The following is a 72,089-nucleotide window of genomic DNA, read 5'->3' as shown; positions in this document are numbered from 1 at the left end:
CCATGTATAATTTCTAGTACCGGTGTAGTGACTTCCGGCGGAGGATGTATGGAAGAGTTCCCAAAAACAATAGCTACCCCCTTCCCATGGGGGTACTTCAGCATCTGATGTAGAGTGGAAGAGACAGCTCTTACTTGGTGCAGCCACGGTCGTCCAAGGAGTAAATTAAAGGTGGCTGGAACATCCAGGACGTGGAACTCGATATCCTGTTATGCCGGGCCAACCTGAGTTCTGATCTGAACTGTCCCCATCATTTCCCGACTTGTATTGTCATAAGCCCAAATCACTTGGGTTGTCGGTACAAAGTCTGCCGGTTTCGAACCGATAGTATAGGCTGTGCGTGACGGACACACATTAATTGCAGACCCGGTATCAACCAAGACGACTGGTATCCACTTCTCTTTACATTCAAAAGAGATGTAGAGTGGTTTGTTGTGCTCGGAGCCCTCAGGCGGCAATTCTTTATCTGTAAAGGTTAAAGTCGGTGAAGCGCCTCCTGGGAAAACCAATCCCACTAACTACTTGGGGGTTGTGTCAATAGAGAGCTTGGCCTTATCCATTGTTGATAGGATGACTTGTCTATGCACCCGTGAAGCCATAAGTAATCCCCAAATGGAGATGTTTGCTTGAATCTTTTTCAGCTGCTTCAGTACAGCTTCCTCTTCCAATAGTTTATCTTTCTGTTTCTCAGCTTCCTTATCTTTCCCTAATGCCTCTGGCTGGTCCAAGTGTGGGGGCTTAAAGCACCGCCCACTCCGAGTCATGTGATCAACTTCCTCGGCATACCATGTATCATCTGCTAGATTCTGTCCTCATCCACGTGAGCGAGATGCAAATTATCATCTTTCCATCACATTCCTTCGGCAACCGACAAGTAACTGTCCAGTTCTGTTGTAAGCACTCCTGTATCCGCAACACAGTCAGTCCCTGCAAGACCTTTGGCTTTTGTAGTCTTTTGATCAGTTTCAATTCTTTCCTGCTCAAACCGCTTCAGTGCGGCCTCCTGTTCTGCATCGGCTGTACACAAGCTACCCAATTCTTGAGCAAAATTCTTAGTGCCGGTGCTCTCGGGCAACTTTCCCTTGTTTTCGACCGTTCTAGCCGTTGCGTCAATCCCCATTTCCGACTGTTCTTGCTTCGGTTGAGACCCCTTATCAATATCTGGCGCATCACTAAGCCACCATGTATTATCCATTGATCCGTTCATATCAAACCAGCCAATCTGTACATTCCCCAGATCCTGTTCATAAAAGAACTGTAGATTACTAATGTCCTCCTCAAGCTCAGCTAAGTCATCCAGTCCCTGGCCTGGCTCGTCCTCTCGGACTACATTAACCTGCATCCCCATCGACAATTCTACCCCTGGTCTGGCCTGGCTCGTTGGCACAATATAGAGGCAGGGGTTGCATGCTTCCTCAATTATGCTCACGGAGCCCTCAGGCATGCCTTCTTCTACCATAGCCACCACCACGGGTTTGGGTTGGGATATGGACGCGCTCATCATGCACAAATCTGTGCTTTCTGGGATGAACAGCGCCGGTTTAAGTAGGTAAGAGGGGGTGATGTATATGCTGGGGTTATATGGGACGGCCATTGTTTGGATAAGGTTTACTTGCCTGGGTGGTGGGGGTTGGTTGTGTGGTCGGAGAGGATTTGTAGTGACGTTAGGCTTCTCAGAAGGCGCTATCACTTTGTTGTCAATGAGATCCTGAATCTTATGACGAAGTCTAAAGCATAGGTGGAAGGCGCAATACTTAGCCGGGTTGTGTGTAGGAGGGAGGGGATTAGGCAATGGGTGTGGCTCTAGGGGCTTCAGATACCCTTTTCTGATCAGGACCCTCAAGGCTACAGATAAAGACATGTAGAGTCGGGTGAAAATCCTCTGGCCCCGGGGTGGGTACTTTACAGGTTGTGGGGTAGTTCCGGAGGTACCGGTAAAAGGGGTGGCTATTTTTAGTGTGGTGGTGACCATACCAACATCAGAAGTCCTTGCAGCTGCATTACTACTCGTAGCCGTATTTGAACTGCGTGTAAAAGCCCTTTTGGGCTATTCTTTTTCATGGTCAATCAGACCCTATTTCATCACATCCTCTATCTGTACCCCTATCTCATGAAGGTCAGCAAATGCAGGTAGGGGTAAGACAATCATCTTTTGCAGCAGCCTCGGTTGCAGATTACGAACGACCATTCTTATCTGGTCCTTTTCAGCTGGTCGGGTTGTCATCATGGAGGCCTTGGCCCTCCGCCGGGTGACGAAATCGGAGAAGCCCTCCTTCGGCTTTTGTCGAGTAGCCTCGAGATCACGAGTTGTGACCTCGATTTGAGTGTTATAGGAATATTGGGCGACAAAGGCCTCAGCCATCTCTTCCCAGCTCCTCTTTATAGAATCCTCCAGTTTAGCATACCAAATAGCCGCAATACTTGACAGGGTCCGACCAAAGAGGGATAACTTCTGCAGTCTAGTCAGGCCTCTCGGCCGCAGAATATTTGAAAATAGTCGCAAGTGGACTATGGGATCACCCGAACCGTCGAAGCGATCTATGGAGGCATTTTAAATCTATCTGACAATGCCACCGCCGAATCTATATAGCCGTCCTCTATATCTGGGATCGAATTGACGCCCTAAGCTCATTTGAAAAGCTTCTCAAGCTTGCTCACTTTTAGAACGGTAGGATCGACCTCAAACTCAAACGGCGCCTCGGTTGGGTAGACCGGTGCTTTGGAAGTCTGAGGTGGGACTGGCCCTACTGGAATGTCCGCATTCTCCCAGACAATAGTTGTATCCTCGGGTATTGGAACCCTGACTGGGGTTGGATGCAAAGCAGAAGCTGCTGCTTGTTGTGGTTGTTGTTGCTGTTGAAGCCTAGCAATTAGTTCAGCCTGCTGGGCTGCAATCTCTATTTGGCGAGTGGTAACTTCTGCTTGATGAGCAGTGTCTAGCTATATGGCCTCGATGGTTTGATAAAGTTGGAACAACATATCCTCTATATTGTCCGAGGGGTGTTGATCTATCAAAATCGGTGTGTATGCTCTTTCTAAGGTGAAGCAGAAAACTGGGCCTAACTGCGCACGGGTGAAGTAAACAGTGACCGCTGAATTGGCGACTATTGAACCAGTGATCTATGCCTGACTGTCCTCCGTCTCGTAATCGGGGGTAGCAAAGCAAACATTGGTTGTCTTCCAATAAGATCCTTAGATCGGTAAATCCTCCTGACTCTGGTCCAAAGTGCTCGAGGGGTAATTGTCTCGTTGGAAGCAATTGTGAAATACTACCTTGCAAAAAGAAAATAACGCAAAAAAAGGAAACAATAATCAGCAAACACACAGCACCTCGACTTAGACAGAAACAACACACAGTTGAAATCACAAGCTAGACAATCTGTACTCAAACACTGATTTTGCCCCAAATTTCTACCTCAAAACTAATACCCACAAACTGATACCCAGACTTGCAACTGATACATACATTCCTATAGAGTCACACTCTAAAAACACATATCAAGCAAGTGAGTGCCAAAATACCCCTATGGTGGGGTAGGGTTTCCTTGTCCTAGTTTCGCTAGGAACTAGGGATTCGCTATGTAAGCAAATGGTTTCAAACAATCCTACATTCGGGTGAGCAACATGTCCTAGTTTGGAATAGTCTCTAAGACTTCCGATATGCAACTAGGTCACTTGGTCAAAAGGGGTGCCTCAGCAACATCACCTAATATACCTCTCGCTCCGAACACCAAGAAGTGAAAGGAGGATCAAACGGTACGGCGGTAGTCCAGATCTAAGGTTTACGTTCCCATTGTGGCAGAGCCCGTAACCAGTCAGCCTTATGGCACGCTTTTCCAAGCAAGCCTTCGGCTAACCGTTTAGGAATAGCAGATAGAAAATACTGTGACTTAGGCGCACCTATGCAAATGCAATGCAAAGAAACACAAACGTGTAAATAAAACAACATATCATGAGTTCGAGTCAAGTTCTCTAAATCCCTAGCAGAGTTGCCAAAAACTGTAGCTCAACTTTCTTTGTGCCCCCTTTCGGAGAGCTCAAATTGGTCATACAGTTCGGACTCCTGTCATGGTTCTTAATCTAATATCACAAAGTGCAATGTGAGACTGATAAACACCAAAGAGTCCAATTCGGCAAATCATTTTGGAAAATCAAATTTTGAATCAAATAATTCCAAAACTAGACTGCTTTGCCAGATTACAAAGTCTCCACCTAAATATTTTATTTTGAAAAATTTAGGAAACCTTGACTCGTGCCAAAGGCCACGTGTCTGTCATCACTAAAGTTGTCTCGGGAACTTGGGTACGAGAGGGGAAGGTCCTGAAATGAGCACCCCCGCTCGTCCGATCAAAGGATCGAGCTCTGCTAAGCATGATATGTTGTTTTATAAAGACATGTGTTCTTTTTCTGATTATTTAGCTAACTTCACTATGTGATGCACACACAAGCAAGTATAGACTAAATCGCAAGAATTGGAACAAAATAACTCATATTTGTTTTCGAAAATGGTTTGAAATTGCCACCCTCAGGTGGGCAAAAGCGCGGATTTGCCACCCTCAAGTAGGTTTAAAACATGATTTGCAACTTCACAAAGTGGGCTTAAAACTCTCATTCGTTGAATTGTTCCAATTCAAGCAACAAAGCCTTCACTCACAAGCATCCATGCAGTTAATCATTTAAGCACATAGCCTCATGGCAAGCATGCGAAACATGGTAACACTCACACTCATGCAAGCATGCTAAAGCGTAAAACTTACAGTGTACTCCAAGCCAAAACAAAAGCTAGTTAGAAACAATGCATGATCCTAGCTATGTTAAGATGCCTAATGCAACACATGCAACATGAAATTAATAGGCTCGGCTACTAAGATAACATATGAATACAACAATTTGATAACATGCTTTGAAACACATATTCAAATAAGTATTGAAATTGCAATGCAGTTTGAATGATGTGCTAAGCCTCGATGCATGCAAGACAAATGAATGATGCAGACATGTGAGCATAAGGTATGCTAATTGAAAATGTCTCTAAACCAACCATCGAAAGTGGTTAAATAAAAAGGAGAAAGGTGTGGGGTTGGAAGACATGCACACACGCACGCACACGTATTACAACATTATGCCCTCACGAAGGAGGGTCCGAATGAATAAGCTAAGCTAGCTATGCTAATGAAACTAACTATTACAAAACGAACTGATTAACTATTCTAGTTAACTAATTATTACAAAACAAATTAATTAACTATACTAGTTAACTAATTATTACAACACAATTGAAAAACTAGCTATGGTAAGCTAATTAAAATACAACACTTGAACTGAATAATTAGCTACGTTAACTAACTAGTAAAGCGATTTAAACGGCCTCAAGGGACGAGGGATGCAAGCATGCTTAGTTGCTTTACCCGAAAATGCCCTTGCCTTGCCATCGGATGCCTCTGTTTGCACTCACTTGATTTCGGAAATTGCACCAGCTTCCAGATTGCCTTTGCTCCAACACAGGAATACATTTGCACAAAAATTCACTGGTGGCCGGTTGGCCACAAAAAGCTGTCAGCCACCTTAACTGGCCGGTCGGCTACTTCAAGTGGCCGATCGGCCACCCCATTTCTGGACTTCTGCTTTTGTTGCAACAGAGAGCAACAGAGGCAAAGCAATGCATTTTCAAGAAATGTGTGTACTGCTACCCTCCTTATCATCTTTCAAGCTTAAATGAGTGTAGCTCTTGGCTCTCAAGCCATCAACCAAGCATTTTCAATGCATGATGGCCAAATAGGCAAGTTTGTACAAGCTCAATTAATGCACAAACAAGGCCAAAACAACCAACACCCTATCATGCATGATCAAGGGCGTCGGTGACCAAGAAAAATAACACGTTTCATCACTTTGAGTATGAAACGTTCCATTTTTCTTGTGTTTGGATTAACGTCCGATCCAAACACATGCAATGCAACACAAATATGTTTATCTTGCTTAAGTTTTACTTGGTTCATTTTATTTACACATTTTACATTACCGATTAGTCCTTTAACCGATTAAGTCCAAAGTGAGAGTCCTCTAATGGAAAGAGGGCTTGAACCACAAGTACCTTGAGCATGAGAGAGGCCTTATGCTGTTGGTTAGTAGAAGCCCTCAAGAGAGGATTAAAACCATTAGGCATGAGAGCCTCAATTCCACACTCAAGCCAACAAGGGGCTCAAGGCCACTTTCAAAAAAAAGTAAAAAGTGAAGAATAGAGGGAGGTTACAGATATTTCAGTGCTAAAATGGCATGCAAAAAGACACTAACTCATGTAAGCAACACATGCAAGTCATGCTAAGAGTCTAAAACATTAAGCTAGTGAAGGAGATTGCACCACAACCACACAATACAAGCCTCAAAGGACCAAACCAACTCAAAACAAAGTTAAAACATGCCAAAACAGTGGCTAAAACTTGCTGAGATTGAGGCACAAAAAGCTAGAAAAACATGCTCACATGTTAGCTTGCAAACAAGACTCAAGACACAACTCTCAAAAGCATTGAAAGAGTGAAATAAATGAGCATGTGACAGAGCTGTGATGCACTGAAATTACATGCAAAATGATGCTACAACGTGCAAAAAACTCAAACACTTCATGCTTAAAGCTTTAAAACAATGAGCTAGTGAAGACCATGACACTATAGCCATGCAATACAAGCCTCGAAGGACTTAACCAGCCCAAAACAGAGTTAAAGTAGGCCAACATGGTAGCTAAAACATGCTGAAGTTAAGCTAACACAAGCTAGAAAAATAGGCTAAATCATGAAGCATGGTGGACTAGTAAGCACAATTGCACTACAAGTACAAAAAGCAAGCAACAAGTACTCTAACCAACTCAAAACATAGCTGAAACATGCCAAAATAGAGCCTAAAACATGCTTGAACTAAGCTAACACAAGCTACAAAATCAAGCTAATATGTTAAGCAACCTAGGCATGGAAGCAAGACACAAGGAGGGGGGCTAACCCCTCCTATTTTGGACTTCAAGAGTTGATTTTTACCACTAAAATAACTCTGGATTTCAGTGTTTAAAAGGGCCAAAAATTTTGATTTAAAGGTGGTAAGAAAAGGCACAATAGGATTCACAAGCCAAAGAGCAAAAAAGGGGAGACAACCCCCTAACCCACCAAGACCTAAACTACCAATTTTAAACCTTAAAAACGGAGTTTTTTATAGTTGAAAAACCAGGTCAAAACAGTGTAAAAAGATAGCCAAGCAATTGATTAAAACAAAGTCTACAAGGCAAGTCCTTTACCTCTTGAAGCACAGCACAAAATCAGTCACAATTCTAAGCTAAAGCCAGCCTTAGGAGCTCAAACTAAGCCTCAAAGAACCTCGGCTCCAAGATGAAGATGTTTGGCTAAGGGTCTTAGTGCAAAAGTGTAGAGAATTCTAACTATCAAGAACAGAATAAGAAGAGAGAGAGAGAGAATTCTAGAGAGAGAAGGAGAAATTTCCTTAAAATTGTCTAACCTCCCTAAATGGGGGAGAAACCCCCATTATATAGAAAATCAAGCTAAAGGCTTGCATTCATCCCTCCATACACATGTATGGAGATGGCATTCAATGAACAACAATTGACACAACTGGCTAAGAAAATATTTGAAAAAGTAGAAAAATGATTGTCGGCCACCTCACCTAGCCGACTGACCACTTTAAGTGGTCGACAAAGAGGAAAAGTGGCCGACAAGGCCCCTCCTTCCAGGCAAAAGGCACCAAGGTTTGACCCAAAAACAAGCACAAAACAAAAAGGGTTTAGAGGCTCAAAGACAAGACATTCCGCCGAGAACTTCGGGCGCTCAAAACAAGCACAATCATCGAGTGCACAAATGATGACGTCTAAGTCTTGAGGTCGGTCAAAAATGGGGTGTCTACACTATCCCATAACTGTACTGATTAGACGCTCAGTCAAAGTACATTGTCTAAATCTCCTCCTCAACTTGCAGAATAGCTTCATCTGAGATTAGGAATTCTACCACTTCATCCCCTTCTACTGGGTGATCTACCAGAAACTTCGCTACTGCTCTTCCCTTGACCGACTTGCGAGTGACATGCTTCAGATCAAATTCGGAAAGGAGAAGCAACCAACAGGCTAGCCTACCCGTAAGCACTGGTTTCTCAAAGAGATATTTGATGGGATCTAATCTTGAAACCAGAATTATGGAGTGAGCTAACAAGTAGTACCTCAACTTCCTGATAGCCCATACCAAGGCTAAGCAAGTTTTCTCCAGTGGGGTGTAACGGGTCTCGTAATCTAGCATTTTCTTACTCAAATAATAGATGGCTTTCTCCACCCTATCCTCAGATTCCTGAGCAAGCATGCATCCCATTGTGGTGTCCATTACTGACAGATACAAAATCAAGGGCTTCCCCAGCTCTAGCGGCGACAACACAGGTGGATTCTGAAGGTACTCTTGATCTGCTCAAAAGTGAATTGACATCGATCATCCCATCGAAATTTCTTTCTTTTCTTCAGGAGACCAAAAAGTGGTTCACAAGTCAAGGTTAATTTTGAAATAAACCGTTTTATGAATTGCACTTTACCCAGAAAGCCTCGCACCTCATTTTTAGTCCTTGGTGGTGGCATTTCTAGGATGGCCTTGATTTTGAAAGGATCTACCTCGATACCCCTTTGTGTGATCAAGAAACCCAGCATTTTCCCTGCTGTTACGCCGAAAGTACACTTCTGTGGATTCAACCTTAGTCTGTATTCTTTGATCCGTTGAAAGAATTTCTTCAAGATAGTGTAGTGGCCCTCTCTTTCTTTAGACTTGACAATCATGTCGTCCACGTACACCTCGACCTCTTTGTGGATCATATCATGCAAAATTGTGGTTGCAGTCCGTTGATAGGTAGCCTCGACATTCTTCAGCCCAAATGGTATCAGCCGATAGCAGTAGGTTCCCCATGGCGTAGTAAAATCAGTTTTCTCTTTGTCCTCGGGTGCCATCAAAATCTGGTTATACCCAGAAAATCCATCCATGAAGGAGAGCAATGCATGACCCGCAGTGAAGTCCACTAATTCATCGATGTGCAGCAAGGGAAAGTCGTCCTTCGAACTGGCCTTATTCAGATCTCTGAAGTTCACACACACCCGAATTCTACCATCTTTCTTTGGCACTAGGACAATATTGGCCAACCAAGTTGGATACTCAGATACTAGAAAAAACCCAATGTCGATCTGCTTGGTGATCTCTTCTTTAATCTTTAAAGCCCAATTCGGGCGTATTCTCCGCAACTTCAGTTTGACGGGTCAGGCCTCAGGATCGAGAGGGATTTGATGCTATACAATCTCAGGATTGATTCCAGGCATGTCTTCGTAGGACCACGTGAAAACATCTTTAAAATTTTTTAATAAAGCGACTAAGCGCTCACGCTCCTCTAAAGACAATGTGGACCCGATCTAGACCAGATGTGGATCCTTCTCAGTACCCACATTAAAAGCAATGATTTCATCAGCAAGCGGTTTTGCAAACCTCTTCTCCTCTCGATTAATCAAAAATTTCAAAACTAGAGGAATTCCTTCCTCATCGTTTTCATTAAAATTTTGAAAATCCTGATTAATGCAATAAACAAGCGGCACAGAGAAATACTCAGAATCTGTAGTGGCATTCTCATTCAAAAGGTCAAGCTCATCTTGCTCCTTAGTTACAACTGACTCAAAAGCAAAAGAAAAGGATGACCTGGACAAGACCATGGCATCCGGGTTATCACCCCCAAGAATACCGGACTCAGACTTAGAAGCAACGAAATCTGATTTTGACTCCACAGACTCTGCGGAATTAGATTCTGGCTCACTACCCGACTCAGAACTACTAGACAGGTAGCCCTCCTCCAACTGCCAAATGAGAGATGGTGCGTCAAATGTATCCAAAATGCTACTAGAAGGGTTCACACCCTGTTGCTCCCCGATCATGGAAATGGTCAGGTTATCCCCCAAGCTCTCTAAGTCGGCCAGAGAATCTGAAAGGAGACATGCCAGTGCTGCCCCTACTTGAAGTTCGCTGCTGTCGGAGTCATTTTCCATGCTTTTCTCAGCTTCAGTAGTCAGTTCAACCTTTTCTCCTGTATCACTGTCTTATAGCTGCCAGTCAAAGAAAATTTCAAAGCCGGGAGCCCGCTGCCTCTCAGAGTTGAACTAGGGTTCAGGAAAGCCACAAAATGGGAAGTCTTCTCCTTTCCAAACAAAATGGGCGTTCAGTGTTCCCCGGATCAGCCTGTGATTAAGCTCATAGCGCTTCCCGGTCTGCTTAGCTCTGGCTCTGCCTACTATCTCTTTTTCTTTCTTAACTCAATCCTCCTTGGTGGGCGTATAGCCAAGACCAAAAGCATGTGGGTTATGTGGCACATCGACTAATGCTATGACGCCCTTCCGGCCACCTCTTCCCAACCCCATTTCTGGCATATGTTGGAGCTTGTTCATGAAATAGATTGATTGGGCACTAACAAACAAGCCCTCATCTGATGCCAATATGGTTTGCACTGCTCAGGCCTTAGCTAGAGTGAACCCTGAAAGGAATACATCCTTCTCGCCATGAATAATTTCCAGCACAGGTGTAGTTACCTTTGGCGGAGGATGTATAGATGAATTCCTGAACACAATAGCCACCCCCTTCCCGTGGGGGTATTTCAGCATTTGGTAGAGGGTAGAGGAGACATCTTTCACTTGGTGTAGCCAGGGTCTCCCTAGCAGTAGATTGAAAGTGGCTGGCATATCCAGGACATGAAACCTAATATCCTATTGAGCTGGGCCCACTTGAACTCTGATCTGTACCATCCCATCACCTCTCTGATCATATTGTCATACGCTTGAATCACCTGGGCTATAAGTACGAAATCTGCCGGTTTCACGCCAATGGCATAAGCCGTGCGCGACGAAAAAATGTTGAACGCTGACCCGGTGTCGACCAACACCATTGGCACCTACTTTTCTCTACACTCGACTGATATGTACAGAGGTTTGTTGTGTGCTGAGCCTTCCTACAACAGTTCTTTATCTGAAAAGGTTAGGGTTGGCATAGTGCCTCCCGAGAAAACCAGCCCCACAAACTGTTTGTGAGTTGTATCAATGGACAATTTGGCCTTGTCCATCACTGATAATACAGTCTGTCGATGCACATGAGAAGTCATAAGCAGACCCCAGATTGAAATATTGGCCTGAATTTTCTTTAGTTGTTTCAGTATCGCCTCTTCTTCCAACTACTTTTCCTTCTGCTTCTCTACCTCTTTATCTTTTTTGGAGGCTTCAGCCTGGTCTAACTGTGGGGGCTTGAAATACCGCCAACTCCTCGTCATATGGTCAATCTCCTCAAAGTACCATGTGTTGTTTGGCAGGTCTTCACCCCAATCTTCATCGGTGTGGGCTAGATGTAGATCATCATCTTCCCACCGTATACCTTCGGCAACTGACAAACAATTGTCTGGTCCCATCTGATCATTCCCTTATCATGAGTATCCTCCGCTGGGTGTTGGGCTTTTCCAACTTCTTGTTTGTCTTGATCCATTTCTTTTTCAAATCACTTTAACGCGGTTTCTTGCTCTGTATCAACGGTACTCATGGCGCCCAGTTCCTGAGCTAAATTCTTGATACCAGTGCTCTCCAGCAGTTTCCCCTTTTCCTCGGCCATTCCGGCCATTGCAGCTATCCTTGCTCCCTGATCTTCAGGTTTTGGTTAGGTTTTCGCCTCTTTGTCAGGCTCATCACTAAGCCATCCAGAGTTATCTATCGACCCATTCAGATTAAACTAGTTAATCTGCACGTCTCCCTGATCTTGTTCGACATAGAACTGCAGATTGTCTAAGTCTTCTTCTAGCTCTGCTAAATCATCCAGACCTTGGCTTGGGCCATCCTCCCGAACCACATTGACCTCCACTGCTGTTGGCAATACCACTTCGGGCTTGGCTTGATCAACTAGCACAATATAACAGCACGGGTCATACTTCTAATCAGATAAGTCTACAAAGCTCTCAGGCAATGGACTGACATGTTCCTCTAAGGCCAACCTCCCTCTTTCTATCGCTATCACCACCACGGGTTCAGGTTGAAGAGTGAAAGTATCCATCATGCACAATTTCGTGCTTTCAGGGATGAACACGACTGGTTTGGGTAAGTGGGAAGGGGTAATGCATACACTAGGGTCCTATGGGATGGCCAGTGTATATATTAGATTTAGGTTTCAAGGTAAGGGAACTTGGTTGTGGGCTGGGAGAGGATTGATGGTTACATTTGGCTTTTGGGGTGGTGCTATCACTTTATTGTCGATAAGATCTTGAATCTCATGACGCAGCCTGTAGCATTGGTCGGTGTCATGACCGTGCTGCTGGTGAAAGGCACAGTATTTGGCTAGGTTGTGTTTAGGTGGGAGAAGATCGAGTAGTGGGCGTTGTTCTAATGGCTTGAGATGTCCCTTTTTGATCAGCACCCTCAGGGCTTGGGATAAAGGCATGTAGAGTGGAGTAAAGACCCTTTGGGATCGGGTTTGGTTGTTTGAAGTTTGTGGAGTTGTGCTGGCGAAAGGGTTGGCGGTCTTGACTGTAGTGGTGACAACATTCACATCAGATGGCTGCACAGTTGTGCTTCCACTCGTGGTTGCATTGGAGCTACGTGTAAAAGGCCTCTTGGGTTGCTCATTCTCATCAGTTATCAGCCCCTTATTTCATTGCATCCTCAATCTGAACCCTTAGTTCATGAAGCTCAGTAAATGTGGACAACGGCAAGACAATCATCTTCTGCAATAATTTCCCTTGCAGAATACGGACCACCATTATGATTTGATCCTTCTCTGACGGCCTGGTAGTCATCATCGAAGCCTTGGCCCTCCACCTAGTTACGAAGTCCGAGAAGCCCTCCTTTGGCTCTTGACGGGTTGTCTCGAGATCACGGGTTGTAACCTCGATTTGGTATTATAGGAGTACTGTGCAATAAAGGCCTCAGCCATTTCCTCCCAGTTCCGCTTCACAGAGTCCTTTAGCTTTGCATACCAGATAGCCACTATACCAGATAGGGTCTGGCCAAAAAGTGATAGCTTTTGAAGTCTGGTAAGGCCCATCGGCCGCAGAATATCTGAGAATAGGCGAAGATGGACCATGGGGTCTCCCAGAGCCATCAAACCGATCTATGTGTGGCATTTTGAATCGATTTGGCAGGGTTACTGTGGAGTCGGTATATCCATCTTCGATGTCAGGGATTGAGTTCACATCCTGTGCTCGCTTGAAAAGCTTCTCCAGCTTATTGACCATCAGTACATTCGGGTCAACTTCAAATTCAAACGGCGCCTCAGCTTGGTACACTAGTGCCTTGGAGGCTTGCGGTGGGATGGGGTCTATCGAATTACCCTGACTCTCAGCCTGGGCATTAATAATAATTCTGGGTGCTGGGATACCCACAAGAGGTGCATGGGAAGCAAAAGCCACTGCAGGCTGGGGTTGCTGTTGCTGTTGCTGCAGCCTATTTATCACTTGGGCTTGCTAGGTTGTAACTTCAGCTTGGTAGGCAGCATCTTGCTGCATGGTTTCCACTGTGTGTTGGAGATAACGGATCAAGTCTTCCACACTAACTGTAGGGTACTGAGTCATCTAAATAGGCGAGTAATCTCTTGATGGCCTAGGTGCAAAAGATTGTCCTTGACTGGATGCAGGTAAAGTAAAAAGACGTCTACTGGACTGGTGAATTATGCCTAACCCTCCTCCGTTTGGTAACCGGTGGGAGCGAAGCAAACACAAGTTATCCCCTAACAAGATCTCCAGATCGGTAAAGTCTCCTTACACGGGTCCAGAGTGCTTGGGGGTAACCAAACTGTCTGAAGCAATTGTGATAAACTACCTTGCAAAAATAAATAAAGCAAAAAGAAAAACAAAATTCAAAAAATGCACAGCACCTCAGCTCGGATGTGAACAACACACAGTTGTAATCAAAAGCTGTAGAATTGTACTCAACACTATTTTCTGCCCCAAATCTGATACCCAAACTTGCAACTGAAATGTACATCCCAGTAGAGTTTCACTCTAAAAGCACATAATAGTTAAGTGAGAACCAAAACACCCCTATAAGGGGGTAGGGTTACCCTGTCCTAGTTTCGTCAGGAGCTGGGGTTCACTATTCAAACAAAGTGTTTCACACAATCCTGAATTCGGGTAAGCAACATGTCCTAGTTTGGAGCAGTCTTTACGGCTTTCGATATGCAACTAGGCCGAATGGTCAAAAAGGGTACCTCAACAAGACTACCTAATATACCTCTCACACCTAACACCGAGAAGTGAAAGGAGGATCAAACGGTATAATGGTAGTCCAGATTCAAGGGTTATGTTCCCATCATGGCAGAGCCTACGACCGGTCAACCTTTTGGCAAGCTTTTTCAAGCAAGCCTCCGGCAAACCGTCCAGGAATAGCAAATGGCAAACACAGTGACTTAGGCACACCAATGCAAATGTAAATGCAAAGAAACACATAAGTATAGATAAAATTTCATATCATGAGTTCGAGTCAAGTTCTTTAAGTCCCTAGAAGAGTCACCAGAAATTGTAGCTTGACTTTTTCGTTCCCCCTTTTGGAGGTTTGAAAGAAAGCCTTACAGTTTGGCCTTTCGCGGTTCTGAATCTAATCTCACAAGTGCAATGTGAAATTGATAAAAACCAAAGAGTCCAAATCTGGCAAATCGTTTTGGAAAATTGATTTTGAATCAAAAATGCCAAAATTTGACTGCTTTTCCAGATACAGAGTCGCCACCTAAATATTTTATTTTGAGAAAATTTAGGAAACCCATGACTTGTGCCAAAGGCCACGTGTCCGTCATCACCAAAGTTGCCTCGGCTAGGGAACTTGGGTACGAGAAGGGAAGGTCATGAATTGAGCACCCCCGCTTGCCCGATCAAAGATCGGCCTTTACTAATCATGATATAATTTTTATCAACATTATATGCTCTTGTTCCGGTTTATTAGGCTAGCATTACTATGTGATGTGCACAAGCAAGTGTAGACTAGTTTGCCCGAATTAAAACAATTCAATTTCATGTTTTTTTTTTTTTTTTAAAAGGGTTTGATTTTGCCACCTCAAGTGGCTTAAAGTTCGCGAATTTTCCACTCAACAAAGTAGGCTTAAATGTACATTCATTGAATCATTCTAATTCAAGCAACAAGCCTTCATCCACAGGCATTCAAACAGTTTAACAAGTAAGCACTTAGCCTCATGGCAAGCATGCTAGTCATGACAATCACTCACACTCATGCAAGTATGATAAAGCACTAAAAACTCACTTAGTACTCCAAGCCAAAAAAGAAACTAGTTAGAAAAAAAAATATGCATGATTCCTAACTGTACAAGATGACTGATGCAACACATGCGATATGCAATTAATAGGTTCGGCTACTAATATGGCATATGAGGAAATTTTGATAACATGCGGTCTAAGAACGTATTCAAAGAAAGTATTGAAAGGACAATGCAGTTAGAATGATGCGTCGAGCCTCGGTGGATGCAGTACAAAATGAATGGATGCAAGCATAAGATATGCTAATCGAAACATGTCCCTAATCTAACTATCAAAAGCGGATAAATAAAAGGGAGAAAGACATGGGGTTGAAAGACATGCACATTATTACATTATGCTCTCATGAAGGAGAGTTCGAATGAATAAAGCTAACTAGCTAACTAAGCTAATGCTAATTAAAGCTAATTAAGCTAATTATTACAAACTGAATAAATAGCTAAACTAATTAACTAATTATTACAATGCTTGAATTAACTAGCTAATAAACTAATTAAATAATTACATGACAATTGCAACTAATAATGAAACTAAATAATTAACTATTTTGCCTCGGGAAATGAAAGATGTGCACCCGCATGCACGGTTTCCACCTGAAAAGACCTCCGTTTTGCTCTCGAATGCCTCTGTTTGCACAGTTGAACACTTCCAGAACAAACTTGCTCCACCTTACCAACAATCTATTGAGCTTTGCATCAGTGGCTGGCCGGCCACTGATGCACTAGTTCATCATGCTGCATCAGAGGACAAACAGAGCATATATAGGGTATTTCAAAGATTGTTTGCACAATTCACCCCTCTTTTTCATGTACAAATCCAAGGAAAGGTGAATCTTAAGTTACGAACCACCAATTCAAGCAATTTCATTGCATGATGGCTTGCGACTTAAGATGTGCAAGCTCAATAAATGCAAAAAAAGACACAAGTCTCCTAAATTTCATGAATGATCAAGAGAAAGAGTAGACCTTGGAGACTTGGATCATTTCATCGCTAACAAGTATGAAATGGTCCAAGTTCCATATGTTCAACTAACGTCCGATTGAACACACCAAGTTATTATCTTGCTCTTTTTTAGTCTCAAGTTTTAGTTACTCATTTTAATTTACCAACCATTCTTTAATCCAATTAAGTCCAATGATGAATTAAAGTCCTCTAATGGAAATAGCGCTCAAAACACAAGTTGCTTTGGGTATGAAAGGAGTCTCATACCATTGGTAATGAACCCCCTAAAGGATTAAACCATTAAGTATGAAATCTCAATTTCATGCTTACGCAAACAAATGACTTGAAACCACTTTCAAAGCAAAATTAAAAGCCAAGAAAGGAGGGAGATTGCAGAGATTATGCTTGCTGAAATTAAGTATGAAAAAGCCCAAAATAAGTGCTATCAACTCAAATAAGTGATGTCTAAAACCTAAAACATCAAGCTTATGAGAACTATTACACTAGAAGCATGCAAAAACAAGACTCAAATGCAACAACCAACCCAAAACAGAGTTAAAACAGTCCAAAATAGAGCCTAAAACATGCTGGAATTAGGCTAGAACAAGCTAAAAAAATAAGCTAAAGCATGGCACCAACTAGGCTAGCAAACAAGACACAAGGAGGGGAGACTAACCCCTCCAAATTTGGACTTCAAAATATGATTTTCGCTACTGAAAATACTCTGAAATTTAGTGTTTAAAGGCATAAAAAAAGTTGGTTTGAAAGTGGGAAACAAAGGTGAAAAGGCCTTACCAACAAGGAATAATGAAGGGTGAACCATCCCCTAACCTTAGATGGCCCAAAACACCAATTTTAGCCCCACAAAAACAGAGTTTTTTATAGTCCAAAAAAGTAAGAAAAGGTAGAAAAACAAGTATGCAAAACAAGCTAACAAGGCAAGTATTATACCTCTCGAAGCAAAGAGTAATTCCAAGCAAAAATTCAAGCCAAAACCACTTTCTAGAGCTCCGAGAAGGCTTCAAGAAATCTCAGTCCAAAGGTGATCAACTTTGATCAAGGAGGTGTAAGCAAAAGTGTAGGAATTGTAGGCAAAAGTGTAAAGAATTTATAGAGAGGGAGGAAAATTTTTGAGTCCAAAATTTTCTAACCTTTCTACAAGGAAGAGGGGGTCTCTATATATAGGAAATATTAAATTCCTACAAGGAGATCCAGCCCTCCACGTGTGGGCAGATGCATGTATCTATGCAAACAGCTGGCATAACTGGTATAAAATATCTGCAGAAAACACTGGTGGCTGGTAAGCCACATCAGTGGCCGGCAAACCAAAAGTGATAGTCGGCAGCCTCTAGGGATGGCTGGTAGGCCACCAGAGGTTTCAGGCTAGAAAGACTAAGGCATGGTCCAAAAATGAGACAAAAAGGATGGAGGATGAGAAAGGCTCAAAGTTATGGCATTCCGCGGAGGACTTCGAGCACTTGGCAAGCAAACAGACTCATCATCGGGTGTACCTGCAAAGACATCCAAGTCGTAAGGGCCGTCAAAAATGGGGTGTCTACACATGCTACTACTGGTGGTAGTGTTTGGATTACGAGCAAAGGTCTTCTATACCGGCTCTTTATTATCCATTATAATTCCTTGCTTGATGGCATCCTCTATTTGAACTCCCATTTCATGCAGTTCTTTGAAAGTAAACAGTGGAAGGGCTATAATTTTCTACAACATTCTTCCATGTAGATTTCTTACTACCATGCGAATTTGATCTTTCTCCGGCGGTCTGTTAGTCATCATCACTGCCTTGGCCCTCCATCTGATAATGAAGGCTACAAAACCTTCATTAGGTTCCTGTCGAGTTGCTTCTAATTCCTGGGTGGTTACTTCAATCTGTGTGTTGTAAGAATATTGGGTAACAAAAGCCTCAGCTAATTCTTCCCAACTTTGCTTCACCGAATCTTCTAATTTAGCATACTAGATGGCAACTACACCAGATAAATTTCTTCTAAATAAGGAAAGTTTTTTAGGCCAAGTCAAGCCCATGGGTTTTACGACATTCGAGAAGAGGCGAATGTGGACCATAGGGTCACCAGCTCCATTAAACCTGTTAATGTGTAACATTTTAAACCATTCTGGCGATTTGGCCGTTGTTTTCATATACTTATCTTCAATGTCTGGGATAAAGTTGATTCACTGCGACCTTTTAAACATTTTCTCCTACTTGGCCAATTTTAGCATAGTTGGATCAAACTCATTTGTTTCCAGAGGAAAGAGCCCTCTTGTTGGTTGTGGAAGGAGAAAAGGTCCTTCCAATGAGTGCGTAAGATCCCTCAAGTTTACTAGTAAGTTGGTTTCTAGAAATTCCTCAGCTGGTAGAAGTGGGATTAGATGAGCCACCGGAGGTGGTTTAGTAGCGGATGCCTTACATGAGCGCCGCAATTCAGTAAGAGCATCACCATGGGTGGCCACTGTATTGGCCATAGCATCCAAACTTCATTGAAGGGCCAACAATATGTCCATCATATTTTCCAGAACTTGAGCCATCACTGATGCTGAAGAATTAAGTGGGGATGATCTAGCTGGTGAGAAAGGGGTACTTTGGACAGTTTATGAGGCTTTTGCTTTTCTTCTTCATGTAACCGGTGGCAAAGAAATTAACACTAGCTATCCTTGAACCAAATCTGTAGGCTTACAGAATCTATTAACACGAGTCCATAGAACTTGGGAGATGTTTAACTGTTCTGAAGCTATGGTGCCTAATTACCTTGCAAAAATAAAACGAAACCCCCAATCAAATTTCAACAACATGTTGGCTCAACTGATTACTGCTAAATCACACTAAAAAACTGAACTCAATCCCACAAACTGAAATGCCTGAACCACTGAATCTAAGAAGCCTTGTATATATCACATACATTGCACATAACACATAGTAGAAAAGAGAACAAGCACCCCTATAGGAGCTAGGGTTATCCTGTCCTAACTTTGAAATGATCTAGGGCATCACTATTCAAACAAGCAGCATCATATATCCCAGAAATAGAAGAGCATCCTGTCCTAATTTTGGAAGGTACTATAGCTCACTATATGTACAAGGTTGGCTCTACTTTACGAGGTGAAGTCAAGGTGACGTTACCAAAGAGTCCTTTGGGTCATAACCAATGAAGATCCCAGGATATCAGCAGAGTCAATATAGCCTCTTTTCGAAGTCTGAGAACCTTAGATAGTAGAGCTACCTTTTTGACAGATCTCAAAAGGTTATAGCACAAGGTCTCAAAAGTAAAGTAGAGATAGGTATAGTGTCACAAAAAGTTTGTCTATGCTCCCACCAGTATCTTGGCAACACAAGGACTTTAAGTTCACTAATGCATGCAATGAAATTAACGTATAATTGAAAATAAAAGTCATATCATGGAGTTCGAGTCAAGGTTTCTTAATATCCCCAGTGGAGTCGCCAAAAACTGTAACATCACCTGGGGGTACCCATGTGCATTAAACAGTTCGGACTCTTGACTTCTTTGATCTAGTCTCACGAGTGCAATGTGAAACATAAATGAGGGTCCAGATTTAACAACTTTTATAGAAAATATGTTTTAATATAAACTCTTTGCCAAAAATGGACTACATCACCAGATTTTAGAGTCACCACCTAATATTTTTGAAAAAATTAGGAAACTCGTGACTCGTGCCAAGGTCACTATTTGTCGTAACCAAAGATGCCTGGCTCGGAACCTTAGGTATGAGAGGGGAAGGCCATTAATTGAGCACCCCCGCTCACTTGATCAAAAACATCGGCCTCTACTAAACCATGATATGAGTTCTATTAACTTTATATGTTCATATTCTGGTTATTAAATAACTCCTACAATTTACTATGTGAAGAATACAAGTATAAACTATGCCACCCACTTTGGGACAACTTGATATCATATAGTTTGAAAGAGTCTTAAAGAAGTACAACTCAAAGAAATTGAGTTTATAAACATGAAAATCAACATCATTTCAAATTAAGCGACTCAACCCTTATCCACCGGCATTCATACAGTTATATCAAGTAAGCAAATAGCCTCATGGTAGAATGTTAAACATGGCAAGAAAAATACACACAAGCGGAATGCTAAAGCATAAAAACTTACACGTGTACCGACGTCCTGCAAACAGCTACAAAACAAAGTTAGCGAAATATGCATGATCTTATATGCAAAATCCTAATGCAATTCACTCATAAGATGCAATTAAAGATTCGGCTTCTAATATATGATATGTAAATCATCTCAAGAACATGAGGTACTGCATATAATCACATAGGAATTAATTAAACCCACAAATGAAAATTTAGCCGAATCAAGATGCATGAAATATGGATACAAAGTATGGATATACTGAAAAACAATATGATGCATATTCACAAAGAAAAGCAAGTACAAGAATGAGAGACAGAAATGGATAGGGAAGAATGATTACAAACCAAATGAGAGAGAGAGAGAGAGAATATTACAACAAAGTAAATAAAATAAAAAAAACCTCACAAAACACTCAAATGAAAATAAAACAGAAGCTTAATGTGTCTTGAGGATTGCCAGAAACTAGTATGCTCAATGCTGGAAGATTACTCCGTTTTGTCCAAAAGAAGCTAACCGGACAGCCGACCAACTAGGCCTAGAAAAACTTGTCTTGTTCCAATACCGAGAGAAGGAACAAACAAGGAATATGTAGGTGGCTCAACTAACCACTTCTGGTTAAATTACAACAAAAATAATATGAAATTACTACAACAAAGCAAATATAAGATAGAAAATGTAAGAAAATGAAAGAAATTGAAAATTCACCTTCCAAAGAAAGAATGAACTTCTTGATTTCCAAACACCCTTTTGATCACCCTCAAGATTGTGAATCATGTTTTCAATCCTTAATTCGAAAGCTTGGAAATAAGTGTTTGGTTATTCAACTTGGCAAAGACTACCCTCTCTTTGATCAAAGCTATAGAATTTAACTATAATAACATGACTTGGATGACTTTTGTAATAGGAGATGAGATATGGTGTATAACTTGAGAAAATGGAAGTTCACAACTAACACTTAATTTTGGCTAACTCTTGAATTCAAAGCTTAAACTATCTTCTTCTCTATTTCTATCCTTCTCTCCTCAACCTATCCTCATCTTCCTATACACAATCTGATCTATACATATAGGCAATGAAAGTGGAGAAATGGTGGAAGACAATAATGGAGCATTAATGAAGATAATGGAGCAAATGGAGAACTAATAGAGCTAATGGAAGACAAAAGTGGAGCATTACCTTCAATGGATCAAGTACTAGGCAATGGAGGGTGAGTATACATGCATTCAATGCATGAATGGGTCAGAAAATGGGTTGTGAAGTGTCCCACCCGAACCAACACAAAAACTGGGCAAATCTGTGTTGGGCCGGACAATCGGGCAGTCGACCGGCCAGAGAGAAATTTGTTTAGTTTTGCTCGTTCAACATAGTTTTGCTCCGGTTTGGTCCAACTTCGCTCCGGGTGTCCAATGGGGCTCAAATACATGACCAAAATAGGCTTAGGGTCGGGAACAAAGCTCAAATTTTATCTTTCTTACTGATGATTCTGTAAGAAACACATTCTGATTTTCATCATCTAGTGATCAAAAGAAAGTGCCCAAGTCTTAGGGCCGGCCAAAATGGGGTGTCTACACTATTTTGCCTAACGTGCCTCCACTGCAGCTAATCCTGCCTAGGCTGTTGGTGTTGGGATTTGTAGGAAATGAGGGGGAAGACGAGTTTCCACCTCATTAATCTGGGCTTTCTGAAAACCAGTAGACAAACCCAAGCTTTTGGCTTAGCTAGTGCGAAGCTCTGGCCCATACGCCAAATGACAACCAACCTTGTGAGAAATGAATTTACAAGCATCTTTATCACAACCTATCCTGCCACAATCATTACAAAAATCCGAGAGGTGCTCGTATTTGAAATCTACCCAAGTTCCAGCGAGAATTGATGGTTGAGCGCCTTTCCAACTCATGAAGAAACCCCGTGGGAGTGGTTGTGTAACGTCAAATTTCTACCCTGAGCTTGAGGAAGCTTCTAAATAGCAGCATCCCCTTAGTTGGGACTTCAACCCCAATTAATTTCCCAATTTTATTGGCAATAATCTGGCCATTTCTACTAGTCATCTTCTTTACCGGAAACCCGTGCACTTGTACCCAAAAAGGTAGACTAAAAACTCCATCTTAGAGATGAATTTCCCAATCTCTAAGGGTTGAAGGACAAGTAGAAAACCCATAATCGACCACGGACCATTGATCAAAACATTAGTCAGTCCTCAACATTCTTGAAATAGAACAAAAACACACTATTTGGCCAAGGAGAAATGCTTACCTCGTCCCTGGTCTTCCAATCTCCAAGGATGATTTTGGTAACTGCTTGTTTGTTAAAGATTCTAGGAGCTAAAATCTTCCCAACAAAACAGAGGTTGGAGGTATCAACACTTTTATCCAGACCTTCATCAAACTCAATGGTGACAAAAGGTGGGGCTTCATTCATCTCCATGGAAACTTAAGCAGTAATAGGGCAAAGTGGTTGGAACAAGGGTTAGTAAAGTAAGGTGATGGTGGTGAATAGAGAAAATAAGAAAAGGAGCAGGGGTGGTTGTTTGGAAAACAAAACAGAGGAGTAACAAAAAAAATCCAGAAACCCTAGGGAAAACTCTCACTTAGAGAGAGAAACTTTTTTTCTTGTATTTTGTTGATTGTGTCTTTTTGGTCTCTATAATTTTAATTAGATTAATTTTGACCATTAATTTTAGATTTTGTATTAATTTAATCCAATTAATAGGGTTTTTGAAGAAAAATAGTTACTGAGTTGATTGAGATTAACTCACTGAGTTAAATAAATTTATAATTTTACCTATAAAAACATAACACATACCATTTATGTATGCATTTTTATATCAAAAAATACTAACAATTGTAATCAATTAACTAAATTAAGACAAAATCATAATTCATAGTCAAAATCGAGCCAATTGAAATTATACTATTATAGGGATTAAATGACACAATGGTGAAAATATAGAGACTACTAGTGTAATTTGCCCAATTAAATTTGAACTTGAGAGAATTTGACGGGCCCATTGGGTTCACAACATGTCTGTTTTAATAATTCAAACTGTTCATTTTGTAAGACCATTTGTGTATATCATCTATGAAAAAAATTAAATCAACCCGTAATTATAATATTTTTCATTTTGTCGTATTTTTCTAAAAAAAATAGATACTCTATTTTCATAAATGTATGTTCTTTCATGTTATTATGTTTTGCAACATCATTTGGATTTAATTCACTAAAATGTCATTTTTACATTTCAATTTTTTCCTAGAATTTTTTTTTATAAGTCCACTAATGTGCTGTAGGTGAGCTCAAAATGAAGGAATTTTGAGCTAAAATTGAATTAACTTGAGCTAAAATCTTGGATTTTATAACTATGAGAGGGGTTAACTTGAGACATGGAATTCAGCGGGTCCAATCAGAGTCTAGTTGGAAAGCCCAAAATTAGTAGGCTAGTAGAAATCATCACCAAGTGGGCCTAAGTAAGTCCTATCAAAATGGGCTTGAAAGAGAGTCAACAAATTGGGTCGAGAAGGTCCCAACAAGCTTATATCTCCGAGGAAATCTCAACAAGTCCATCCGAGGAGGTCTTGATCAAAAGGGCGTCTAGGGAAATTAAATTGTTGTGTTCTTGGAGAGACATTATATTCAGAAGAGGTGAAACTCTTGGAGAAAATCCATTCTCCGAGGTAAATGCTTTTGACTAAAAAAGGTTCAGATCCACAAACCTAGAGATCTCTTGAAGTCAGACTCAAAAGTGTTTTAAGCAAATCCAAAGATCCGAAGCATTTGGCTTCAAACAGATTCAAAAGTAATCTAGAAGTCGCTCTATAAATGAGTCTCAAAATAATTACGGGCTCGAAGCTTTCCGAGATTGACACACCAAAACATGAGTGTGGCGAGACCGAATAAAGGACCCAATCTTGAGGATGGTGAGCTTGAAGATAAATTTGCTTTTTGGTTAAACTAGCCTATACTCGAGTCTAGGTGAAATGATCCGAGGGGTCCATGAGACTTGGCATTATTTGAGGCAGAGCGTCCTTTTGGACTACCTCTGACCCTTTGGGATGATTGGAAATTATTGGTTCTGTGTGGCTAAGAAGAAATATTCGCCGAGAAGTTGGTGATATTCTCGTTGTTTCATCATTCTCGAAGTTATCTAGAGAAATAAATGAGATATCCTCGAGAAGCGGCTTCCTCAAATGAAGCAATGAGAGTGTAAGGATGGTCACGAGTTGGGTTTGGGCGGGTTTGTAATAATCTGCCCCTACCTTGTTTCATATCGAGTGCAGGGCAAATTGCAGGGTGGTGGTAGTGGGACGGGTGACAAGTTTTTTTTTTTAATAAGTTGAAAAATAAAAATTATAGTATATTATGGATAATAATTTATACTTAGTAAAAATTATAACAAATAAGATTAAAAAAAAATGATATGAAGTTTAATATTCTAGTGTTTTAATTTTATTATAATAAAAAAAATTAGATTATATTATATATATATATATTTAATAAATATAATTTGGCCGAGGGTCGAGTAAAACAGGATGAGAGAAGCAAAACTTGTCCCTGCCTCACTTCCTCAACAGGACAGATGAGTGGTGTAGGGAAATCTCGTGCGTGGTGGGGTGGGTGCGAGAGATGCGGATGTAGGGCAGGGTGGGGGAAAATGCCCATCCCTATGCATGTACTTGCACATGGCCTCAACCTTGATCGATTACCACCTCAAAGGGGCAACTTTTGAATAGCCTATAAATAGGCACTCACCCATAATTTTAAGAGGACAATTAAAATTCAATTGGAGAAATCTCCATAGTTTATTGTTCTTGAGAGGCGAAAGTGGGGATCCATAGAAGCTATGCCAATTCTCGCTCTATAGCCTCTTTGCTTTCTGAATAATCTAAAAATCCTGGAGATATTGAGTTGTGATTATGTATCAATTTTAACTAGTAAATATCAATCCCAATAAAACAATCAAAGACAAATTGACACAAAGATTTTACGTGGAAAAACCACAATTGGAGCGCCTCCAATTATGATAAAAAAATCAGGGGCAAAATTCACAAAAAAATCCACTAAGAAGACACAAAGGAATTACACAAGTGTACTCTCAATTACTTAGCGAATCTAAGCTCGAATCGAACCAACCCCTGTGTTTCTCTTCTAGCCCCGTCTTCACCTCAGAATTGTCTTGCCCAACGTTGAATCCGCAACATCAATGTCGAATCCACGATGATGAGCCACTCCGGAATCCATCAAGGATTAAGGTCCAAATTCCATGGAATCCACCGAAGAACAAATCCCTCTTTTGTGAATAAAACAAAATAAACAAACCCTTTGATATAATTCACTCAATTCATGATATAAACTCTCATAAATATCAAACTAAACAAGCAAAGAAGCTCCAGATGAAAATCCTAATACCCAAGAAGAAGATCTGGAAGCCGTATCCTAAAACTTGACTGAACCGCAACTTTTATAGTAAACAGATCCATGATCTCTTCTCGAGTGCAGGAATGGCCGCTTGTGCAGACTGACTAAAATACGTGTGACTAAACAGGGTCTACACTCGAGGGCAGGAATAGCTACTCGAGCGGAAAAAAATAACTCTCAATAGTTTTGCAAGTGAGTGATAATTTTGAAAGGTCACGATCTCCGCTCGAGCAGAAAAATAACTTTAACTGCAAAGTGGCAAATATGATAGGATTAAGATCACAAACTCATCTGCATGGCACAATTCGAGTTGGATTCACATCTAAAAACTCATAGTCTCACTTAAATAAAAGATCGAATAAAATTATAACTGAAAGGAGTTTTGTCAAACGAAATTGCCAATAACAAAAACCTAACACTTTCTCTTCGACCCAACCTTTCATCCTTCTTCATCTCCATTTCTTGAGTTCTTATTGCAACCATTGAACGTGTCTAACCTCACGCTTCCATTTCCATAAGGATTTGTGGAGTTTCGGAAAACTGTCTTCTCCGACAAGTTTTCCAGCGGTCTCTATTGATTCCGACAACATTCTCGAACCCATTTCATGCAATAACAAATTTAAACTATAACTGAAGCATTAATTTGGTTGCTCTATATTCCTAATACCGGCACATGCTTGTATATGTTGCTTATTTGCAAATGAGGACCTTTGAAATGCTGGATCAAGGATTTGTCGATGAATCTAAAGCCATCTTGTTTTTCATTTTTTTTTTTCTTTTATATAACAGATTACCATAAGAGCAAAAAAGTCCAGATTTTAATCTATATAGCAAAAGCAAAAGCAAAAGCAAAAATTGCATTGTGACAAAAATATGTGATGCATGAACATCAGCTAGCATGAATCATTAGAATTATATATATATATATATATATTAAATTACTACAGATCTAGCAAAACCAAATTACATTGGATGGTGTAGCACCATTTAATTAAAAAAGGGTTGCCAAGTCACTGGCCTTGGTAACAAACCACAAACTACAAAGTCTTGAAGAAGCAAAGATAAATACCCTGTCTGATTTATGCACATCCAGACTTTGTCTATGCATTAGCAGTGAATCAAAAAGAATACTTATTGATAGTGATACCGTCATGTAGTATCACTATTATATTTAATATTTATTATTTTGCACGAAAGTTTTTAAATTTTTGACAAGCTTTTTGAATTTTTTTAATAGAATGAAAGAGAGAAAAACATTGACGGTGGATGAGATTGTCACTCAGGTATGGTTGATGTTTAACCCTTCTCCCTCAACAGTTTTTCTCTTTTCGTTAACTCAACCGCGGGGCCAAATTTGTGAGGTGACCTGCGCAGTCGTGTTTGGATTTAATTGGCGTAGAGCACAACATAGAACTAATGATGTGCTGCTCAAAGAGCACTGAATAATTTCTCCCAGCACTATATTAATCGATTTCTTTAAATCATAGAGATTTTTAGATGGGATTCCAACAAGTAGAGATCTTACTTTTTTGGTACAAGTTGGCAGCACAACCTCAGTACTTAAAAAAGGAGAAGGATCACATACTTTGTACCCAAACACAGTACAAAAAGCATTAAAGCCACAACAACTCACAACCAGTGGCCACTGATAGAGAATTTTTCTCACTCAAGTGTTGTATTCGAGGGAGGGCTTATGTGATTAGTTTTGTTTTTTGTCTTGTTAAAATTACATGAAAACCGTACACACATATATGCCTTTCAAGTACTCCTTAAACAAAAGCAGGCTTCAATGAATAAAAAAAAAAAAAAAATTTGTCTCCAGTCTTCTGAGTGAATTAATACACATATAGGAGTTTTAGAAATTAAATATTTTAATCTCTTAAAGTAAAAATTTTAGTATAAAAGATATTTAGAGACCAATTTCTATCGTCATAAAGATAGTCGCTAAAAGCTCATCTTGAAAAGTCAAAAACAAGACTTTAGCGACAAAATTTGAAAATGTCAATAATAAATAGAGTTTTAGGGATAAAATAATTTGGTCTCAAAATAATTTATTTTTTGAAACAAAAAATTTAGTCCCAAAAAGGATGATAACTCCTCACCAATGTCTAATTTTTGTTGATAAAAATATAATAATGACATTTTTCACAACAAAATTATTTGGTACCAAAAAAATAATTTTATCCATAAATTTTGATCTCTAAAATAATTTTTTATAATTAATTCTTATATTTTTAATCCAGCTACAATATCTCTTTTCCGTCCAACTAATGTTAACAAATTTAACAAAACTTGTCATAGGAAACATATGTGACATTTTTCGTTTCATTAGTATCATTACACTTTTATAAAAATCTTTTCTTTTTTTTTTTTTTTTTTTTTGGATACAAAAAAAGAAGGGAGTAGCTAGGCTACGCCAGTCCCAGGGCTAAGACCTCACCTGAGACGGAGTATAAGAGCGCCATACGAAGAACTACAGGGTACTGAACCTAGGTTGAAAGCATTTTGGGGTCTGACCCTTCCGCTAAACCTGGTAAAATCTCTTTGCACTAGTTTAACATATAGGGTTGGGGTAGGTTGGGGTTTAAATAGTTATAAAAAAATAAAATTACTTTTTTAGTTTCAGATTAAAAAATGTCATATTTAAATTATAATTATTTTATTTTTTTTCTTATAAAAGTAACAAAAGTTAAAAAAGTCTATTCTAAATAAGACTTTTTATTTCTAAATTAAAGTAGTCAAAAAGTCAAAAGCCAAAAACTAACCTACAACCCAAACGAAACCTTTATAATTTTACAAAAATCTCACTTTATTAGTCGTTTTAATTTTAATTTTTGTCCGTGTTATTAATGGTAAATGGATGAATAACTATGAAAAAAATAAATGATTTATTTTTAAAATTATAATTATTATTCTTTTTAAATAAAAAATAAATATAATAAAATTAGACAATTATAATTATTAAATCGAACTGATTTTTTATGTTGATAATTTACGCATAAAAATCTGACAAAATAAACCATTTAAATAATCTAAACGCATCCCATATAAGTCCCATAAAACCCAACTTAAAAGTGAAAGGATTGAAGTGCAATCACCCCAAATATAATTTACACTAACTTAATGTCAGTTTTCTTGACCAAAATAAATAAACATGTAATAATATTAGCTCTTTCAATTAAATAAGTTGTTGAAATAACCGAGAAGATTTCAATAGTCTTCCTCAACATATCAAACAGGAAGAAACTGTCATTACAAAATAGGATGGTAAGAAAAAAACCATTAATCCAACCAACCGGCCAAAATTTATTTTTGATTGGTTTTTCATAACATATGATCTGTTTTAAATCTAAAAAATGTTACGTCGACATCAATTGAATTGTCTAAAACATTATATTTAAATACTTTTATATTTAAATTTTTTAATGTCTCTAATCAACCAAATCGATTCAAACTGTTCAATGCCAAATTTGTCCTCAACAGTGACCGATTCAAACTGTTTATATCAAAATCTAGTATGTATATATAAGAGATTAATAGTTCTAGATTGTGACTAAATTCATTAGTTTACTCCTCTGTCTTTGCATAATTGTATATTCCATTAATTGAGTTATACATATGTGAGACTGAGGACCATTTCATCTAGGAAAGGTTGTTTCTCCCCCATTGAATATAATAATTAATTGCTAGTATTTTTCTCTCTCTCTTTCCAATCTTTGGTGGCTCTTTTAATTGATAAACCATTAATATCCCTTTCAATTATAAAACAAACTATAGTGGTTTTGACCTATTGGATGCAAGTCCATATCACTAGCTATCTTGATTTCAATATACTTACAATTTCTATCTTGAATGACAGAGACACCCCATTAATAAGTTTTGTAAAAAATTAGTTTCAATAATCACTTTTAATTTAAAGTACTACTAGAATCAACAACTATATTTATGTGCAGTCTTCTAAACTGGTGTGGAAGTTGGACTTCCATTCAAAAATACTCTAAAATCTCATCTGGTGTATACAAGCATTAAAGCAACTAGAAAGAGGGGAAAAAAAATATTCCAATATTTGCTCCTAGAAATGGTTAATTAAATAGGAAGTCAACAAAATTTATTCATTCAAGTTCCAAGAACCACCAGAGGAAAAGTATGAGATTGTTTGGTACAATTTATAGAACTGCTTATATATATATATATATATATATTTTTTTTTTTTTCTAAAATTATATCACTACAATAAATTAAGATTTTAGAGATAAAATTTTAAGAACAAAATCATATTTAATGAAGAAATATCTTAGTTGTCAAAAATGTAATTGTTATGTTTTTAATGACGAATTTAGATATTTAAAGATGAATTACTATCCTTTAAGGACCAAATATTTCGTCTCAAAAAGTAAATCTTTTTTGTACGAATTTATTTTGTTTCTAAAAATACATTTATTGTGACATTTTTAAAATTTTGTTATTAACGGTCTTTTTTTCCCTTAGTCTTCGAAGTGATCTTTTAGTGACGACTTTCGTAGTGACAATAATTAGTATCCTAATGTTTTTTGCAACAAAAAATTTACTTTTGAGGACATAAAAATTTGATACAACTTCTGTTTATAATTTTATAAAATAAAAACAATGTAAATAATTTGAGAAAAGTTAATTATTAAAAATCAGGAGAAGACATGTGCTTTTAGCTTTAGAAACTGTTCCAAACATGCCCATTGTCCCCTTGACCATCCATTTGGGCTCATAACTATGAGCAACACTCTATTCAATTGGTTGATTTTGTAGGTCATGTTTAGATTGTCCATAAAGAAAATTAAATTGATTTATGAAGTGTATCTAAATTATATTTTTCATATTTTAAGGAAAAAGACATTTAAAAATCAATATTTAAAAATAAACATAATAAAATATTATGAATACGATTAACGAATAATTTACATTTTTTCAATAATTTTACAAAATAAACAAATCTATTTATAAAAGCGAATCCTGTGATGGCCCAATTAGACAGGTTAGTCCATCAGGAGATAGAAGGTTGACAATCTGCTTCCAAAAGATAGTAACAGTTGACTTCTAAAACAGTAATAAGTAGTTGCAAAATTTACAAGAAGAAACATGTAAGCAGTGATGTGTCCTTCAAAGAATGGACCTGCAAGTTTTTCAAGTAACTGCCTATTAAATCATCCTTACTTAAAAAATACACTGTTATGTATCAAGCATGCATGCCACATAATTCTATTTTCTAGCAATAAATTATAAATAAAAAATATCATATTGCTTCATAATTATAGTAATATGATTTGATGATATTTGTTTTGCAATATAATATTTATCATCTATTTTCTAACAATAAATTAAAAGATTATAATTATTATATCGATTTGATTTTCTCCACACAGTGAAATAGCTTCTCTCTATACCACTACTCTCTATATTCCTTTCACACTATTTCGTGTGTCCCATTCTGAACTCATAACGATAATCCAAATTGTTCACCTCATAGGCTCAGTAGTAAAGATGATTTGTGCAAAAAATCATTTTTTTTTATCAAATATCATTAGACTAATGAACAAAATGTGATTTGTTAATCTATTCATTAATGTCCGATGAGGGTGAGATGATTTTCACTGTCAGGTTTATGAAATGAATGGTTGAGATTATCAATGTAAGTCCAAAGTGGTTACAAAATGAAGTATGAAAGAGTACGAAAAATAATGGTGTGGAGAGTGTTGGGCTTATTTATTTTGATGATTTATTTGGTTCTGTTTTTCATTTATTTGGAAGAGAAATATAGATTGAAAATTTAATTTTTTATTCCATTATTGTTTACCTAATTTCTTATTCTAAATACATTTTTGGAGTATATAAATTTGCTTAATCAGGTGATAATTTTAGCCCAAAACAAAGTCCAAAACAGCCCAGCAATGCAGCAGTTCAAGCAACAGTTCAAACAGTCCAGCCCAACAGTAGGAGGACATCCGGCCGGACGATAGGCCAACGGCTTTTGGCCCAGTTTTGCTCCAGTTCAAATTTGCTTCTCACCGGCTGTCAACCCAGCAGTATCCTTGACAACTGCGGAAGTCATCATTGATGATCGGGACCCTACCGGACATCCGAGCAGACGTCCCTCAAGAACAAAATTTTATTTTGGACATCCGGGTGGACGACTACTTTGCATAGCAACGGCCCTTTTTCAAAAGTAGTTGTTATCAATCAGACCATCTTTCAACTCCTGAATATTTGAAGATCTAATCATGTATGGGGAATACAAATTTGAGTAGAATAGATCTTACTCAATCTTTTCTGCACATGCAACAGTCAACGTTCGATGATCTTCTCTTATTAAATAGCAAAGCTTCTACTGAGCAAATCAGAAAAAGCAAGAACTCAAGCAAGATTTTTTTTTTTTTTTTCTGATCAATCATCACTCTCATCTTTCTCTATTCTCTGAATTGTTCTTCATTTGGGTTTCATTTTTCCCCTCAGAAATTTAAGTGAGCTTTTGCCTTAAGCATATATACCTATGATAGTTTTTCCTGATATAAACTCAGAGCTTTAATATCTGTAATATTTCTTGAGAGAGTTTCATTTCAAGCTTTCAGTGAAAGAAAAACCGATTATGCAAATATTGTAAGAGTGTAGTACACTTAGATTTCTTGACTCTTTGAGTGTGATTGAAAATCAGCTAAAGAGGGAAAAGTTTTAGACTTGGTATAGTCTCTGTAAAATCTGTGGAGGATTGCTTCATTTGTGAAAAGGTTGCTAGCACCTAGTGAAGCTAGAAGATAGTGAAAAATCTCAAGTGAAGCTTGAGGGGTGGATGTAGGCTTTGTTGAAACTGAACCGCTATAAATCTGTTTGTCTCTTTTTCCCTAATCTCTTTACTTAACTATTATAACTATTGACTGTATTTACATACCTCACTGTTAAAATTCTTCATTAAGCATTGTCATCAAGATATATTCATCTACTTATCTTTTGTGCTGGTTGTAATTATTTTTTGGGTATATTTCTTTTTATTTTTATTTGTAAAAACCTAATTCACCCCCTTCATATGTTGTCTTTTGTGTAACAGAAAGGATTACTCTCTCAGGGAGAACCTACATACATAAATTAAAATAAGCCACTTCGTATTGAGAAATTATCAAATCAATAATGGTAGGGATTTTAAAAAATTATCAAGTATTCTATACAATACCTCTATGGGTGTGGAACCCACACGTATTAGTATTGTGTAAAATATTTGATAATTTTTTTTGAAATTTTCAACATTTTTGTATTTGGATTAGAGAGAAGCAATTCTTCCCCAAAAACATGTCTGACAACATGTTTCCAAACACTATTTGTGGAAGAAAAAAAAAATTGAAATTAATTTTTTTAGTAAATACTAAAGGGAAAATTATTTATAAGTCCTATTATAGAGACTTATGCTACATATGATCCTAAAAAAAAACTTATGTTCCCATAAGTCCTATGGAAAGCTTGTTGACACATTTACCCTCAATATTATTTGTTAATATAATAAATATTGGCAAAACCATAGGTAGAAAATTGAATGTTACCATAAATCATGATCATATCTATATGGATGTGAGTTTGAATTTCAAAATTCACGTTATGTTTAGTGATTCCAACTTTGATTAGGCTATTTTTTAGGAAACAAGATATATTAGATATGTTTTGTCTCATTACGCTAATGTAAAGGGTAGCTTCATTACACAATTTGGAAGGCCACTAACAAGAGAAAACAGTAGTGTGATTCGACAGCGAGGTGTGAAGGAACGATGGGCTGAGAATTGCGTCTCAGGTGAACGACGATGACTGATGGCCCCGAAACGTAAGTGTGACTTTTCTCCTGTTTTGCAATGTTGATTCCTTTGATTTGGATAGCAACCCATAACATAAGGTTTATGTGAATATGGGATTGTTGACATTTTCAGTTTGTATTGGTCAAAAGTTGTATTGTGAGTTGTATATTTTGTGAATTTTATGACAATTTTAGGTTTTGATAGTTTTCGATTTGAAGATGTCAGTATATATATATATGGGTTGTTGATTTGGTGTGTTCTGTGAGTTATTTGTATGTGTTTCAGATGAGGGTTAGGTGGGTTGTCGATTTTGTGTGTTTTGTGTATGATTTGTTGTTGTGTTGTCGAATATGGGGTCTATTTTGTGATGTTTAGGTTTGAATAGTGGTCTGTAACATGGTAGGAAAGTTGTCGAATGTGACTGGTGTCACGTCCCTGTTTTATGTAGTTTAAGATTTCTAAATATGAATGTGAATTTATGAGACTGTTTGATAATTGTCACAATGGGTCAAATAATACAAATAACTCGATTTTTGGGTTGTGGTTATGAGTTCACGTTCCCATTTTATGGTGTCACATTCATGTCCGTAGTGTGTTATACGTCAACCTTCATGTAGCACATTTTCATTTGTATTGTCACATTATTCAATAAATTGGAATGTGTCACATTATTCACGTTTACATTGAGTACTTAAGTGTCACACGCACAAATGTATATGGGTATATGCGTACATTGTTACGTGTTTGTTTTGTGAAACATGTGGTCATGTAATTTATATTGTAACGTCAATTGTATTATGCGTAACAAATAATACGAATTCGGGTTGTGGTTTGTGTTGGGTAGATTTGGTTCATGCTTTAATTGGCATATGTCACATTGTCTTTCATGTTGTTACGTGTACAATGTGTCACATATCCATTATATGTTGTCACATTCATGTTCGGACTATTTAATAATTGCCACAGTGAGTCGAATAATACATGTAACCTGAATTCAGGTTGTGGTTGCGAGTTCACGTCCCCATTTTATGGTGTCACATTCGTGTCCGTGGTGTGTTATATGTCAACCTTTATGTAGCACATAGGATTTGGTGAAAGAACTTTTAGTAGTTGGTGATTGTTCGCAACAAAAATCAGACTCATAAGTGTGAATTATTTTGGTTTGCAATGAATTTCTTTGATGATGCCATACATTGTATGTGGTTCGTTTAAACGTATTTACTAATGTCTCATATTTTCCTAACAAGGCTGATTGTGGTATTATAGTAGGCTTCATTATTAAGCAACTCGTGCGTCAGCTTGAAGTGGAGAAGTCAATGAAAGGGGAGAGCTGCCAAGACTATGCGAGTCGGGATGGTGAATTCATTTGTGAACGACCCAGCTAGGTCATTTGTTGATGACGATTGACAATCGGAACAATCTTCCAAAAGTGAGCAAATGTGTGCATCGTGTTTTTTGGGTTTAAGTTCACGAGTAGTTAGTATTTGAATGATACATTACAATTGACATTAAACATCTTTTGTCATTATCATGTTTTTGGTTGTTTTGGATAGCATTGTCGATACGATTTACGATTGATACATAATTTTTGAGAATATGTTGGAAAGGTTTAGTCATAAATATTTGATGCACTTGTTTGGTATGATATGGCGATAGTTATCAGTTAATAATGTCAGTAGGAATATTAATGTGAATGAAGAACAATGAGCTGACATTTGCATAGTATTCTACAAGATGTAGCTTTCAATTTTTTCAATGCACATTATAGTCATTAATCTACTATCCAGGTCATCTAAATTGATGGTTGTGACATTCACATTACGCGTTGATGTTGTCACGCCCTTACCAAATTTGAATTCCCAGATTTACTTTGTCCAAGAACATTTGTCGCCGATCAGTTCACAGTGTGCCAAAATTTGTAAACCCAACTTAGTTGCCGTGATGCAACAACCATGTCATGATGTGCTTGATTGCTTTGGTCGTCCAATCACGTCATGCCCAATATTGTAACCCCATCTTATTTGGCGTGACGCAACGGCCATGTCATGTTCGTATTAAGTTTGATGGAACAATAATATTTGTGTGCTTAATTGCTTTGTTCTTTCAAATGATTTGTTTAAAAAAAGTCGACAACACGAGTGTTGGCTCGACTTTCTAACTGGTTGTTATATTACATGTGTACACTTGTCATCTGCCTGTACCTTTAATTTCATGCTGTTAATGAAATTTTTCTTTGCTGATCAAAAAAAATGTGTACACTTGATGTTTGAGGTGCCATGTCATCCCAAATATAGGTCATTACATTCGCATTAGGCGGTGACAACGTCACTTCCGAACCCAATTGGTACTCCCGTATTTACGTCGGGCAGCAACATTGATTGCCAATAAGTTCATGTTGTGTATGTTGTAAACCCACCATATCACATCTATATTCAAAACATTCACAGTTGAAATGCTAGGTGTGCTTCAATACTTAATCTTTCAAGTTGGTGCTGTAAATTAAGATTGATGACCCGATTACGGGATTGTCTATGGCATTAAGTGGTTAGAGTCATGACGTCACACTTGTATGAAATTTGGCCATGAATACAATAGCAACATTGGATGGTTTGATCGACGTTCCACATGCAAAAAAATGGCAACTTCACACCGACATAACCACACCAATGTGACATGGTGTCATAACACTATGGGCTCTCACATGCAAGCCCAATTTCAACATGCTAAGTAAACATGTATTAATGATTTGAACAATACATGTTCATAAATCATAGTATAAACATGTAACATTAATACATGAATGAAAATGGTGTGAAGAACAAAACCAGTTAAATTATGACGCGTGGAGTCCAAATCCGGAGAAGCATTCTTTATGACGTGTGGAGTCTAGTTAAATTACAACTCATATGAGGTGTAGAGTCCTATAATATGGAAACAAAGTTAGGGGGTATAATAATACACTAATACCATTCATTTACCACTCATAGGATCTTGTGGAATATGCTCTTATTTAAATAGGACTTGAGACTCTATAAGAAATTGTATAGAACTTCATATTAAATAAGTTCCCATAATAGGACTTATAGATAATTTTTTATTCTAATTTTTACAAACTATTTATGTATGAAAAATGAAAATAGTGTGTCATTTTGAACTTTTCATTTTTTTTTCCTTTCTAAAAAAATGAAAAAAAAAAAAAAAAAAACAAACAAACAAACAGAAACAATACCCAAAATGGCATAATTTTTGTCTGCTTCAAATTTATTTTTATTATTATTTTTTTTTATGGGCACAAAAGTATGTTTGCATTATCTATTATATATTATTATAAAATTGACAAAGAAAAGAACTATATTCCAATGTGCAATCTGATTGTGGAAGCATGCATAAATCTGCACTACTTTTGGTTATTAAATTACAGAAGCAGTGACCAAAAAGTTGTATCTATCTGAGGGAGTATGAATGGCAAAAATGATCATTAACTATTTTTTAAATAAAAAAGAATATCATTAACTTGAATGCTTTTTTGAGATATAAATGTTTAAAATAATTCAATCATACCGATTAATATATATTTCCCAACCGACATATGAGCCGGTCTGAAAGAGACGTCCCCTTATCAAATATGATGTTTGAAGTATAATTTTATCGTTGCAAGTACAGCTTTTCTTTTTCACTCCCATCTTGTAAATTATTCAAAATTCTAATAATAATAATAAAATCTCATAATGCATTGTTATTGCTGTTTAACTCAACAATAAAAAAGGGCTTAAAGTATCACAGAGCCGAAGTAACTTGGCTGACCGCAATGTTAGCCGAGGTAAAGATGTCAGCCGAAATAAGTGGGCCTGGTGGTTAGGCAAGGTATTGGTGAGAAAGGATGTCGGGCTTGGTATAGCTCGGCCGGTCTTGGTATAACTCGGCCGGGCGCCATCTACATCATTACTTAAGCGTGTGACCGAGGTAACTTAGCTCGGTGTGGTTGCAGCAGCTTATTAAAAGGAGGTAGCATCAATGGCAAGGGCCGAGCTGTGTATAGCTCGGCAGGGTGGCATCCGTTAGATCGGCTTTCGATCACACAGTCCGAAGGGCAGGGGACCGAGATAAATCAGTTCGGGCAGGAATGTATAACCAAGGTAAAAGGTTCAGCCATCTCATTTGGCTTGCAGTGATGAGACTTCTAGTAGGACTCTGCTAAGGAGAGTTAGAGTCCTACTGGGATTGTGTAAACCATCTCACTTGGTTGGTAGTGAGTAGGAGTATGACTCCTACGAGGACTCTGCTAAGGAGAGTATAGTCCTACTAGGATTGTGCAAAACCATCTCACTTGGTTGGTGGTGAGTAGGGTGTGTGATTCCTAGGAGGACTCTCATAGGGAGAGTTGGAATCCTACTAGGATTGTGCCAAAGTAAAGTCTATAAAAGCTCATGACTAGACCTTTGTACAGGTATCTCAATTCTTACTCTAGAATACACAGAGCTTATTGTCTATTGTCTAGTTGCTGACTTAGGCATCGGAGGGGTTTCCGGCACACACCCGCCGGCTAGTTCACATTTGTGTTTTCAGGTGGCAAAGCAACGTTGTTTGGAGGAGTGCAAACTTGATCAACAGGATCATACGAGAAGGTTTATTTCTTTCCCGTACAATTGGCGCCGTCTGTGGGAAATTCACAAAGAGCAAAACCTCTTGATCAAGTTTTCCTCTCTAGTTGAAAGCAATGGCGCACAATGAAGACTTGCCGCAATCTGTTATAGATGGGCAAACTCCGGAAGGGGGTGGGAGGCACGAAGGTTTACCTTCTATCCCACACATGGCGAAATTAGATCCCCAGCGAAGGAATCCGCGGAGAAAAGCAAGAAGAAGACAGGGCTCAAGTCCACACCGCTCTCTGAGCCCTGATAGACAGAGGCGGAAGATGGATCATCATGTTCTCGAAGATCGTAGGGGAGCAAGATGAAGTAATAAGAAGAATAGCGGCTGACATAGAGTTTATGAAGAGTGAGATAAAAAACAAAGGGGTGGCAACAAAAGAGGGGAACAGAGGCAACACACACTCTTGCCACTCAGAAGATCATGACAGACAAGTCACACTATCACAAACTGAAAGTAGAAGCCTCAGGTCAGGTGATACACAATCAAAGACTTCCAGGACACGCTACTCCAGACCTGAGAGAAAGAAGACTGAAAGGGCTCGAAGGAGAGAAGACACTCAGGCTCGTGACCCCCGCAGAGTCTCCGCACTACAACGATTGGCTCCTAGAACACATAGGAGTGTCGAGGTTGGAATTCTAGAACCACGCCTCGCCTATGAACCAGCAGACAAAGCATTAGTGAGGTTGCAGAGCTCACCGTTCATCCCGACAATTGTGGACGCACCATTACCCTTAGGCTTCCATCAGCCTAAATTCATAACTTATGAGGGGGAGTCAGACCCCTACATACACATAAGCCACTTTCGCCAGGTTATGGTCGTGTATCGACGAAACGAGCCCTTAATGTGTATCATGTTTCCGTCCAGCCTTGGCGACATGGGTTTAGCATGGTTTGAAAGGTTACCAGAAGGTAGTATAGCTTCATGGGCGCAACTAACGGAGGCATTTGTAACCAGATTTAGAACAAACACCAAGACGCCAGTGGAGATTGACCAGCTTCTCTCCATCAGCATGGGCAAGAAGGAAACATTGAAGTCTTGCGACAATTGGTATTGGGAGACCTTTAACCAAGTAACAGATTGTCCTATAAACCTAGCTATTGCATAGTACAAGCAAGGTCTGTTAGTGGGTCATAAATTGAGAGATTCAATAACAATGACGCCACCTCTTACTATGGAAGCCCTGATGGAGCGAGTGCACCAACACATCTTGGTAGAGGAAGATGGGATGCACACCAAGGTAGAGTTCGGTACAAATAGTGATATCGGACAAAACACCTTCGGCAAAAGTTAGCACGGTTAGAAAGAAGGACTAACCAAGCGCAACAAGTCTTTGCCCAACTTGGGGGCAATCAAGAAGTTTGGCAGGAATAACCAAACGCTTAGCTCTATGTTGGCCGGAATAACCAACATTTAGCTCTCCTAAGCCCAGGATAAGGATCCAGGCTGCAGGACGTTTGGTCAGAATAACCAAACACTTTACTCTAGGTTGGCCGGAATAACCAACTTAGAGGTTGGCTGGAAAAACCAACATCTCTCCTAAGCCCAGGATAAGGATCCAGGCTGCAGGACGTTTGGTCGGAATAACCAAACACTTTACTCTAGGTTGGCCAGAATAACCAACTTATAGGTTGGCTGGAAATACCAACACCCCTCCTAAGCCCAGGATAAGGATCCAGGCTGCAGGACGTTTGGTCGAAATAACCAAACACTTTACTCTAGGTTGGCCGGAATAACCAACTTAGAGGTTGGCTGGAAAAACCAACACTTACTTCTCTTAAGCTGAGATAAGGATCTAGGCTGCAGGAAGTTGGCAGCTATGTCCAACAAAATTTTTGAAACTCTTTGGCCGGGGTGATGGTTACCTCGGCCAAAGCAGGTTGGCAGGTTTGACCAACAAATTTTTGGAACTCTTTGACCGGGATGATGGTTACCTCAGCCAAAACAGGATGTCAAGGTTCGTATAAACCGAGTTGGTCTGTTCGGCAAGACACAGAAAGAACGACTCGACGTATACAAACTCGAAGGATATATACGTTAAAGGCAAAAAATCAGGGCTATTCAAATTTTTGGCATGACGATGGTAACAAGGAGAACAAGGATATTGGGGGCACGCCATGTATCCTGGGAATAACGTCGTACCAAATTAGTGGAAGGACATGCTAAGCAACTGATAAGGCTTATTGGGACCAAACAAGCCGTGAAACCGAACAACTTCTTAGCTCGACTGGAGGAAAAATAATCCCAATCATGCTACGCAGATGGAATTAAGGGGCAATTGAGAGGGTAATTTGTAAATAAATTGGGCCGAGCTAGGAAGAGTCTTCTTTGGGAGTTGGACCGCGTAATGGGCCGAGATAAGGGCTGGTGTAGCTCGGTCTTAGGCCAAGAAGACATCTCATATTTTGGGTTTGGGCCGAACTATGGACCGAGGTATCGGTAGAAAGAGGACCGAGCTAAACGATAGCTCTGCAAGGCGTCATCTCGAAGTCAAGACTGATAGTAGTGCTTAAAGTATCACAGAGCCGAAGTAACTTGGCTGACCGCAATGTTAGCCGAGGTAAAGATGTCAGCCGAAATAAGTGGGCCTGGTGGTTAGGCAAGGTATTGGTGAGAAAGGATGTCGGGCTTGGTATAGCTCGGCCGGTCTTGGTATAACTCGGCCGGGCGCCATCTACATCATTACTTAAGCGTGTGACCGAGGTAACTTAGCTCGGTGTGGTTGCAGCAGCTTATTAAAAGGAGGTAGCATCAATGGCGAGGGCCGAGCTGTGTATAGCTCGGCAGGGTGGCATCCGTTAGATCGGCTTTCGATCACACAGTCCGAAGGGCAGGGGACCGAGATAAATCAGTTCGGGCAGGAATGTATAACCAAGGTAAAAGGTTCAGCCATCTCATTTGGCTTGCAGTGATGAGACTTCTAGTAGGACTCTGCTAAGGAGAGTTAGAGTCCTACTGGGATTGTGTAAACCATCTCACTTGGTTGGTAGTGAGTAGGAGTATGACTCCTACGAGGACTCTGCTAAGGAGAGTATAGTCCTACTAGGATTGTGCAAAACCATCTCACTTGGTTGGTGGTGAGTAGGGTGTGTGATTCCTAGGAGGACTCTCATAGGGAGAGTTGGAATCCTACTAGGATTGTGCCAAAGTAAAGTCTATAAAAGCTCATGACTAGACCTTTGTACAGGTATCTCAATTCTTACTCTAGAATACACAGAGCTTATTGTCTATTGTCTAGTTGCTGACTTAGGCATCGGAGGGGTTTCCGGCACACACCCGCCGGCTAGTTCACATTTGTGTTTTCAGGTGGCAAAGCAACGTTGTTTGGAGGAGTGCAAACTTGATCAACAGGATCATACGAGAAGGTTTATTTCTTTCCCGTACAATAATAATGGTGATGAATTACCTATAAAGTTTTACTTAAAGATAGATATCAAGCACTTTAAAAGGTGGAAAATTTCGGCTCAGAAGGTGGTGAAGAATTCGATTTAGTGTAGATAATAATGGTGAATAATGACCTATAAAGTTTCAATTTTATTAAAGGGCTTCTCTCCATTGGGCCATACTGTTGGGCCTGTGAGACTCACTATGGGTCCCGTTTCGATAATCCGAACAATTAAATGTGTAAAACTCGTTGAGTACTTCATCTTTGTAAAAAATCATGTTGATCACAACATATTTTGGTCAATAATAAATATGAATTTTAAAAATAAAATGTTAACAAAAATGTGTTATAATCAAGGGACTATCGATATCCGATTAATGTGATTTTTTGCATAGATGAAATACTCGACAAGTTCTACGCATTAATAGTTCGGATCATCAAAATAGAACCTATTATGGGTCCCACGGACCCAACAGTATAATCCAGTTCATAAAATAGAATGGAGAAAAACACATTCCTTATTAAGGAATGAATATGTTAAAGTTTCAATTTTATTAAGGTATGAATATTTTAAAATGAAATGGTGTATTCATGTTAAATAATTCGAAATCAACATTTATATGAAATATTTTAGTTTAATTTTATTAACATATGTAAGGGAGTATTCAAATTAAAATTATTTTATTAACATAATTTAAGGGATCTGATGGCAGCTTCCATAATGAATTTGGTGCATATATTATATAATTCTATAAATCTATAAATCTGATGGTTGATATTCTATAAATCTAATGGCAACTTCCCTAACGAATTTGGTATATTATTGTTATAATATGTATATAATTAGGAGTATTTAAACTATTATAGAATGACAAGTATACTATAGAAATTTAAAAGTTCAGAAAAATGAGAAAAAAATGGATGGCACTTCAAGCCTCAAAGCAGGGTGGAATATTTTTTCTTATATTACATAATAATATCTATATATCTATCTATCTATATCTATATATCTATACTATATATATAACCAAATGTAGTTGTTTAGTTAAAAGCCTCCAAATATTTATTTCTAAATTCTCATAATTTTGAAACTCTCCTTTTCCTATGTGTCAACCTTCTTTGACTGTCTTTCATGTTTTCTATTTTTCTTCATTTTCTATTTGTTTGATTAATTATAATTAAAATTAATTTCATTGCTTATGGATAAAGATTTGAATTTCAAAATTTCTCCATATAGATAAACATATAAAAACTAAAAATTAATTTTATAGTCTACAGATAAAGATAAAAATTAAAAAATTAATTTAAAAAAATTAATTTCATAACTTATAAATAATTTAAAATTTCTTCCTATAAATAAACAAATAAAAGTTGATAAATAACTTATAAAAATTAATTTCATGGCCTACAAATAAAGATAAAGACTAAATAATTATTTTTTTAAAAAAAAAACAAAATTACACATTTTTTCTTCCCTTCATTTCGTACTTTAATTAATTTCATTATAGATAAACATATAAAAATTCATAAATAATTTATGAAAATTTATTTCATGACCTATAGATAAAGATAAAAATTAAAAAATTATTTTAAAAAATAATTTCATGACTTATAGATAAATAAACATATGAAAAATGATAAATAATTTATAAAAATTAATTTCGTGGCCTACAAATAAAGATAAAGATTAAATAATTGATTTACAAAAAAAGTAAAATAATAAAATTTAGATAAAGATATGATTTGTTAATCTATATATCTATCAAAAACATATATATCTAAATCTTTATTTTCATTTGCTCATTTTTTTTTTCTCCTATCACATATTATCTTTTTTTATTTTAATTTTTTTATCTTATGAAATGTCTTTATCTATAACTTCTTATCTCCTATTAAATTCTTAACATTCTTTTGATAATTTTTATTATTCGCCATTATCTACCAAGTGATAAAGACCAAATGTAGTTGTTTTGTTAAAAGCCTCCAAATATTTATTCCTAAATTCTCATAATTTTGAAACTCTCTCTTTCCTACGTGGCAACCTTCTTTGACTGCCTTTCATGTTTTCTATTTTTCTTCATTTTCTATTTGTTTGATTAATTATAATTAAAATTAATTTCATTGCTTATGGATAAAAATTTGAATTTCAAAATTCTCCATATAGATAAACATATAAAAACTAAAAAATAATTTTATAGTCTACAAATAAAGATAAAAATTAAAAAATTAATTTAAAAAAATTAATTTCATAACTTATAGATAATTTAAAATTTCTTCCTATAAATAAACAAATAAAAGTTGATAAATAAATTATAAAAATTAATTTCATGACCTACAAATAAAGATAAAGATTAAATAATTATTTTTTTTTTAAAAAAAGCAAAATTACTCATTTTTTCTTCCCTTCATTTCGTACTTTAATTAATTTCATTATAAATAAACATATAAAAATTCCTAAATAATTTATGAAAATTTATTTCATGACCTATAGATAAAGATAAAAATTAAAAAATTATTTTAAAAAATAATTTCATGACTTATAGATAAATAAACATATGAAAAATGATAAATAATTTATAAAAATTAATTTTGTGGCCTACAAATAAAGATAAAGATTAAATAATTGATTTACAAAAAAAGTAAAATAATAAAATTTAGATAAAGATATGATTTGTTAATCTATATATCTATCAAAAACATATATATCTGAATCTTTATTTTCATTTGCTCATATTTTTTTTCTCCTATCACATATTATCTTTTTTATTTTAAATTTTTTATCTTATGAAATGTATTTATCTATAACTTCTTATCTCTTATTAAATTATTAACCTTCTTTTGATAATTTTTATTATTCGTTATTATCTACCAAGTGATAAAGATTAAAAAAAAAAATTATTGGCTCTGAATGAGAAAAGTATTAATAATGAAATTGATTCGCTCTAAATGAGAAGAGTATTAAGAGCATCTCCAACGGTAATAGGCATTTTACCTATCTAAACATTACTATAAAGTATACATTTTATTTTGCCTATCAATTGTTTCATGTTTCTGCTCCAACCATGCTCTTTATTTTAGCTATTCGTTCAAATACTATTAATTTTATAAAATGCCACATCAGCAACAAAGATGGAGGGAAATAATCCTAATGATTAAATACATTTTGCCTAGTCTTAAAGACTAGCTACATGTAGCTAGTGAATGTGAGATGAGCTAAAATGCCTAATCACATGCCTAGTGCATTGGAGTTAAAAAAAGTGAGTCATACTAGGCATTTTACCTAACAAGCATTATATGCCTAGTGCTTAATGAAATAATAAAGGCTACATGGGAGAAGGCAACACAAAAATCTCACAAAATTAACTTTCTTCACTATATTTATAAAAGATAATAATTTGATATTCTTTCTATTAGTTATTAAAAATAAATTGCAACAGATCATTGTTATGTTTTTTTTTTTTTTTTTTTTTTTTTTTTTTTTTTTTTTTTTTTTTTAAGGCTGTCATTCGTTATAATATTTCTCCAATCCCATCTCTAAATTCTCTCTTTGAAATTTTTGTTTTTTCAATAATTAAGTTTAGAATCAATTTCTTATCAAATTTGTTTTCTTAGTCCTTATCGAAACGAATAAAACTTTCATATAATATATGAAATTAATGAATATAATACAAAGATGATAAGGAAGTACTACATGTTTGTTAATATCTCTATGTTACTTTAGTTGACTTGCTATATTATACTATCAATTTAGAGCCTATATGATTTAATTCAATATCCATGACTTTATTTGTATTCGACCATTTTTTCCCACAGATATAAATTTTTTTTTGGGTATATAATGATTAAAGCTATCATTTGTTATATTTCTTCAAATACAATTCAAATAATTTTTCATCATTTTTTTTATAAATAAGATAGATTAAAACTATTCTCTTATATAATTTTTATAATACTATGAAATTCTTATCTTGATTAATTTTTTTAAAATGACGCTGGATCTATGCAAGTATTCTTCAAACTATGGAGAAGCATTTATACTTTGATATGATATGCGTGTGTCATTGATAGAGGAAATCAAAGATAGAGAGTTGCTAATATAATCAATTAATGATTTGTTTGAGAAGTTCTTTTTATAAGCAAGGCAACAAACTTAGATTGAAATTTTTAAAAAACTACTTATAAATTATAATTAAAAGTTGATATTCATAATTTGATCCCACAATAATAATATACACAACTGATTTAAAAGTCCAAGTAAATTTATGATAACTTTTATGAGCTTATAGAATTTCTCTCTTTTAATGTTTTGTTGAGTTTGATACAAGTTATTTATGTTATTAAGTGATTATGATGCTATTATTCTCAATAGTTTTTATAATTAATAATTTCTTATGCATATCAAATTTTATTGTGAAATTTTGTGGGTTAATTATTGTTAACATCTACCCAGATGGCTTAATATCATGGTTTGTCGCTATTAAGATATAATTTAAGATTAAGATGATTTATTTATCACACAAAATATAAATAATCTATTTTTTCGTGCATCGCACGGGTTACTGCTAGTATTATATAAAAAAAATGGTATTTTTAATGAGGAGTCTTATGAGAGTTTCAATGTCTCATACTAATTTTCTTGATTTTCTTAATTTTAAATAATTAAGAAAATCTCCATTGGCTAGCTTTTATTTGATAATCCCACATCGAGAAAAGAAGGAAAAAAAAATGAGTTGTTTTACTCATATAAAGGGAATCTTATACTCTCATCCCATTTAGTGAGAGTCTTGTAAGAGTTTCAATATCTCATACTAATTTTCTTAATTTTAAACAATTAAGAAATCTCCATTGGATAGCTTTTATTTGATAATCCCACATCAAAAAAGAAGGAAAAAAATGAGTTATTTTACTCATAGAAAGTGAATTTTATACTCCCCTCCCATTTAATATTGTAGTGTTGTACATGTTTCAATTCAGTATAGTTAAATTTTAAAAGTTTTAATTAGTTAATTAATTATGACCTAGCTGATTAGGCTAAATCATTTTTGATTTGATTGATTTGTTGGTTTAACAGTGATTTTAGCGGTTTTATCAAAATATATTGATTAGATTTATTTGATTCGAAATAAACTAGAGATTGATTTAGTCAAAGATTGAAAGACTAAGATTTCTTAATTAGAAATAAACTTTCTATCCAAATATTTGTTTACTTATTTTATAATCTCACTTCGAAAAAAGAAGAGGGAAAAAAAAAGAGTTGTTTTACTTATATAAAGTGAATCTTAATAGTGTAGTATTGTATATACTTTAATTCAAAACATTTTAAATTTTAAAATTAAAATAACATTTAAAAGTTTTAATTAATTAATTTTTGTATAAGTTGGTTGGTCATTTGACCTAATAGATTAGGCTAAACCATTTTGGGTTTATCACGACTCGCTCCCCATACCCAAGGGTTAAGCATCATGATGGCCAATAACGGAAGTTACCTCTGGCCAATTCTTGAACAAATTAATAAATGCGAGTGGAAATAATATTTAAGTGATGGAATCAAAATAATCATCGGAGATTCTATTTTTATTATAAAATTTATTAACCAAAAATGTGGATATTTACATAAAAAAATATCATAAAAGTGTTGTGTGTGTCTATTCCGCAGCCCCGCGTCTAAGATTTTTCAAAAGTTATTTCTGAATTACATTGTTTCCTAAAAATTGGTAAACAGCTATAAGCATATAGCAGAGTGAGAAATATTATGCCACGAGTATATGGGATACAAAATAACCATGAATAGTTATGTAACTAAAATATTTAAGATAACTTAGTCTGAATAAATAATCATTTAAGTAGCAAAACTGAGATTATGTAAATAAATAACCATAACCACCATACCGAACAGAACAGAACAGAACAAAGGTCACATGAGTGACAGTCAGAATAGAGGTACGGATTCAATAGGTGACTCGTACGGATTATAGAGGTGGCTCCCACAATAATATAGCACTTATCTCCGCAAAAGCACTTTGCTCCGCACAGAATAGAAGTCAAATAGATTCATGATAATAGAGAGTCACAAAGTGACCAAACAGAGGCCAATGATTATTTAAGTCTCCCAAGGCGTGGGACCCCGTGGTGGTACTTTCAAACATAATTATTTATAAGGTTATTGTCAAATATATACTAAAATTTAAATAAACATATCCATGGGTTTCATTTTAACAAATAAAGTTCAGAAACTAAACAACGTAATTGAAATATTAATATAATTTATAATAATTTATAAAACATAACTTGTATAAAATAAATATGGTAAGTCAAAACATACGTAAAATATATTATGATAATTCAAAGTATAATATAACTCACCTTAAAATTAATACCTTACTCTGTCTTTCCACTATCAAAAACTTTCTTAACTTCTAAGTAGTTTCTTCCTCTTTTCTAATTTGTTTTCCTTCCTTTACCCCTTCACCCCATCAAATCCTCCCTTTTATACCCGACCTGCTTAGCAGGTGACTCATCCTGTAATTAATTTCCTATGTGATGATTCACTACCTCTAGGACTTAGACTTAGCAGGTGGTTTGGCCACCTTTCACTATATTTCTCTTTTGCCTATTTTTTTGTCACAATTTTGTAATAATATGGTTTTAGCCCCTAGATAATATATTATTCGCACATTGATAAATTAATGTCAAATTAAATTACACCTTAGCATATATAACTATATACTTTAATATATTTTCTTCTTATGATTATTTATTTATTTAACTTGTGATGTCATTTTACTTTGGCCCAATTTTTAAAATAATTATATACCATTTTTTCCCCGATAATGTATAATCCTTAATTTAATTACACTTTATCTTATGGACCCATAACATTTAATATTTTATTTTATTCTTACGGAATATTTAATTAAACATTTAGGAATTTTCTCATTTATAATTAAATAATACTAATATAAAATTTAAAGGACACCTTAAATTTTTGATTTGTTATCGGGTTTAACCGATTTGCCGATTTAATGGTGATTTCTCATACTAATTTTATTAATTTTAAAAAAATTTCATTGACTAACTTTCACTTAACCATATAAAAATAAAACTCTAATTAGTTAATGATTTATTTTATAATCCCACATCGGGAGAGGAAAAAAAAGCAAAGTTTGTTTCACTATCTATCTATATCTATCTACATATTAGATAAGGAAAATGAGAATTTTAGGGAAAAACCTTCTAGGAGCTCCAAAGCCTTATTCTAAAATTATTGAATTTTTTTAATTTTAAACAATTAAAAAAATTCATGTTGGCTAACTTCCATTTACCTTTCATTTTACAATCCCACATCAAAAAAAAAAAAAAAAAAAAGTGAATTGTTTCACTTACATAAAGTAAATCTTATGCTCTCATTTATATAAGTAAAAGGAGATTTTTAATGAAAAGCCTTAGAATCAATATTCCATATTCAATTTTTTTCCCCCCTTAATTTTAAACAATTAAGAAAATCCCTATTAGTTAGCTTCCAATTAATTTTTATTTTACAATCCCACATAAACGTTTTGATTTAAAAATAATTTTATATGAGATTTTGAAACTCTCATAATATTTAACTTTAAAATAATAAAAGAAAGAAAAAGTGAGTTGTTTCACTTATATAAAGTGAATCTTATAAAGGGAGTGTTAAGGGAGAAGCTTTCTAAAAGCTCAAACCCTCATTCTAAAATTATTGAATTTTCTTAATTTTAAACAATTAAGAAATTTGCATTGGCTACGGTCCATTTACTTTTTATTTTACAATCCCAAATCGAGAAAAAAAAGAAAAAAATGAATTGTTTCATTTACATAAAGTAAATCTTATACTTCAATTTATATAAATTATTAAAATTTCTTAATTTTAAACAATTAAGAAAATCCTTATTGGTTAGTTTCCATTTAACTTTTATTGTACAATATTATATCGGGAAAAGAAGGAAAAAGTAAATTATTTCACTTATACAAAGTGAATCTTATACTCCTATTTATATAAGTAAAAAAAGATTTTTAGTGAGAAACTCTATAATCAATACCATTTTTTTTTCTTAATTTTAAACAATTAAGAAAATTTTCATTGGTTAGCTCCCATTTAACTTTTATTTTACAATCCCACATAGACGGTTTGATTTTAAAAATAATTTTGTATAAGATTTTGAAACTCTTATAATATTTAACTTTAAAATAATTATAATCCCACATCAATAAAAGAAAGAAAAAGTGAGGTGTTTCACTTATATAAAGTAAATCTTATACTCTCATTTAATGTTATAGTATTATGTATGTTTCAATTCAATATGGTTTAAATTTTGAAATAAACTTAAATATTTTAATTAATTAATTTTGTTATTAATTGGTTGGTCTTTTGACTTAGCCAATTAGGCAGAATCGTTTTCAGTTTAACTGATTCACTGATTTAATCACAGTTTTAGCTATTTTATCAAAATATATTGTTTAGATTTATTTGATTTGAAATAAACTAAGATTGACCTTATTAAAAATTGAACGACTGAGATTGCATGATTAGAAATAAACTTCTCGTCCAAATAACTGTTAACTTTTATTTTACAATTCCACATCAGGAAAAAGAGAAAAAAATTTAGTTATTTCACTATATAAACCTTATGCTCCCATTTAATATTGTAGTGTTGTGTATGTTTTAGTTCAAGACAGTTTAAATCTTAAAATTAAAATAAAATTTAAAAGTTTTAATTAATTAATTTTTGTGTAAGTTGGTTGGTCCTTTGACCTAGCCCATAGGGTGAACCATTTTCGGATTAACTAATTCACTGGTTTAGCTGCGATTTTAGCGGTTTTATCAAAATATATTGGTTAAATTTGTTTGATTCAAAATAAATTAAAGATTGACTTAATTAAAAATTAAACAGTTAAGATTGCTTAATTCAAGATAAACTTCCCACTCAAACAATTATTATCTTTTAAACTATTTAGAAAATCCTCATTGGCTAGCTTTCATTTAACTTTTATTTCATAATCCTACATCGAGAAAAAAAGAAAAAAGTAAATTGTTTCACTTATATAAAATGAATCTTATACTTCCATTTATATAAGAAAAATGAAATTTTTAGTGAGAAGCCTTATGATCAATATCTCATACTATTTTTTTTGATTTTCTTAATTTTACACAATTAAAAAAATCCCGATTGGTTAGCTTCCATTTAACTTTTATTTTACAATCCCACATAGAAGTTTTGATTTTAAAAATAATTTTGTATAGGATTTTGAAACTCTCATAATATCTCTCATTAAAAGTATTCTTTTATAAAATATATAGATATATCGATAATCTCAATGTCACTCTTACTGCTCCTTAATACAAAAAATTATGAGATAATTATGATAATTCTAGATTTATATTTAAACCTTATAAATTATGAGATAGATTATTATAATTTAAATTTATATTGTGTCGATCTTAAATTTTAATTAATAGATTACTTTCCATATTTAGTGACAATTTAAATTTTAATAAAAAAAATTTAAAAATTTTAATTAATTAATTTTTGTGTAAGCTAATTGGTCTTTTGACTTAACTGATTAAGCTTAACCATTTTTTATTTGAATGATTTGCTGGTTTAATTGTGATTTTAGCGGTTTTACATGTTACGATAATTATTTCTTACTCATTAAGTTTTTAAAACTTCTTTAATTATTTCCCTTTCAAAAACCAACATGATAATTTTTTAAAATTCATATATTTTTATTCTAAAATAGTGAAGTATTAGAATTATGTCATCTTTATTTTATTTTATAACAAAGTATAATTTTAATTATTAATTATCAATACAACAATTTTAATCTATCTATACTATATATTATAGTAAAGGAACATTTGAAAGAAAACCTTTAAACTTATATATAAATTTTTATTTACGAGAGACAAAATATAAAAAAAAAAAATTAAATACAGTTATCATATTTTTAATAAAAATTATATTATTTTATTTCGTGCATATCACAAGTGATATGCTAGTAATATATTAAGGAAAATTGGGTTTCTAACTATGAGAACTCAAGGTGTTTCAAAACTATAAACCTATTTTATTGATTTTTTACTATTTTTTAAAAAGAGAAAAACATTAATTGGCTACTAAAAATTGAAATTTCTAGATCTTTTTTTGAAATTAATTTTTTTAGTAAATACTAAAAATTTTTATTCTAATTTTTACAAACTATTTTATATAACGATTCCGGTTTAGGACCGACCCATTTCTTACTTTTGAATTTAGGGATCCATGTCCTTAGCTATAGTTCATTTCATTTTCATCTTGTGCTTGTTGAGTTTGACTATTTGGGAGTTATGGTTGTGTTCGAAACAGGTTGGAAGTTAATTTTTCAAAAGAGTTGTTGTCCAGATTTTTGCTTGTTTGCTCGAGCGGTCTTTCTTGCACTCAAGCAATCTTTTGCAAGCCTGAACTTCTAGGATGGGGTCATTGTGCGCTCCAACAGTGTTTTTGGTCGCTTGAGTAGTGTCACTTACTGTGTCTGACGTTCGAAAGGTATTTTAGTTGCTTTAGCGGTCTGCGCATATATCAGTCCGAGAAAAGGATATTCTGAGTCACTTTTCACTCTCTCTCTCTTTCTCTCTCTCTCTCTCTCTAAAACATTCCAAGCCCTAGTTCTTCACTCTCTCTCTCTTTCTCTAGTTCTTGCATTCTAGCTCCAAATACTCCTAATCTATTGAATTCTTCACCCTAACCCTTTGGAGAAAAAGATAGAGCACGTCGAGAGCTTTGTTTTAATCGGAGGAGTTATCTTTTTTGGCTCTACCAAACTTCAACTCTTGTTCTCCCTTGTCTTCTACTTTTGAGGTAGGGATTTCTTTAATCTTTTGTAGGATTTTTATCTTAATTATTTATCTATTGATAGAATCTAGTGATTTGGGAATTTTGGGTTAAACCCAGGGTTTGATTTTGAATTGAAAAGAGGAATTTTTCAAAAAGATTCTTGAGAAAGGTTGTGGGGGATGTGTTTGTGTTGAAATATGTTAAAATGGGGAATTTCTTTAATTAAAATTGATTTTGTAAGTAAATGGGATTTTGTTATAAAATTATGAATATTTGGTTTGTGAAAGAAAATGGAAAATAATGTTGGGTTTGGCAAGAATGGAATGAATGTATATGTTAATGATGATGGTGGAGTTAGATATGTAATATTACTCTCATTTTGAAAAAAGATGAGATTATGTCTTTTGTTGGAAATTATCTGTTATATAAAAATATTTGTTTTGGGTTATCAGTGGAGAATAACTTTGATTGTTATAATAATTGCATGAGGATTAGGTGAATTGAAACTAATCACTCATACATCTTGCATTGAGCATTGTTGCATATCTAAGCATTGAAAATGCATTGTTTTGAGAAAAATGAGTGAATACCTTGGTGAATTTGGTTAGGGATGTGGTTGTGGTTATCATATTGGCATGTGTGTTCTTGGTGAAAATCCAGAAACCCGTGCGGTTAGGTACCGATCTTTCTGGTTAGCATCGATAAAATGGCTTTGGTAGTGCTTGTATAGCCCACTAGTAGACATGTACCTAGAGATTCCCAGTGTTTTGTATCCACTACCCTGTTTTCTGTTATAAAATGATTATTTTCATGAATTGATGTATAATCTGACATTACATTATTTTGAGATGAAAAATGTGAGACATTTGACAAATGGCATGCATTTGTTTTCACCTTATGACTTTGTTAATATTCATATATTGTGTTAAAGTATCTTTACTGGGTTCTGACTCACCTTATGTGAAAAATAACTTTTAGGTGTTGATGATATACCTCTACTAAAGACATAGCTTATGAGGATTTGGAGCAGAGGGCTTCATTTTGTTATTTGATGTAACATTTTTGTACAAGCCTTGAGTTTTAATTGTATTGAGTTGAACTCATTTTGATATACCTAAGTATTGACTTGGAAAGATGTAGCCATTAGAGTATATAATTACTCGATCTTACTTTTATTTTAATTCATGTATCCATGTCATATGCTATAAATTCAAGATCTAAGATTTATGAATATAGACGCATATATCATCTTTTATATTATTAAATTTATAAATGGATTATAAAATATTAGGTTATTGAATATTTGTAAGGAATGCTATGAGACGGGGCAATTGTTAATTATTTTTGGACGTTGCAATTTATGTATGAAAAATGAAAATAGTGTGTGATTTTGAACTTTTCATTTTTTTTCCTTTCTAAATAAGTGAAAAAACAAAAACAAAAACAATACCCAAAATGCCATAATTTCTGTCTACTTCAATTTATTTATTTATTTATTTTTATGGGCACAAAGGTATGTTTGCATTATCTATTATATATTATCATAAAATTGACAACATAAATCTGCACTACTTTTGCTTATTAAATTACAGAAGCAGTGCTATTACACCAAAAAGTTGTATCTATCTGAGGGAGTATGGATGTCAAAAATGATCATTAACAAATTTTTTTAATAAAAAGAATATCATTAACTTGAATGCCTTTTGGAGATATAAATTTTTAAAATAATTCAATGGTACTGATTAATTTATACTTCCCAACCGACATGTAAGCCGGACTGGAAGAAACGTCCCCTTATCAAATACACTAGAAAAGAATTGTCCGTGCACGACACGGGATACTATTGTAATAAATTTACATTTCATAAATATAATAATTTTTGTAGTAAATTTAAATTTCACAACTACAATAAAAAATTTATATAAGAAAAAAAATATTTATAATGAAGTGTCAATATTTTTGAAATTATGAAGACAATGATAGATTGTATTTTGATTGAAAATGAAATAACCAAAAGAAGTTATATTATTCTATATATAAATTTGTATAAAATTCTATTGAAAAAAAATAATAAAAAAAATCCCAAGGTTTGAACCATGTAACGAAATAAACTCTGAATTTTTATTTTATCAATTTAAACTCTAAACTTTTGATTTGTTTTCAATCTAAATTATTTATCTATTTTTGTTCTATAAAACGGATGAAAAAAAATTATATTTAGTCATTAAACTCAATGTACGTGTATAGAAAATATCTAAAATATAATTTCTATCGAATTTAATGGCTTAAATATATTTTTTTTTTCATTTATTTTACTTAACAAAAATAGGCAAATGGTTTAGATTGAAAGTAAATCAAAAGTTTATGGTTTAAATTGACAAAATTAAAAATTTAGAGTTTATTTTGTTACAGGGTTCAACTCTAGATTTATTTATTTATTTGTAATTTTTCTAATTCTATTTGTATATCATTACTCTCAAATAAGAATTACAGATTATTGCATTATGTTTGATTAGGATGCAATATATATATATATATATATATATTACTATTAATTGGATAAAAAAGGAAAATAATTTGAAGTGACATAAGAGTATCTTCAATAAATATATTATTTTTTAGGTGATTGTCTAAGTAACAATATTTGATATTGTTGATCTCTAAACTCGCCCATAAAATTCTTATTTAAACAAAATATAAAAATTACGAAATTGTCCAAGCAAATAATAAAGAAAGAAAAAAAAAAAAAAGAAGAAGAAGAAAACACACCACACAAAATAGGGATAAAAGTGAAAAGAAAAATAGAAACCATTTTGTACTGTAGCAAATACAAACTCTCTCTTATACATAAGTGTATGGATGATGTTTGAAGTATAATTTCATCATAATTATATCTAAGCCTTTTTTTTTTTTTGTGTGTGTGTGTGTGTGTCATGTCATTAAGAATATCTTCTATGTATTAAATAACAAAACATATGTTATAAGGCAATTGGTAAAAATTTAAGGAAACTAATAAGATAAATTATAAATTTAAATATATTTTGTTCTTGAAATTTCTTATTTGTAATTATCTTTATATCAAAGTTCATTTGATGCCAATGCTAATCACATGTGTCAAATTATTAGTTACTTTTTGTTTAATTTTTTTTAAACCTAACCAAAATTTTATTGATAAATCCATTTTAGAGTTATTGTAACCCATGAGGTTCACAAAGGATTATTATAGCCTGATTAGTTCTATGTATTTATCTTTTTATTCCATGAGATCATTTTTCCTAATTTTATATTTTTTAATGGACTATTATGCCCTTATCTATAGTGTTGATACACATAATAGAGATAGATGTTTCCTTTTCTTTCTTTTTTTGTTCATTCTATTTTGGTAGTTTTCTATATTCATGCTTTTGATCATGATTCTAATTCAATTGGATACGTTTCAATTTTGCTGGCTCATTTGAAGGCTTCGATGTGCTAGAGTTTCATTGTTGCTGATGTGGTAGGGTTCAGTAATTTGAAAGTGAAGACGAAAGCTCGAGCGGTGTTCGGTTGTGACATTGTTTGGAGCATAACTAGGTGAAATAAGTTGTTTTCGAGGTAGAGGATGAGTGCATGATTACATGATTAAGGTTGGTATCATTTTGATTATGAATGTATGTTCAATTTATGTTTTGATTTATGTGATGGATTGGATGCTCTATTTTTTTTATTTATATGGATTGGATGTTATGTTTGTTGAATTATATGCATTTTACATGGCTTTGTGATGGGGAGGTAATTCAGATTATGTGAATAATGTGAATGTTCACATCTTATTTGTAATGATAGTGGTGATATTTTGAGTTTGGTTTTAACAGTGTAAAATGTACATATACACATATACTTTGTATGTTCATTTTATGTTATGTTTTGATTTATGTGGTAATGCAAGTGTTTGATGTTTTCTTAATGGCGCTCTGTGTAGGCGAGGTAATTCAGAGTATCTAAAATAATGCGAATGTTCACATCTTATTAATATGAAGTTATGGAAGGTTGTTTTCATGTTGTGTACTGTTGCCTTATTCTTGTGGTGTGATTTTGATCTTGTAAATATTTTATGTTGTGTAAGGATGGTAGTGATAGTTTTCATTATGAATTTAGCAGTGGAACTGTACACATAGGCATTTACTTTTGCATAATGTGAATTTTCATATAGTATGAATTATTGTATGTGTTGTTGTTCATATGGTTGTCACGTGGTTGTTGACTGTTGTATTGTTGTGTTTTTACAGGAGATGGATACATTTATGATGTTGGTGTGCACATATGGTTGCAGTACAACTATAATGAATGTGGTTCACACATTGTGTTATTCGTGTTTGGTGGAGTGTTTGTGTGAAAAATGGGTGAGTTGTCTGCTTGTTCTATTTCATTGTTCTGTCGGCTACCTGGGATTAATAGGTGTGATTTGGACAGTAACGAAGAATTTCAGAACATGTTATTGCTTGCAAATCAATGGGGGTACATGTAAACGTTATCGTTGATTTGAAAAGTGATATTAGTCAGTCGAGTAGCTCTGGATCGCTGCGTGTGGAGAGTGTGGGAGAAATTGATGCACTCTGGAGATTTTGCCACCATAAGGAGAAGGTGTTGCTGTTAGCTCCTTGGGCAAATGGTATTACGAATGTGGGATAGCGGTTTGCAGAAGGTGCATAAGAATTTTGTGATGTTTTATGCAAATGTGCAATCCAATACAGGTTCCAGGTTGAGTATGTCAAGAACAAGACAACGAGGGTTACTGCGGTGTGTGCAATGCGCGAGGAAAGAGGTTGCTTGTGGGCTATACATTGTAAAGCACAACGAGCAAATGGATTTTTCTACATCAAGAGGTTCAGTAATGTGCATAGTTGTGGTACAGATGTCCGGACGTCTAAAAATCCAAGAGTTAGTTCTAATTTGGTGTCAAGTACTATATCTCAAATTGTGAGGGACAAGCCGTTTACTTGCTCGTGCGAGGTGGTGAGTATTTTGAAAAGGGATTATGGGTTGGATGTAAGTTACCACGTGGTATGGTTGGGCATAGAGAAAGCAAAGGTTGTCATTCATGGAGATCACTCATTGTCGTTTGACCAGCTGCGATGGTATTCGAATGCTGTGATGTGTTACAATTCGGGGAGTTATGTCAATATTGACTACGACGCGAGTAGTCAACAATTTTGCCATTTTTCTGTATCATTCGTTGTATGTATTTCTGGGTACAAATTTTATCGGTCTTTGTTATTCCTTGATAGAATGTTCATTAAAAGAAAGTACAAAAGTCAGTTACTTGCGGCAACGCAAAAGATGGGAACAATGGTTACTATTTTTTTGTATCTGTGTGTGTCCATGTAAATATTCACATTGAGCGGTGTAGTGTGGATATTTGCCTTGCCATTTCACAGTGTGAATATTCACAACCCCTCCCGGCTTTCTAGTACTTTTGTAAACTACTTGTGTTTATATTCACGTTGGAATATTGTGATCAATTGTTTAATGTTGTTATCTTGTTGGTCTATTCCCTGTTGCATTTGTGATTGTTGATTCAAAGACCATAGCCAATTGGTCGTGATTCTTGCATGAACTTGGGAAGGTTGTTGATGGTAAGCATCAGATTATTTTTATTTCTAACTGTAAATCTTGGTCTGTTAGAAGCGATGCCAAAGGTGTTCCCATTAGCTCACCACAATTATTGCTTACAACACTTGAAAAATAATTTAAGAGACTGGATAAAGAGGATTGATAATGGATTTAAGGACCACCTGGTTAGTAGTTTGGATAACTGTGCTTACGAGCCAATTGTAGTGGGGTTCCATGAAAAGCTTAAGAAATTAAAAAAGGAGGTTAAGCAATGAGCACATAGTTTTTTCAAGGAATCGACACCTAAGTACTAGGCAAATTCATACTTTAGGTAATAGTAGTTTCCTGATGTATTCCATTTTTCAAGTTTAGAATGGTAGCTTGTAGTAATTTCAGTCATGTTTTGTAGCGATGTGAAATTTCATATTCAATTTCAAAGAAATTAACTTAAGTGTTGTACAATGTTGTGATATTGTGCAGGGGCATGCGTTATGGGGAGATGAAAATCCAATGAGGCAGAGTTATCTAATAATTGGATTAAAGAAGTACGTAATCTTCCTATCACTCGGTTGGTGGACATAATTCATACTCAGTTGATACGGCAACTATCGACACGACATGACCAAGCAAACAAGTGGAAAGAAACAATTTGTCCTACATTCAAAACCATGCTTCTTGATTTATTCAACGACAGCAGGTCTTGGCAATTAGCAAAGCCAATGAAGATGTATTTGAGGTTCATTCAATACCATTTGTTACAATTAATATTGCAAAGTGTACGTGTTCTTGCTTCTAATGGAAAATCAACAGATTCCCATGTGACCATGTTGTTATTGCTATCCAGAAGAGCCAGTATAATCTCAGTGATTGTACGGAACATTACTTTCATGTAGAGACGTATCGTGCAGCCTATTCGGGTGCCATATTCCCTATACCGTAGGTGGAAAAGCCGCATTTCGATCCCGTGGACTTTACCATATACCTACCAATTGTGAAAAGACCACTCGGTAGGCCAAAGAAGAATAGAATCCTATCAAATGGTGAGAAGATAAAACAAATAAGGTGCGGGAGATGTGATAAGTTGGCAAGTCACAATCGGAAAGCATGCAAAGAGCCGATATAGGGTATACAGTTTTTATTTCAACATTGTGTTTTACGTGGGATTCTTTTATTGATATTTGAAATAAGATTGCGTTGTGTTGGCAAACATTGTGTTGAAATAAGATTACATTATGTTGGCAAACATATTAATGTGTTGGCAAACATAAAATTTGATTTGTGTTGTCTATATTTCGTTTTCTTGTATGTTTTTAGAATGAGGGTGTAAACAAAGGGGGACATTGTTTGTTTTTATTTTTTGGTGGTAAACTGACATTTGTTACATAATGTGAACATTCACACTTGTGTAAAAAATTTACATTATGTCAATACTCATATCTGGGTTGAACTTTTCACATTATTGATGTAAATGTTGACATGGATATAATTAGGGATGTGAATTTTCACATGCAAAGAGTTTGACATGATGTGAACATTCACAATTGTTGTGAATAAGAATATATGTGAATATTCACACATGTGCCTGTCCTTGGTAATGATGTCATGTAGACAATGTGAACATTCATGCACACAATATGTGTATTATAGAACAATGTGGTTCAAACAATCGCACAAATTAACAGAACAACACCAAATGTAGATCAAAATGCATAAGTGGCATATCGGAACATTAATAGATGTCATATCGCTGATTTAAAATCAATTTTTATTTGTCAAAATGTCAAATCAACTGATATTAACATTCGCATCGAGCGTTGGTTAGTTTGTAGGTGGACAGCCCCCACCTATAAGTTTTCATGGTGCTCTGTTTTTCTGTGATTTAAAAGATCGTGTACTAATAAGTCTCATATGCCACACCATTCAGAACGAGTGAGGCTACCAACAATTTCTTCATGGTATATGTGTGTTCGCATGATGTAACAAACTGCGGGCCTGCAGTTCACCATATAAATGCAAAATGGTTATAATTAGCACTTGACATTTATGTTTACATAATGGTTGTGGAGGATTTGTACAAAATATTGTGAGGCTTAGGAGGTGTCAGCCTGCTGAGGACAAACATCAACTAATATGATTTGTTATGACGGATCTTGGCCTGCGAACTTAGTCCATAGCGGTGATGCCTCGCCAATGACGCACACAACATTCTTGATGTAGTCCCTCTCTATAAGGAATTTCACGTTAGGCACCAACGAACATATGTGCGTATAAATTCATTTTGAAATTTAACAGATCATGATAATTCACATTTGTATACAGTAAGAGTAACTTACAACTTATTATGCTTGGTCGACATGCGAGTCATGTATGCCGAGCCTTGGTCGCAATGAGTTATAATGCTTCCACAGATTGTCTTTAGCGTCGTACACAACGATCGTCCAGTGGAAGTCATTGTGCAATGAGAATAGTAGATATCTCTCCCCTTAGTAGTCTTTCATATATATGCATCAATATGTTTACTTCTTTTGTGATAAGGGTATTCTTGTATCACTTTCTGCATGCATTGAACATTCAATCATGTAACTATCACATTAATGGACTGTGAAGATTCACCTTCACATTAAAAAAAAATAAAAATGGAATGTTAGGGATGTTACCAAACACATGCTCGTGAAGATGAATGAGGCTTCCTCTGAAGTTGGGTTGACCACCTCTTGCTGTTCATGTAGTAGTTCGACATAAGCATCTATCACCTGCACAAACATAGGGTCGTATTATATTATTTGTGGTAGGAACAGTGTGTGTGTATGTCTATGTGTGGCTGTCTGTGTGTCTGCATGTGAACGGTGAATAATATTGGCAATGGCATACGTTGCTATGTATCGATTGCTCCTTAATGAGGTACATGATGTCATCAAAATACACGTATCTAGACTTTAAGTCTCCTTTCCACATAAGCAACCTGTGCATTTTTAGTAAACCAATGTGAATATTAACATTGCACATAAGTAAACTAAACCAAATCAATAAGTACAGTTGTGAATATTCACATTTATAAAAGGTCTCGTTCACATTAAGTGTTCATACACTCACTTACTCATCACCTCCACTCTTCTGTAAAGTTTGGACTTTTTGTTTGTCGTGTTTGGACATCATGCTCCAAACCTTGAACTTGTTGGTCAATGTCAATAATTTTTTTGAGTGCTTCGCCGATGGATGTCTATTCACATCTTGAACTATATGGATTGTATGGGGCTGGTTTGGACCTCGATCATGCTCTTTGTTTTAGCGAGGTAGGTCTGGATATTGGAAGTCATGCAAGCAATGCTCTTTCTGATCTTTCTCTTTAATACGCTTCCCTCTAGAAGGTGGGCTGAGATTGTGTTGCATTAGGGCAGGGGGTTGCTTGTTGAGGTTGTCATGATGCTTCTGCGCTTCGGCCTGTGTGGCAATGTGGACAGACTGATCATCGAAAAGGTCCTGAAAAATTATTTTCTTTCATTCTAAGTCCATGACCAACTGCGTTAAGCGCACAATTTCTGCATCCTTTTGCTCCATGCACTTTTTTATTTTAGTGTTCACGTTGGGCAAGCTTAACTGGTTGGATAATTTATCTTCAAGATCAGCTATCACTCTTGCCCTTAACTCACATGAGAATTCATGATGTTTATATTTTGCTTCCCACTGCCTTATGATGCCCCAAGCCTTCCGATTTTCTTTGACAAGCATATCAATGATGTCGGGTTGGCTTGTGCTTGCTATGATAATAGCTCTCTCACTAGGTGGGCTACTAAAGGGAATGTTGATGTCCTCGTCACTGTCATTTAAGTCAACTCCCTCCCTAGGAAATTCAGAGTTGTTACTATTATGTTGTTCTTTCTTGATGTTAGCGAGTTCAGGTGATGTGGTCGCTGGTTCATCACATTGGGGCTCTACCTTCAATGTGGTACACTTGAACTTTTGTAATTCTGTTTGGGTTGCAAAGAGCTCACTGGCATTAACCTGAAATGAAAAAGTCATTTAAGTTAATGTACATATTTGGGTGGTGGCATGATGTGAATGTTTTGAACAACATTTGAAGATCATACCTCATTAAAACCAAGATTAGCCAATAACGTGGATTTTATCTTCTTGTGTAAAGCAGTCAGGTCCCACTTGACACAGCGAGAAATGGCATTCGGCTTGTGGGGTTGTAGGATAGTTGTGTGTTCACACAACCAGTACTTCAACAAACAGTAGAGACATGTTATTTTTCCATTTCAGAACAATCTTAACAAATGTAAACATTCACAACAGTGCCATAGGTGTGAATGTGAACATTCACAACAGTGGCACATATGTGAATGTTCACAGTTGGTAGAGATAAACAACATTAAAGAACATGTGAATGTTAATATTTGAGAACATGGGTACTTACCATCAATAACATTACACAGTTGGTGACTTTTGCTGGCTTTTTGTTGTTTTAGGAAATGAAAGATGTTAGCGTTGTTCTAATTAGTTTGGCCCAATCATATTCTTGCATGTTTTCCAATGGAACCATATGTGCATAGTAGCCACATCCTATTGTCTTACCGCTTGTCGAGAAAAAAAGTTTCTGGCATGCTTACATGCAGACTAATCGCACGACTTCTTCGTTGTCATCTTTCTTCTTGTCATTCAATGTCTCGGTCAAAAGGGTGCGTATCCATTTTAAGGTCAATCGGCTAACATTTTTGCACCTTTTATTTATAATGCCAGTCTTTGGTTTTGCACCATATGATATGTCCATTGGTTTGGTGCCACAATCCATACCAAAAATCTGCTTAATGTCGCTGTCGTGTATGTTCATCTTCTTCTCTCCAATGTAAAAGGCATCTTTTGATGCCTTGTACATCTGTAGGACATGCACAACAACATCATCGTACTTCATGCATTTGTCAAGGTTGATTTCACCGGTTCTCAATGCATCTAATAAATGCCAGAAAGGTGTTTGCCGCAAGCAGCTGAGCTGTACTTGTATGAATTTGGTGCTTTTCATTAATTTCACCAGCCCAGCCATGTTAGATCTGTAGTCGACACGGCACATGTCAACATTGTTGCTAGTATTTACATATGAGCTTTCTTTCTTGACATGATATTCATCTCTTTTTTGCTTTGAGGTTTTTTTCTATGCAATGTTTGTGAAATAGAGCAAAAAATTTAAGACAAGACTCATGCGATTAGAATAGGTAACAAATGGTATATGTTGCCAACAGCATTAGTTATATGAACATTCAACATCATGATGTGAATAGTGACAGTTGGTGGATGTGAACATTCACAACAGTGGCACAAATATGAATGTCCACAGTTGTGTCCATAGATGGATGTGAATATCCACATTTGTCCATGGATGTGGATGTTCACTGTGTCAGCATAAACACAGTGTGCACAGTGCGTGTGTAAAGATCGATGTGTGTTGATACAACCATGAAAAACATTCAAGAACATGCGAATGTTAACCCAAACAGATCAAATTATGTTGTTAACATTTACATTACTAATTTGGATGACAATGCACAAACTTATTACAATAATGTAATGTCGATGTTATAGTTCAACCTCAAAATTGAAATACAGTTTCAAACATGAAATAACAAAAGTGATACGTTTCCTCTAAACACAGTGGTGAATGTTCACAAAATGTCTAATCAATTTACACACGTTATTAATGTTCACAACATAATTATATATAACAATAACATCAGACACAAGTAAGTTGAACCGTGATTCTTTGTTTTTATGTAAATGTTCACTACTGTTAACGACAACAATATTAGGGGGAATAACATTAACAATATGAAATTACATACATTGTATGAATAGAGATAGGGGATATGAGTGGAAGTTCATATTGATACAATTTCAATAGGACATTCACATGATCAAAAAATACAACAACAAGAAAAATATCTGCAACAATTGGCTTGGCCTAACATATTGACTAGGACATTCAATTTGAATAGGACATTCACATGAACTTCCACATTTGTCAAATGTTAACCTAACATATCAAATTATATTGTGAACATCCACACGTGTAATTTAGATGACAATGCGCATACTTTTTACAATCATGCAATATCGATGTTACAATTCAACGTCCAAATTGAAATATACTTTGAAACATTAATGTTGACATGGAAATAACAAAAGTGATATGTTTGCCCTAAACATAGTGGTGAATGTTCACAGAGTGTGTGATCAATTTATACATGTTATGAATGTTCACAACATAATTATATATAGCAACATCCGAAACAAGCAAGTTAGACCATGATTCTTTGTTTTCATGTGAATGTTCACTAGTATCAACAACAGCAATATTAAGGGCAAGAATAGTCTGAATGTTCACATATGAGTATTATACAACAAGAAGACAGTGGAAACAATTGTGTTGGTCCACATATTTTTTCCCCATGTAAATGTTTACTACTATTAACATACAAGCTGTTACTACAATTTTTTTTGGGGCTGAGGGTTTCACATTCAACGACTATTAGTGTTAATAACAACAATTGAACAATAAGGCGAATAACAAAAATAGTATGAACTTCACATATTATACAAATAGGATCAATAAATTTGGGTGAAAGTTGAAATTATAAATAAATAAATAAAAACAAAGGGTTACAGTTTGTATATAAGATTTGTGATGAACACTTATGTTTCTTGACCATTTTTGATTATTTGGGTTGCCACAAATGAGACAATGAGATGGTGGTGATTTTGGTGAAACGACACTAACAATGGGTAATAATGGCGACATGACAATGGGATTCACGGCGTTTTTGACGATTGGGTTTCCATTGATGTGACGATGAGACGATGTAATGTTGGCAGTTTCTAGCGAATCGACAGTAATCACCACGCAGCGATGACGGTCTTCACGGTGCTTTTGAAGATTGGGTTACCACAGATGCAACGATGAGAAGATGTGACGATGTTTGTTTTTGGTGAACCAACTGTGATTATGGTGAAGAACGGCGCAGAGACGGCGGGCTTCACGATGTGAGGATGAGACGATGGGAGAGATGGAATATTGGGGATTGATGACCTAGGGTTTGGTATTTTGGAAGGAAGTGATATATTCGGTGAGATAGTCGTTGATGAGTAACTGATTCTATGTTTCAATTCAAACATACAGACACGCGTGAGAGGCTAGAGGGGTTTTTTGGTCCTATTACACTGAATGAGACCTAATAGGATAATAAAAAAGGGTTTGGGTTTTATGGTATAAAACTCTTAGGAAGGAGATTTATCAAAAAAGCTCCCTTTTTAAAATGAAAAAAAAATAGAGAATGAAATTTAAAAAATAAATAAATAAAACAAATCAAAAGGTGTGCCCCCTTTCTAACCATATTTGACTTTTTTTTTAGCTGTCATTTTTCACTCAATTTGATGCTTCCACTACATTCATTCACAGTTCACAAATTGATTTTCTAGCAAATTTATATATTGTCATTGTTGAAAATAATATAACACGATTCAGAATGGAGTGAGACGAAATAAGCATAAAGTTATACCAAAAGAAAACCTAAGATAATAATTTTGGCAAAAATCACCTTTCATAGTTTTGTTTTCCAGAGTCATTCCTAAGAAAGTATGTAGGTTATCTCGTCTGAATACATTATCCTTACTATAGTGATTCATCTTATAAAAAAAATTAAATATAAATATCAAATATTAAGTGCGATGAAATATTTTAAATGATAGGAAGAAGATGGTGATTTGTAAAGAAAAATAGTGTAAACTTGCTGAGTGTTACATAGAGTTAATAATGAGATAATAATGGTGGAAAATATATGTAGAGAAAAATAATAGAAAGGGAATAGAGACAACAATGGTAAAAAAAAACAATGAAAACAGTGGTAGATAATAATGGTGTAAACTAGCTGAGTATTACAGAAAATTAACAATAAGATAATCATGGTGAAAAATAAAGGTACAGAAAAATAGTGAAAAGGGATTAGAGGTAATAATGGTGAAAAACAGTGAAAATAAAGATAAATAATAATGGTGAAGAATAATCTATAAAGTTTCATTTGAAGATAGATATCAAGCACTTTAGAATGTGGAAAAATTTAGTTCGGTGAAAATGGTGAAGAATTCAGTTTAGTGTCAATTATAATGGTTAAGAATGATCTATAAAGTTTCAATTTTATTAAGGGGCTTCTCTCCATTAGACCATGCTGTTAGGCCTGTGGGGCTCATCATGGGTTCCGTTTCGATGATCTGAACCATTCAATGTGTAGATCTTGTTGAGTATTTCATTCCTGCAAAAAATCACATTGATTGGAATTATTGATATCCGATCAATGTGATTTGTTGCAGAGATGAAATACTCGATGAGTTCTATTTATTAAAAGGTTTGGATTATTGAAATGGGACCCGTGATGGGCTTTACGGGTCCTGTAACGCCCCCAAAATATTAAACAGAAAGAGAAGAACTAGATTAACCCAACGCATAAACTTACCTTGATGGACCAACTCCTTCAATTGAAATTTCATTTCAGGAGAGAGATTTAACAAAAGAAATGTTCACATGTGATACACATTCATCCTACTCCTAAAGATGAATCTGTAGCACGTGCAACAATAGGAAGAGAAGAAAATAAAACAACAAAGTAAATGCCCTGAGGCCACACATTCCAAGGCTTAAATCTGGTTACAAAAATGGTTATCAACCAACACATAAAACCCTTGGCTTGCATTAACATCACACAAAAAGGGAGAGCCTCTTGCTCTTAACACATTTCCATGCCTTCAATTAGGCGGAGCCACTACATCTTTTCCTGCGAAATTTCACTAGAGGTGAGCACAAGGCCCAGTAAAGATATCTTCACAAAGTATATACGTTTAAAAGCAATCTTATAAAATCATATGAATGCAGTGTTGTTCCATTTTCAATTGTTAAAGTTTTGTATCTCATTTGAAACCCAAGCATGAGTTCATTTCAAGGTTTAGTTTCTTCATAAAAACCAAGGTTTAAACAATGGGGTAGTAAATATGACTCTGGTAATTCCCCAGGGCTAGTATCTACATGTAGGTATATCAAGCACTATCCAAAATCCTACCTTACCAGCTACTAATCGGAGGGCTTAGACACCCACACGCACGTGTTTATGGGACACTAAGGCCAACTTAATTTCCAATCTACACCCTTAACTGGACTTACCAAATGTATTTACCCCGAATGTTTTCATCAACAACAATTGTATTTCTCAAAATCAAGGATTTATTTCAAAGTTATGATCGCAGGTGAACAAAGTTCAAATAATGCAAATGAATCAATGGGAATATGCTATATATATAATTATCTTCTTTATGCAAGGTTACCAACATCTCTCACATTTGTTCAAGTACAATTCCCATGATTCAAAATTTTCAAAATCATAGCATAATACAAATACATGTGACATATGAGATTCTTACATATTCACAATCAATATCTATCATTAAATTTTTTTTCAATGTGCTAATATGCACATCTCATGTTTCCATAATTGATTAACCAAAATTCTCTTTTCCTTTCATGCATGCCTCAACAATGTAATAATCCAGAAGGTTTTCTTAATATTCTCAAGAGATTCATCATCAATTTCATAAATGTCACATCAATTTCATTTTTCTCCAAATTTTTCCAAAAGCTAGGGTTTTATCAAAATAAGGTTTTTCTTTTATTTACAAAACACTACAAACACTAGCCCCAAATAGTTTATAGTAAACACAAAATAATTTGTCTTTGACCAAATCATGAGGGAGAGTACATTTCTCAAATTTTCTTCTAGATCCAACATCAAAAATCCAATCTACACTAGAAAGTATAATGAAAGAAACAAGATGTGCTAGGAAACATATATCTCACTCAAAGAATATCCCTACCTTTAAAAGCTTGAGATGAGAGGGTGAAAAGTTCCAGAACCAACGGTGTTAAAATTCAATCTCTGCCGTACACCACATAACCCTTGATGAGCTCTCCAAAATTAAAGAAGGCACCAAGGTTGAAATCTCAAAGAATAGTGAGAGATCAAGGAATAAATGAGGTGGGTTAGAGGGTTTCTAGAGAGAGAGATGAGAGAAAAGAAGAGGAAGGTTAATGTAGAGAGAGAGAGAGAGAGAGAGACTAAATTGAAAAGTGATGGAAAGTGGCTAGGCTCAACTTTTGAAGTGATTTGACTCAAATTTCTAAGTTGACAATCGACAGACCGCTCGAGCGACTAATCGTGCGCTTAAGCGAATAGCTAAATTGGAAGGACTGCTTAAGCGATGAAATTTGCGCTCAAGCCAAAAACACCCATAGAAGTGTAAAAATTGCCCGCGGCCCGTGGGCGGCTCGAAGCCCACCCGCAACCCAAGGTAGGTCTTACCTGGTTAGGCCCAAGCCCAGCTCAAGACCCTAAACCTCGGCCTAGACCGTCATTTTGAAGCCTAGCCCGGCCCATTGGCCCACTCAAAGCCTGCCAAAGACCTAGTATCATTTTAAGTGGAAAATAATAAAGTGGAAAAAATTTAAAAAAAAAAAACAAAAAAAAAATGTTTAGGCCCTCCCAAGCCCAACCTTAGGCCTGGGCCTAATTTTCTGGCTCGTGGGCTAGCCTAGCCTAAGTTTTGGTGGGAGCCCGGGCGGCCCAACATGGGCTGGGCCGGGCCAGGCCAGGACAAATTTACACCCCTAAACACCCATTCCTAGAATCTCCACACCCCTCTATAAAAGACCGCTCGAGCGATGAATTCATGCTCCTAGAAGTTCAGACTGCAAATCAAAGTACTGGGAGATCAGATTCACCGCTCGAGCGGTCTCAACCAGAATAAGAAACCATAAACTACCATGACATCAACCAACCTCCACGATTCCTCTCCAACACCCAAAAGTGTAAGATGACATCTCAAAATACACCAGAATGTACCTAACGTAACAACCCCAATGAGAGAACAGATTACAACACAAACTTCCAAGAGTTAAACAAAGAAGAAGACACACAAGAGACAAAGGTTACCAATAATGTACTAATTAGCTTTAAAAGAGTCGAGGCATCACAACCTCCCCACCATAAAAAATTTCGTTCCCGAAATTAAATCAATCTCTTTTGCAAAGACAAGTTTAAACTCAACAATACCAAGACACAAGATTTATGCCACAATTAACAATGTGATCACTTGGTGCATCTTTCAACAATGTGATGATTTCATTAACATTCAAAGAGTTTTATCAAGTCCATACTTTTTCCAAATCACATGGAGTTCAAAAAGTTGTAATTAGCATTGAAAAGTTCAATCCTCTAAACAACATCAAAATATACAAGATAAATTTTATTGTCCTGATCCGGGCATAGGGTTATAATTTCATTAACATTCAATTCTCTCAACACTCCTAAGCTAACTCGGTTTGTATTCTATATTTAGTATTTAATCTAGTTATAACACTATTAAGTTAACACATACTCTTTACAACATACAAAATTATTGTACAATTTTAACTAATCATTTACCGAATGTTTACTCATTGATAGATAAATTTTATTGTCTAGATCTGGGCATAGGGTTATAACATGACTCACAGTGTATCCAACTCAACTTGGTCTTTGATTATTTTTTTCGTACATAATTATTTCTAAATATTAATTTAATAAATAAAATTTTGTGTAAATTTAAATTTCTTAATAAACATGCATAAATATGTACATATTTGTTATTTTCATTATGAAAAAAATATTAAAGGTATGTATTTAGCAATTTAAAATATATTCACATGAATAGTTTGGTCAAGTAGCTTTTGAATTTGTATTGGTTGACTTAATGTTAGTTCAATTATCCCACAAAATTTTAGAAATTCCAAAAATGCTCTTATACTTTAAGGTCAACTTAAATTTATCTTACTATATCAATTAATTGTTTTTCTAAATCGTAACATTGTACACAGTAACTCAAGTAATATTTCTAATATAGTTATTGAAACAAACTTTATTTCTTTTTTTAGGCCACATTACGTTAATCTCTAAAATTTGAACATACCTTCAACCATGAAAGCTCGCTATTATTACCACAAAAAGTTCTTTCTACAACTAAAATCCACCACAATAATCAAAACTATATATACAAATTTTAGTCATTTCAATAAAATATAAAAAATAAAGAAAAATAGAGAACATATGGAATAGAAAGTTAGAGATACTAAAAAAAAGTATTTAACAAATTTTGATATGACAAATTATAATTATAAAAATTTTATAGACATAATTAATTACGCTCAATAGAAGGCAATTTTTATAATTTATGCAAATTTATTTTCTTTTAATTCTACCAATTGAATTATGATACATGTATTTTATTATAGAACAAAATACTAATAAATGGTTTAAGTAATTACTAAAACTTACTTAATGTTATCAATTTATAGTTTTTTCAAATTATTTATAATTAATCTTAAAATTAAATTTTGAATCATTGTTTAAAACTGTGTATAGCATAGATTTTACGCTAATATATATATATATATATATATATAACAATTTTGTTACTAGAAAAATAATAATTGCGAACTTTTTTAAGGGTTAGGCAACTGAACTTGATCGTCACGTTCAAACTTGTGGGACTAAAATTTTTCATGTTTATCATCTGTGAAAAAAATTAAGGCGATCTGTTCAGCGTAACATTTTTATTTTATCACGTTTGTTTTTTAAAAAATAAATGACAAGCTTGTTTTTGAAAATAAATTATCTATTTTTTAGAGACAAACGCAATAAAAAGAAAAGATTATGATTATTGAATTGACCTAATTTTTTTCATAAATAATATATGAGCTTTATAAAACAAACGATTTGAATTATCAAAATGAGAGGGTAATTTATATATAAATTGGATCGAGCTAGGTAATGGGCCGTTCATTGGGCCACGGTAAGAAGGGCTGGATAAAATGGAGCTTTGAGTTAGCCCGGTCTGGAGAACGCTTTATTTTTATCCCGGTCCAAAAGAGCCTTGAAGTTATTCCGGTCTAAAGAAGCGTGGCGATTAGCCCGGTTTCCATACTTAGAGTTAGCCCGGTTATGGCATATTATGGATAGCCCGGTCAGAACCTAGCTATTTGTTAGCTCGGTCAGGACCTTGATGTTTTGTTATCTCGGTCTAATCACGCCAGGGTTTGTGCAGGAGGAACCAGGGTAAGAGCAGTGAAAGGAAGAACCAAACTAGCTATAGTTCGGTCTACTCTGCGGCTTAGTATAGCCATGCTTACCTCGGTCCTATTGGAATCCGACCATGGTAAAACCATCTCACTTGGTTCAAGCAGTGAGGAGGGTGTTGAAGGATAAGCATTATCTTTCAGGAATGTAATTCCTAGGAGGACTCTACATGGAGGAGTAAAAGTCCTATTAGGATTGTGCCACACGGAACCTATAAAGCTCATAACATCACCTATGGAGAGGTAACCCAAACTTTGATTCCCGAACATATAGAGCTTTTTGTCTATTTGTCTATTTTGTGACTTTGGCATTGGAGAGGTATCCGGCACACACCCGCCGGCTAGCTCACGTTTGTATTTTCAGGGAGTAAAGCGACGACGTACGGAGAAGCGCAGACTTGATCAACAAAATTATACGAGAAGGTTTATTTTTTTCCCGTACAATTGGCACCGTCTGTGGGAAGATCAGACTAGAACAATACCTCTTGATCAAGCTTTTCCTCTTTATAGGCAATGGCGCACAACGAAGATTTGCCACAGTCCGCCATCGACGGACAAACACCAGAGGGGGGTGCAAGGCATGAAGGCCTACCTTCTATCCCTCCCATGGCAGACTTGGAGCCACAGCGACAGAATCCCAGGAGGGATGCAAGGGGGAGGAGGCGAACTAACAGCCCCCGTCACTGTCGTTCACAAAGTCCTAACAAACAAAGGCGGAGGATCGATCCTCAAGTTCTGGAGGACCGCGTGAAGGAGCAAGATGAATTGATAAGGAAGATGGCAGCGGACATAGAGGCCATGAAGCACCAGATCAAGGAAAAATGGGTGGCGACCGGAGTGGGGCGCAAAGGCAATGCACC

Source organism: Camellia sinensis, chromosome 1 (genome assembly GCF_055761805.1).
Source record: "Camellia sinensis isolate YWXY chromosome 1, ASM5576180v1, whole genome shotgun sequence".
Lineage (NCBI taxonomy): Eukaryota > Viridiplantae > Streptophyta > Magnoliopsida > Ericales > Theaceae > Camellia > Camellia sinensis.
The sequence above is the reverse complement of the archived record's forward strand: the minus strand, read 5'-3'. Positions refer to the sequence as shown.